The 72,089-nt window shown below is 40.6% G+C and overlaps 2 protein-coding genes across 2 annotated transcripts in view; one reads left to right on the top strand and one right to left on the bottom strand.

Moving 5' to 3' along the window:
• Window positions 1-2,903, bottom strand: part of prpf6 (PRP6 pre-mRNA processing factor 6 homolog (S. cerevisiae)) — a 12,966-nt gene extending 10,063 nt beyond the window's left edge. Inside the window, exons 1-5 of the mRNA XM_072366516.1 lie at window positions 2,685-2,903; window positions 2,194-2,356; window positions 1,955-2,073; window positions 1,721-1,799; window positions 65-241 (exon numbers count right to left, since the gene is read on the bottom strand). Coding sequence (XP_072222617.1) covers window positions 65-241; window positions 1,721-1,799; window positions 1,955-2,073; window positions 2,194-2,356; window positions 2,685-2,872 — 726 coding nt within the window. The 5' untranslated portion in view covers window positions 2,873-2,903. The remainder of the gene's footprint in view (window positions 1-64; window positions 242-1,720; window positions 1,800-1,954; window positions 2,074-2,193; window positions 2,357-2,684) is intronic.
• Window positions 2,904-15,630: 12,727 nt separating this feature from the next.
• samd10b (sterile alpha motif domain containing 10b) lies at window positions 15,631-71,321 on the top strand. The gene is made up of 5 exons (XM_072366936.1): window positions 15,631-15,854; window positions 42,488-42,672; window positions 54,080-54,248; window positions 62,408-62,548; window positions 69,961-71,321. The coding sequence occupies exons 1-5, from the start codon at window positions 15,842-15,844 to the stop codon at window positions 69,981-69,983; spliced, it is 531 nt and encodes a 176-aa protein (XP_072223037.1). The 5' UTR covers window positions 15,631-15,841; the 3' UTR covers window positions 69,984-71,321.
• Window positions 71,322-72,089: the final 768 nt, after the last annotated feature.

Below are 72,089 nucleotides of genomic sequence, written 5' to 3'. Positions count from 1 at the left end.
CTACAGCTCCCAGTTCAGTGACATGCTTTTAGCTGGATGTACATGTATTTGCATGAATACTGACCCCCTGCAAAGGGTCGACGGAGGTGTGGTTCTCTCCGCTCTGCAGGTGTTTGGAGAAGAAGCTGTCAGGGACAGGGGTGAGCTTCTCATAGCGAGGATTCCTCTGTCTCTTGTTCCTAGCATCTCCAACTTCAGGGATGCTCAGCCACTCCTCCTCCGACACCTCCGCTAACTTCCTCTGTGAAGAGATGGGAATGGAGTGAGTTTCAAAGGTCTGACCATATGATGAAGATCGTGGAAAATGCTCTCCCAAACCTGGCATATACCTTGTTTCAAAGAGACAGCAGTGCACAAAAATGATCAAGAATCCCACCTACTCCTTAGACTCATACTGTCCAGCATGGATGCAACAGATGTGAGCAGAGAGGAGCACATTAACAGAGCAGCAGCAGCTCAAGCGTTCAATCTCTGCCTACACAGGAGGTGCAGAGTTGTGTAATCATAGAATTCAGTAGTAGGTTGACAACATTCTGGCAGCATACTGAGCTCAACACACCACAGATCTGCCCACGAAACACATAAAATACAAGTGAAGCATAAATGATGCTTTCGGTTGTGTTTACGTGAGTATGTAATCTGTGTCTACAAAACTCGATGAATGAATGACTGAAAACAGCTTGAGGGACTCCCTGAGTGGAAATACTAAGACAACAGGGTGCTTCTTTGCTTATTAGAAGTCTCAACAAAGCACACCTGCTTATTAAGCTAATGAAGTCATTCAGGAGAGCTGCTACTTTACCTTTTCTGTTTCAATTAACCCAGCAACCCGAGACTTTAAAGTGAACTGTGTCACAGTGATGTTACCGCGCTGCTGCAACTATTTAGTGCAACTTTGCAACCATTTTCTAAGACAGCATGTCCAAAATCTCAAACAAGGCACAACTGTGCAACTTGGAAATGTGTCTCTCTTGTTTCTGTCTGTTTTTTTTCTTCATCTTTAGCATTTGTGCACTGAAACAGAACGAGACTGTGGTGAGTGTCGTGACCAGTGTGAGTGATAGAGCTGACGTGAGGTTCTCAGGTCCGCCTGTCACTGAACCAGTGGTTCATTTGACAAAAGATCACCGAGATCTTCCCGTGACACAGAAGCTCCAAATTTCTGATGAGGACAAGACAAGGAAAGTCGCACTGAAAGAGGCAAAGATCTACTTCCTCCGACATGAACTGCTCATGCAGCTTACAAGGTAAAGGTATTGAAACGAAAGCTATGCTGTGGATTTCCCGCAGTGCTTTCAACATAAAGACGACAGAAGGACACAGACCTTCCATGGACAGATGCACTGAACTGCAGAATATCTGCAGAAATGCACTGATCAGTCTGCAGAAGGCACAGAAACCCCAATATAATTCAATACATCACACTGAAACCACGGCCATTCAGGAAATTCACGGGTCGCATTCAGAAATGGTTGTTAACAGAAACTAAGTTTGTTTAATCATGTTAACCATTCATCTAAGTTAAAGTGAACGTTAATCAGTTCACTTAATTCAACGTTATTCTCAGTCAGGAGCACCAGAACCCTGGAGGACTTTTGATGTGGCACAGATTGCACAGTTAAACTCTTTTTACCCATCATCACCACACCTTTCCCAACACAGCTTTTTAAATGTTTATTTTTCATAAAGTAAGACAGCAAAGATGATAAAATTTTCTTACCTTCAGATCTGAGAATTGCTGCTGGATTTTGGGTCGCTCCATACGGTATTTCTCAATTTCTTCCTTTTCTCTCAGCTCCCTAAAGATCCGCAAAGAACAGCCAACAACAAATATATATGCAACATTAAATCAAAGTTTATTCAAAGATGAATATGACGTGCAAGGTTTACAAAGGAGGGCACTATATTATACTTATTTAGTCAAGTGGGATAGAAGGCGAGTTTTATTTGTAACCTTCTTTCTTTGCGTCTTTCGTCCATCCTCTTGTCCAGTGCTGCATATATAGCATCTGCTTCTTCATCGTCTTTCTCATAAGGCCCACTGGAGAACAAGCTCCCCGCATAACCATTAAACTACAAGGAAACACGCACAAAAAGACAGTTTATCATATGAGAAATATTACTGTCAAATCACATTTAATTTACTGAACCCTGGCCCACACTTTAAAACGGAAATAATCCAATCATAGTAACCTCGTCATAGTTGGTGTCATTCAAATCCTCATCATCATCGTCCTGATTCTTTTTCATTTGGTCCCCAACGGTCCTTTTCCCCGGGGGTGCATGTCGATCATCCACTGGATCATTGGCATCACGAGCAGGACCGATATCAGATCGGGTGGTGAAACCAGTAGCACTGCAACAGAAATATTCATTAAAACTTACTGAAGTAAATCCAACAGGATGCACAGATTAATTAATGCTTATTCACAGGTTAACTTGTAAGGAGTTAAGCGCCGTTTATGACAGCATTATTTTGCCAAATTTGTAGGTATGTAGGTAGGTATCAGACAACGAGCGGATCTCCAGTATCTTTATATAGTTAATTACAAAGGTGTTCTTCGAAATGATTAAAGGCTAGTCAAGGAGGAATCCATGTCCTTGTTAAGCTAGCGACAGCATTGAAAACACCTCTAACTGTGGTTAGAGAGCTAGGCTAGCTAGTTAGCATTTGGTTAGCTCACCCTCTGCCCAGACCGGGGACGTAGCCCAGCGGGGCGGGCATCCCCAAAAACGGCTTCTTCTTTTTCCCCATAAGCGGAGAGGCAAGGGGCATTATCGGCGGGGCACCGCTGCCCCCCGCCGCCCCGGCGCCTCCCGCAGATGTTTTGGAGACAATTTTAGGCGCTTGTTTTGTAGCAGTTGTAGCCATCGTTGCGACGCAAAGCACACTGGCGGATGAACAACAGTCGAACTTCCGTTCCCACAAAAAAGCGACCCTGTTCTTCTAGAAATGTATGCTGGTGTGTATAACAGCGCCCCCCACTGGGCAGGCTGTGCTACTCTTTATTTTTGCCGCTCCTAAAATTTAAGTTTTGTCCAAAATTATAAGTATGACTATAACATGTACACAGTGTGACTGAAATAATTTCTTCCGGGTATTTATCACGTTTCACACTGTTAAGAATTGTTTTAATTTGATTTGTTTTTCTTCTTTTTTTAATAGAAGCCACATGAGGGCACCAAACCATGTAAAATATAGTGATTTAGAGTAAAGTTTTTCTTGATTTTTTTATACTACGTTGCTATGATTTACTTGATAGGGTCGTGTAAAAGACGTTCATGTTGCTAATAAAGTTCAAATTGATAATTTTATGTTGTACCAGTCATTTTAAACTCCAGAAAAATACCTTGTGCAAAATCTTGCATCTAATTAGAATAACTGATGTCAGATCAGTAATTTGATTTATCATTGAAAGAGCCTCTTTTTTCATTTAATTCTTACAGAAGTAAAGATTAGGATGTGTTTACCCTGTCAAAACTGTATGGGCAACATTTTAATGTTTTAAGAAAAAAATTATAATGTAAAGTCAAATTACAAAGAATTCTGGTATCATGGAACACAGGTATAAGAAAAGATTTAGAAGATCCACAGATATGTACAAAAAAAACAAGGCTGTAAATGGCATTGAATGGACCTTGAATGGCTGTGATCTTCCAGTTTTCAGGTGGTACTGGGCTACATTAAAAACACACAATTCTATTGCATCCAAAAGAACAAATAATAATAATATAGATTAAATCCAATAATGCTGTCATCTCCTGTGAGCCTGAGTGTCTTAAGCATAGACTGAATTAACATTGAGGTTTGATTAATCAAAACTTGAAATTAATTTGGGAAATAATGGACTCTAAAACCACCAGTTCAAACACAGGGACCCTGACAAAGAGCCAGGGTGTGCAATTACATGTAATTCACACCAGTTTACATGAAATGGTCAACTTGCACAAATGTGAAAGCCTCATTACAGCAAAAAAAAAAAACAATGTATACTTGAGGTCTTAAGGCTTGCCAACATTTGAAGGCCTTGCTTATTTAAGTAACACAAACCACATTCTGCAGAGTTCAGTAAGTCCAGGTGCAGTTCATGTCTGTCTTGAGTAGCAGAAAGTCTATATCAGCAATAATGAGAAAGCAAGTTTTTTCAAGGTTAAAGTAATTTGTTTCCACGGTTGCAGACACTTACAGGGTGTTGTTGAGAATAGCAGAATAAAAACAGCTCAATAACAACCTCTCTGTAAACATATTGCTGGGATCACATTCAGAATGTGCATTCACAAGAAAACAACAAACATGTGACCTTACCCTTGCACGGTTTTCCGCTAAATTATTTAACAAATCATGGAATTCTGTTCCTCCCACCGTCCAAAAACATGTGTGTTCGGTTTATTGATGATTCTAAATGATCCCTAGGAGGGAGCGTGCACGGTTGTGTGCCTCGTTAGTCTCTGTGTGGCCCTGTGATGGACTGGTGACCTGTTCAGAGTGTCACCTGCCTCTCACCCGATGACAGCTGGCAGCTGGGCTAGGCTCCCCGCCCCCTGCGACCCTGAATTGGATTAAACAGGTATAGAAAATGAATGAATGAATGAATGAATGGACTTCGGTTTTTATTTTCACCTTAATCTAAAGGATTGTGCTTTACATACAACATCATGATGTTATATTCTGGGCACGAATGTCACAGCTGACATTTGTTCTAATAAACAACTGGGTCATTTAACAGGGTTTGTAAAAGTATCCTATTAAAGTCAAATTTGTTTGACTAAACAGTGAAACTAATTCTTACCCACAGTGGCATTAATTTCTGAGGTGTACTTTATCCTTTTTTCTTAGAGAAGCTGGTAACATGCATATAGTCAGTTAGGCTATCAATCTGAGGTTATTTCACCGTGTTCTCGTTAGACACGTTGTAGGATGTGACTGTAATAACATATGAAATATAAGGATAAAATGCACCAAATTTAATAGTCATATAGTCAAACGTGGGACACAAGACTGCAATTGATAATTACAGTCTAACATGACATTTCTGGGTTCCATCCCATGAGATGAAGTGAGGCCATACATCAATTAATTTCAATCACATTAACTTCACCCATCCACTGTCTGAGCTTTGGCTCCGGCCTTTACATTTTTCTTCATTTACATCGCCTGGGGGGCAGACATTATTTTACTCCTGGGAGTGGATGTTATGATGAAAATGGACTGTCAGACGCAATAGAAGATATATAGCTCACACATCCAAAACCCCTCTGAAACATGAAGCTTAATTTGAGCCTTAGTTTCATCCTACTGCTGCACTATTTCCTTCTGATTATTTAAACAATGATTTGACTTTGAAGGATCGATTGTAAAGACTAAATATAAAAATGAATATTTTGTGCAACTTGAAACGCTAACTGATCAAGGTCAGCCTCAACAAAAATACATTAATATTACTGGCCAGCGTTAGCCGTGAAAAATAACCAGAGCCTGATGGAAGCACGTCTGTCTTCTGATTAAATTGCAGAAGAATGAATCAACTAATCTCTGACTGCTTCAGTAACAGAAGTCTTTCCATGATAGCAATTAAGCAGGAGCCCACCAACGCCACACCCCACACACATTTGAACCAGTAGTTTTGATGGCAGCGGCAGCAGAAGATAGCGTTTTTTTTTGCTCAGACGTTGTGAAAGCTGACTGTGGTCTTGCCAGAGATCATACCATCATCATTTCCTCTGATCTGCAGCCATAAAACATTTGGCAGAGCTTCCTGTAAATGCAGGTGTGACCTGGAAACTGTCCTATGTTTACCTGCTTTAGACAATTTGGTGTTGTGACATGGAAGCCTAAAAGGCACTAGTATGACCTCCAAATCTAATTTGTAGCAACATCTCAGTTTTCAAGCAACTTAGCAAATAGAACTGGTAATAATAAGACATTAAGCTTTTGATTGGTGCACACATTTTATTGCACCGAGGGCAAGCGAATAAAGTAATTGTTATGGAGAGCCATTAGAGTGATTTGTTTATGAAAAGAAAATCACTGAAAAACAACCATTCAACGGCTCATTCCATTTCTTAACAAAGACTAATCACTCAATTTATGTAGAGGGGAATTTTAAATGAAGAAGATGCTCAAAACAATGCCCTTCATTTAGTGATTAATACGTTTTTTTGGTGATATAATGACAAACTAATGCATGTGAAATCTATAATTGGTCAATTTAAATGCACTATGAACAAAGTGAATCACTGCGAACACGGCCAAGTGTTTCCATTCAAGCAGGGATGCATTACTCCTCTGAATCTGTTAAGCCTCTAAGTGACAGGGAAGGACCAATGGACAATCTGTCGTCTCTGTCACAGCAGAAATGTCCATTGTGTGACATGTCCGTGGGTGTACAGCAATTTTCAAGAGGATACCAAGAAATAAAGGGTGAAATATCCCAGCAAATAGCATCTTGTGCCATTTACTGTCAACTTAGTGAGAGAAAGCTGCTGACTGCAAGAGAAGGAGGAGATATGTCAAGACGACAGGTTTATTGATACACTCAGTGCATTACCTATAAACACACAAAGAAACAGACACATCATTCATACTGCCTGGACAGCACTGTCAGTTAATTTTAGCTCATTATATTCAACAATACAGGGTGGGCAAAAAAATAATTGAAATATCCCAAAACAAGAAATAGACATGATCATTTTTCAAAATTACACATACATGTCAAATTCAGATATAGCCTTTTAGCTGAAAGGAGTCCACTCACACAACGCCTGACTTCAAACATAGAAGAAAGTCTCGTTAGAATTAAAGATTTATTTATTGCAGAGTACTGACTTTATGTTATTCTGACACAAAGAGAAGTGTCCTTGACAAAGGACAACAATTAATTCCCATTAGAGCCTTCATTTAGAAGTGGCCATCCAGTCATTCTGGATGTCAAACTTCACAGATGTTCAAGGGAAGTTTCATTGATCCTCTGAGCTTTGCTCAACAACAAAGCTTTGAATAAAGACAGCTCATAATCAGTCTACAGTTTCCAGCTGAGTTATTTTTCAACGGAAAAAGAAAGTGGATTTTGTGTTGTGAATACTAATGCATTGACAAATCTGACAAACGAGACATATTTGCATTGTGGGTCACTGAAAATGATTAATTAAGCTAATTGCTGTGTGAAGAGAACGACCCTTGCCACTCGTCTCCTTGAGTGTTAACAGGATCACCTTGAAACTGACTGTATGGCCATGAATTACAAGTATTCACACTGCAAACAATACAGTTGTTCTCAGCCGCTTCTGTACACCTCTCATATGGGATGTGAAATTATCTACTGCCTCTTTTCCCTTCAAAGCATGTAGCATTGGCCCATAAGTCATCACATGCAAAATGGGTAAACAACTGACAAAAATCTTTCAATCATATTTTCAATACACTTCTGAGAAACGTCCTCAAGAAATGTATTAATCTCAGGCGAATAATAGATTAGAATATGTGAAGATTTCGACTCACTAACAGTCGACCAGTTCTCAACAATAACTGAGTGATATCTCCTGAAATTCTGAGACAAAGAACTACCTCCCTATGGGGTGTTTGCTCATGCAGACTGACATGGCCTATAAGCTTCTGTTTGAAGAATAGACAACCTTTAGTGGCTTTGAAAGCAACATCGTGTGACTTATAAAAATTATTTCAATGAGGGTGATGGCTTCCTGGTCAAAAGAATGTATTTGAGATGTAATCGTGATCTTTTTCTTACCTAAATGAGTAATCTGATTCCATAAATCTAACCAGGAAGTAACAAAAATGTTTCAGTAAAGTGTTGTTGTGTTATTCACTGCAAAGAACACAGAGATGGGAAAGCCATTGTGGTACATTGGTCACGAATAAATGCCGTGAAGTTGAACTTGTGAGGGATTGAAAGCACTGGACCTAACCCACCCTCACACCTTCTTTCTTTGCTTCATGAAGGAAAGACTTGAGAATGACTTCTGCTGTGATTTGAAAAGGCTGAAAAGATGCATGTATATTTTTTTCTTATGAAATAAGGGCCATAACAGCCTTCATTGTGGCTCAGGCTGGTTGGAGAGTACAACCAGATGTTGGGAGAACAACATTGTCTTCTGTCATTCAAACATGGTGTGTCAGCCAATTACAGCCAGTAAAAACTTAAATGTCACACCTGTTTATTCTCATGACTTCAACATAAAGCTGTGCTCTGTACTTCGCATTAGGAGCATCTTTTCTTTTAGAGAACAATGACCTCTGATGTGATTCTGATGGCACTATTCACTGACGTTACAGTTTACATCTGGGAGATAAGCTGAGGGTCTGCAGGTCACAGGCTTTTGCAGCTAATCTACAATTAGATCTCCAATTTTCATTTAGAAAATACAAGTTCTATTTTGCAAATGTTGATGACGCAAGTGTAAAAAATCTAGAGCAGATTTTCTTCTCTGCTTTCCACTTGATGTCACAGCCTCCCTCTGCTGCAATGTCATACATCTCCTTGTAAGTAGTTTCATTCAGTCTGAGAGGGAAAAAATGGGAGCGGGAGAATTCCGCTCACGCTGGTTCAGTAAGTGGTTTTCATAGTTTTCACATTGTGAGCCTGACAGTTAACATGATCCACAGTATAGCTGATTTGTTTCACTGATGGGTGAGCAGATAAATTAGTTTTATTGACTGAAGCTGTTCTCGTGACCTGCTGTTAGACTGACACGACATCAGGTTATTTAGACAAAGTGAATCAGATGATGCTGCATTCTGTCTGTTGTGAGCTGAGGAGAAGAGAGGAGACTCTCGCTCCCCCTGAGCTTCAAGACGCATGGACGGCAAAATCTTTTACGCCGAGTGAAAGAGACAGACAGACGAGCGGAGCATAAAGAGATGGACTGAGCGTCAGACCATTTCTCAGAAGTATAAAGCTTGAATAAAGCCGGATTGTCTCCAATCAGAAATATTTCCCTGGACCCAACACATTTAAAGATAAAATAAAAATAGAACTGTTTTCTTGTCTTGACATTACATGTCAGACAATCGAAGTTAAAGACAAAAGTTGAGAGAATTGTTTCTCCGTGAAATCAATAACGGACGCTGTGAGCAATGCAGTGATACGATAAGAAAGAGACGGTTCTTTAAATGTACTGAAAACAGGTCCAGTTAGTGGATTTGTGTGAAAGTGGAAATTATTCAAATCAAATTATGATATGTTCCAGTTGAAATATAAAGAATTAGAAATATGCCTGAGCATATAATCAATTTTTTTCAATTTGTGGGTGTCAATAGCCAAACTGGGGGAGCTCATTAGCAATCACAGCTCCCTAAAATGAAAATGACACAAAGGTAATTAGACAAATTAATTCATGTTTAACATTGCTACTCTGCACAGCTGACTAACTGGTGATTGCAGACTATTCTACTTTACTATTTTCCTAAATCCGAGATAATTTTTTCAGGATATTTTGTTGTGCTGTGCATCTGCACTGTGAAGCACATCACATCGTGAAAGTTCGCAGACACGCACACTTCACGATTCACCCGCCTTTGCTTTCACGTCATCATAAAACACTATTAATGCAGTGTTAGTTCCTTCCCCTTCCCTCATTCCCAGTGTTTATGCATGTTTTACAGATGATGCTGTATGCTTCGGACTATTAGCCCAAGAAGGCAGTGGCATGAAGGGCAGGGGTGGAAAGAAAAAAAAAGGGCACATATAGTGCCTCCTCACCACTGTAGAGGGCAGTTTAGCACGCATTTTGGCTCCTGAGAGGGCACTTGAGGGCTGTTTAGTACACGTTTTGGCTCTCCAGAGGGCAGTTTAGCACACGTTTTGGCTCCCGAGAGGGCACTTGAGGGCAGTTTAGTACACATTTTGGCTCCCGAGAGGGCACTTGAGGGCAGTTTAATACATGTTTTGGCTGTGAAGGGGTTTTTCTTTATCATGGAAAATATTCATCATATCCAAGGACATCTAGGCCTTTTTATATTGCCAAGCTAACCATTTTTCCCTGAATATATCAGAATGTACCCCACCCTTGATTTGGTCACTCCAAATGATCCTGCTTCACTTGAAGTGTTGTGAGCCAAATGAAGATGTCATATATGCCCTCTTGATATAATCAACCACCCCTTTCAGTTGCTGAACCGATGAATAAATAAATAAAGATTGTCTCTTGTGTGTCTTTGAGGTAATTGTGAAATTCCAGATGTTTCAACACGTTAGAGAGATGTTATTCCCAGACCCCTCCTCTGGTTTGACAGAAACTATCCACCCTTCAGAGCTGGACTTCACTTTAAACTCTTACTTATCATGTAACTTTAACGTGACAATATTCTAATGTGTCGCTAAATTAACCAAAAAAATGTGTCCCTGTCCAAAAATGTTCAAGTCTAACTGGATCTAAATTTAGTAAAACGTTCAACTCCCATTTTCCTTTTTTTGAGAATGGTCAATGTCCATCCATCAATCCTGAAATAAATCAGCATGCGCCTGAGTTACCCATAAGTGTTATCAAAACTCTCGTTGCCTGCTGTTGATTGACATCCTAGAAAAACACAGTACAATATGTCCATTTCAAGTAGAAATAGTTGTGTTCCATGAACAGAAACTGCTTAACTGGTTTACACATTTGTTTTGTTCAGCTTCTGAAGGTATTGAAAACGTTTGTGATGAAAAAATCTATGGAAATTAACTTTAAAGAAGTATAACCACCTTATTTCTCTTCATGTGCAGATGAGATTGTTTCTTAGCGAATGGAATATTAAATTGTGTCTGCTTGAACTTTTAATCCAGCCATGTTCAGAACATAGACTGTCATGGTAAGCTGTCCACCTGAGGATCTAAACCACACCTAACCTGCACTATCGTCCATCACAAATTAGCTGTTCCCATGGATTTATACCGCGGTGTTTCACTTTGTGCACCACCGAGCTCTAAGATGTGCTCTCACCTTACATCAATGGCTTAACTTTTCCAGAGCAGTACCTTCTTGTTGTGTTCCTCCGAGCATTTACTTGCATCTATATACACTTACCCCCATCCCTACTGGGAATCTTGCCGTCACTGAGTTAAACTCGTGCACACATAACCTAAATCCAGTGCATTGGCTTTCATGCCACGAGTATGAAAAGAATCAGTGACATTAAGCACAAGATGGCATTCTGGCATTTTCAGCACAGGTTGTGTTTTACAGGTGAGGAGACAGGCATTTATGTTATGCTGCAGACAGACAGATAGACAGACAGACAGATAGACAGATAGACAGATAGATAGATAGATAGATAGATAGATAGATAGATAGATAGATAGATAGATAGATAGATAGATAGATAGATAGATAGATAGATAGATAGATAGATAGATAGATAGATAGATAGATAGATAGATAGATAGATAGCTCTATCACTGGGGGGTGGGCGGTTGTAACACAACTCAGCCTCATATGCTCTCTGTTGGACTGTGGTCATTTGCATATGTGTGAGGTCACCACTGAGGAGTGAGTGGAATTACAATTATGCTCCTTTCCCTTCCCTCCTTCCACGCACGTATGTTCACACATACACATGCACACGCACGGGGTGCAAAACAGGAGATGAGGGGTGATGATCAGGGAGTGGCAAAGGGAATATATCTTTCAAATAGATTCTGTCATGTCTAGCTCCACTTCCTGAATAAATCCAGAGAGAGGACACATGTTTTTCAAAGGAGGCCCCTCCACGATATGCACACAAAATGACTAAAACTCCCCCGGGCCTCTCATTAGGAAAACAGCTCAGGGACACAACTTATCACGAGGAGGTGGGTTCCTCTCTATCATTTGCACTCATCTCAGTGGAGTAAATAGCTTCCTTTGGGAATTCATTAGATTGCTTTCCCTTCCACCTGAAAGCGCATTTCCTTTCAGATCAGATTAAGAACAGGGAGAAGACTCTTCTTATGTTCTGTTAAATCCAGCCTCTTTGAATCTTCTCTGAACATTTTGACGTACCAAAAGTTTAACCTTTTTTTCCCTAAACTGATCCTTTCTTCACACTTTTCTGCTCTGTTTGGAACTATTATTCCTCACTGCCAACTCAAGGACAGCCATTCATCAAGACACAAGCTTTCGCAAGGCTGACGCCGAACCCTAGTATCAATAGCTTCTCTGTGTCCAAAGGAAGTGCTCTCCTTCCCCTTTTCTTTTTCAAGAGAGCTTTGACGTAAGCCCAAGCTTTTCCAACATGTTACCAGTCCCACTCAGGCAGTGCGCAGCGTAAACCTGCTGTTTTTGTTAGCTCACAGGTTTCCTAAAGAATAAAGCTGCTCAAGTATCTAAGTGTGGCATGAACAGTATAAAGCTGTGAAGAGCACAAAGTGGACAGGCCATGTGAGGTGTTGCAGTGCTGTCAGTAAAGGTTTAATCACTGATAGACGCTGCTTAACACATTCGGATGCCAGGAAAAAAAATAACAAAAACTCAGCAGAAACTTGACTACAGGAAAATAATTAATATTTTCAATGATTTTCAAACACTGATGCGTTTCAAACACACTGTGCGAACATTTCATCCACAGGAGTCGCTCCTGTCGTTGAATCCCAGCACTACTTTGACCTGAAATTCTTTGAGCTGCTGCTCGACAAGTCTCTGCAGGTCCCACTCTACTCATTTTTCACCACACTGACCACCCTCTAAATTAAATATTCAGCCTTTCACTGCTCAGTTTTTTTTTTTCACATGACAAAACGTCTTTACAGGCACCCGGAAGCACATCTTCTAAATTAAGCTCTGCCTGTTAGAGTTGGAGTGAGTGAGTGCATGCAGATGTGTACGTGTCTCTGCACGTGCGTTTGTGACATTATGTGAATGTGTGGCTCTTTCACTCCGAATCAGCACGCACACTGGTGAAGTCCTGATGGACCAGCCAGTCCTTTGTTCCTAGTTATCCATCCTTTGATGATCCAATTTTTGGGCTTTTGGGAGAGCGCTCATCTTCTTACAAGCAGCCTGTCAGCGATGCTTCGATGTTCTAAGAAATAAATCACCATTTCAGAGCATTCTGCATATGAGTGGCTGCAGAATCAATTAGTTGTATTCACTGTGAGACTATATTGACAAAAGCATGTTAGCAGCTTACTCACATATTCTCTGCTTTGATGTGCAGCGTGGCTTTTTGACAGGCAAATGGTAACTGTTGGGAGATTCTATTTATTTTATGCCAGTGGTTTTCCTTCAGGAGTCTGACTTGTTGGCATTTTTGTGTTTTTTGCATAGATCCACTCAGAGTTACTGAGCCAGTTGTACAAACCCGATTGAGATAATTTTATTTATCTTGGATAATAATAGCCTGCTGGCTAACAGATGCTTTGCGTCTGTTGTTGTCCAGAAGGGAGCAATATAGCCTATAATATTTGATATTTCTGGCACTGTCAGTGTTACAAATTGTTAGGGTATGATAATTTACAGGTATAAAAAGGGATTATGGGATATTCTATGATGTGATTTGGTTTAGGCACAAAAGCAACATGGTTAAAATTGTGTAAGATCATCAGGTTTTTTCACTCAGCAGTTTTTATGGCTTGAAACCACCAGACATGATGAGTGGCAACGTGTGCAGTTTGTAGTGTTCATGCAAAAAACTTTAGTTGTCTTTCCATCCAGCTGTATTTATCAGCATTTTCCGATTCTGTATGAAATCAACTGGAAACAAGCATGAGAAAAAAAAGATGACATCTTGAATCACGTATCTTATGAATGCAAACAGGACTGTTGCCAGAGCTCTAACTTTAAACTGTTCACTGTCAGCAGCCTTTCCACCATGTTAATTCACTCACTTTTGTCCTTTCATTTGAGATATCACTGGTGCTGTTACTTTCACCTTGCTGCACCTTATTCTTCTGCACTATATACTAATAAAGAGAGGAAACCTGCCACATGAAAAACACGTGTTTATGTATTTGTTGTGTAAAACTAACATATATTTTAATTCCTACTCTAACTGTGTGTTCTTGACTCCTAACCCTAACCACTGGCAACCGAAGTGTGAACGCAGTGAATGTATAATGTTGTATCGGCTGGAAATCCAACCAGGGTCTCTTTCATGGTCATAGACAGGGTAACTCCTCTGTCCTCTGACTCATTCCACCCCTTTCTAAGTATTTGTGGCCAAATCGGTTGTCTTGAACATCTACATTGTCACGTAGACATTATGAAACTGAACATCATCACTGACAGGTTGCAAAATGTTATCCGTGTCTCTACATTTATTAAGGCAATAAATATCCTCATATAAACATATGAGGATATTTTTGGACTCTTTATTGTAAAAGTGCAATGTTTTGTCCTGTAGACCTATTGAATGTTGTATTTTATTGCCTATGTATGGGATTTACAAGACATTTCTAACCTCGCAAATGTAACCCGATGTGTCTGATGGTTTGTTACACAAAACCGTCTGGGATCGTCGTTAAATCTTTTCTTCCGATACGAGCTGGTCGGTGCCACCACCAGTTAAACATGTTGGTGTTGTTTCAGGGATCACACGGAAGACAGACAGAGGCATATATCATTTCAAATGAGCACGAAGGGTGAGGAGGATTTTATGAACATGACATCACACACGCGACTCTTAGTCTGCGTGAGAAAAACTGATTCAGCCTCAGCGGGTTTGATTTGGACCATTCTGTTGTGTCTATTTCAGCTGTTCATTGTTTTACTCAAAAGCTTTGAGAGTTAGGAAGCTTTCAGATCAATGATATACAGCCTAACTCAGCATTCATACAAATGAACATCAGAAATCATCTTAGTGCACACAGAAAGCTGCTGATGCGATGTGGTTACTTACCAGCTGACATTCTTACTGCATTCATTTTTAAATGCGTTAGTCATGGCTCGCTTCTGTTTAGCTTGTTTGCATGGGGAAAGTGTGTGGTAGCCCCATGACTTGTGTCATGAAAACGGCTAAATATTATCAAATGGTTAAAAGTGTGTTTGGGAGAACATGGATGAGATATGAGAGAGTGTCGGGATGACTTTCAGTCCAACTCAAACACAATCTTTATCTTGGAGGTTTGCTCTCTTTGCTTTGCATTAAAGGTGCTTGTAGGTCTGGCCACATTTCCCAGTGTGCAAAAGAAAATGTTCCCCCTTGTTCAGTCGTCTCATTTACCTGAAATGTTGTGTTTTTGTTTTTAAAATGGTGAAAATAAGAGGCCACATAAATGAATAAATAAAAAAAGATGGAGATCCTGCACATGAAGCTGGTCTGTTTCTTCTTCTGTGTGTTTTGGTTTCGTATTTGCCTGACCACAGTTTCAGCTCTCATTCTAATCATCTGAGACTCTAATTTAGTCCTTTCTGTGTAGGCAAACTTTAAAGTGAAATTATGAATATATTGTTACATGTCACCTACAATTAAAAGAGCACACCTTTGCACGTTTCTGCAAAATGCAGTCATTTTGTGTAATTGTTATTTTTAATGAAATGATGCGCGCGCTTAGTTACGTACAGAGAGACAGAGGGCTGAATCTCGCGTATATCCAATGGCAGCTGCCGGCTGGGCGTGATGACCTTTTGTCTCCCGGCGGTCAGGTATGGAGATGGGGGCGGAGACACCGAGGGAGCAGCTTCATATCGGACTGGTCCCGGCGTCCCGGACAACAAATGGCCGGGAGCCGGCAGAGAGGAAGTGTGTGAGCTGTCTACCTTTTCTCTCAGAGCGACTACAGAAAGAGCTGCGTGCATGCTCACATAGCGGGCTGGAAGTGGGAAAGAGGCGCGCTTTATCCTCACTCTCAGTAACCTGTATTCCATCCTTCTGGCAAGAGAATGAGAGAGTCCTGTTGACACCACGGAGAGAAACACGCTGAGACCGACTATGGCTGTGGACGGTAAGAGCGCTCAGGATTCCTTTGGCTGAAGCATCACAGCCCTACCGTGTTTACACATGGACTTTAAACGGATTTAAACAGTGTTTTCACAGAATTTGACATACATTTTGTTGTTGTTGTTGTTAAGAAAAAATAAATCTCACATCAGATCTCACAGCATAGACAACCTATTCATACAATATATTCGAGGATGTGAGTTAAGAATTGTAAAATGTCTAGTTTCAGTGGAAGTTGTTCTAGTTGCACTGAGAAATCACCAAGTAACTTATGATAACATACAGGGTGACGGGATATCTGTCACAATGAATGTAGATACTCTTTCTGTCGGATTAACGTGAATAAATCCAGTCTTAATCTCGTGAATGACACATAAAGCGACGTGGAGCTTGTTTTTTTTTTCTTTTGAAAAATGATTGGAAATTTTGTTTTTATAGGAAGATAACACGATACTGTATTCTGGAAGTTCAGTCTTTTTCTTTTTGTTGTTGTTGGTTTCTGTTAGTTTAAGGTTTATAACTTGTCTCCTGTGCTCATATGCAATCATATCCACCAGTGCGCAGCTCACAAATGAAAGAATGATGAAGCATTCTCTGTTCCTTTTAATATGCTTTTGGTTTTGTTTGAAGATGAGAATGAAAAATAATGCACGAACACCCACCGCTTGCACAAAACTGAGCCGGAATAATGCTGCTTTGTTTGTTAAGAAAAGAAGCCCCCACTATCTTATGGACGAGTAAAATCTTTGTTTTTTTTTCTCATTTTAGTGTAAAAATTATTATTTTCAATCGTTGATTTTATGGAATTCATAGAGCACACAGCATTGCCTGCAAAGGTCAGAAGAAAGTGATGTAAAGAAAATGGATCAACTTCAAAAAAGAAAAGGGATTTTAAGTAGTTAGAGATCAGTCATCTACAGAACCCCCCCCCCCCCCCCCCATTTCTTCAAAAACATGTTCAGAATAAATCAGACATGTTAAGGGCACTTTTTATTTGATTTTTTTTTATTTGTGCCGCACACACACACGCACAGTTCTCCCCTGTAGCTTAAGGGGACAAAAGCAATTAGACACCTCTATACTGTGCATTAAACCCTCTTTGGTGCTTTTGAATTGTTGGCACTGTTGTTGTCCTGCCCCTCTCTCTGTCCTACACAGGGCTGATTGGTTTTTGCTCCAGGCTAACTAAATTAAATGAAGCCTAATCAGAGCCCATTTCTGCTCAAGGGCAATAATGTATGTTGGAGCATCACTGTAGTGCCGAGTGTGTTTCCTAACTGTCCTCTTTCGGCTGAGTCAGGTTAGCACTTCATCTTGCATGACTGCAGGTAAGAGGCTCAATCAGATATGAATATAGGGGTGTGGAGAGACATTGGACAACGTATAATTAATCCATGGCTTACTTAAGCAGCATTGATTTACTGAGAGCGCCGACACTGCCGCGACACTTAAACTATAAAAGGCTGTAGCACTCATGGGTCTTGATTTACATAACCTGTGACACAAAGAGACATTTAAGATTTACCAACAGTCGTCATGAATGTTAGAGCGCTGACACTAAATCTGATCATTATTATTCTGTCTCTCTCTGGAGGCCCGTGTCTGAGTGTGTTAAAAACAAAAAGTTGCCACATTCGGTTTGAAAGGGCCGTCTGGTACTAAATTGTCTAAAAATGTGTTTTTTTTTGGTGCTTCTTTTCTTCTGAATGAAATTTGTGGAACTTGCACTTGAAAATCTTTTGAACAGGTTCAGAAATATCAATGTTGCATGAGGCTGTTATTCATAATTTATAGTTTTGATTTAAATGTCACGCTGGCCTGCAGATAAAGATGAGGAGTTTTCATGCATTTTGAAAAAAGTGTCTTATCTCTGGCTGGTGTCACAGAAATACAGAAGAATTAACGCAGTAATTTATTACACGATGGAAGCACGTGGTTTAAATTACTGACAGGTACTCCGAAAAAAGTCCTGATCCTTTTACATGTGTGTGTCAGGGGCATAAACCTGCTGCTGTGAAAGGGGACGCAGAAATATTGGCTCTTTTCAGACATGTATCGTGTCTTTGTTCGTCCACCCTGACCAAACAGACGCAGTGCCATGCGAGTGTGCGCTTCCAAATAGCATGCTGCCGTTTGAGAATCAGCTGAGTGATGCACCAACAGTGCTGGCATTTAAAACCCCTTGTTTTACCATGCCAGCTCTTCCTCAAACACACACGCACCTCGATCCAGCTTCGACCCCTGACCCCGTTCTGCCTCTGAACTTTACAAACATAAAGCAATTCGCAAAAATGGCACAACACTCCCGCTTTGAACAAGCAGTGTGAAAGCGTATCCATTAAGAAGGGATCAGAAATCACGTTTTAATGCTTTCAGTTCACATCTTGCTGCTCAAACTCAATTTTCTAACCCCGTCCAGGTGTTTTTTAGAGCTCAAATCTAACCTTTTGACTTCAGTAACAGCAGCCTTAAAACACACAAAATAATGGTGGAATAGGTCTTAGGTTGTGGCAACACCACGCCATGACTGATTAAGGTCAAGCTGAAAGGCACAAGCAGCTGCTGAGAACTATTTACCGAAAGACACTAATTTGTGACCTGTGACTGCTATAAGTGTGGCATGTACAGTACAATATCTGTATTGTTTGATAATGTTTGCACCTGTTTTACATTTTTCCTGTCAGCTACAGACCTGCTCCTCTATCATTTACAAGGATACAAGTATTTAAAAGGTACAATAAGAAATGTCTGCCTTTTCTTTATTTAAATTACTGAGAGGATAGGTTTCTTTTGTATTTGTCTTGCTGCTTGCAGCACAGCAACACACGCTACATAATTATGTTCTCTTCCATGTTTGGCAATTCCAAGTGGATACATTTCATCAGACGTTTGCTAAAATTGCTCAGGACATCTGGCGGTATTGTCACATCTTTGATAAGCAGCTACACAAATGATGCAGCAAGGCCACTGCGCTGTCCAGCACGCATCGCCTAACAGCGGGGATTTTTGTCAAGAGGAGAGAGCTGCACAGTTTATCCTCTGTTAACATTAGGAACACTCACAGGAGCAACCCAGTGTGTGTGTACTCCAAGAGGCAGGGCTTGCTAAGCTCAGCAGGCTATCCAAAGATTTTGGGCCGATGGAGAAAATTGCAGGGTGGCTTCCATCCATCCGTTAACTGCCAGAGATGTGAACACACATGCACCAACATATCGCCAAAAAGGCAACAAACCATGCTCACCACCAACCTGACAGGCCCACATGGAGAAAATCACACAGCTGGAGCTGGATCTAAACACAACCCACTTGTTTATCTCAACCCCCATGGCTTTGGGCATGTTGATATACAGTCCACTGTGGGAGGGTTGATACTGTCTATTTATTGCTTTCGTGACTGACATGCACGTGGGACGAGGCCTCATAGAGAAAAAGTTGTCTTTCTTAGTGACTGAATGTTTCGGAGTAAAGCAAAGAACTCTCATTTCTTACCAAAATAACTAAATGTACTATTATATCTGCATCTGCGTTCTGTTGACCATATTTAACCCCTGCAGCACATAAACACATCTTTCTTGTGATCAGGTCATACCGTATTTCAGCTGTAAAATGATTTCCCCTTTGCAGGGGGCCCTCCTGCTATACCACAATATTCCAGTCTTTATATATGAAAGTGGGTGTGTTTATGTGTTTTGGTCAATGTGTGTGTTTATGTTAGTGTGTGAACATTCAGAGGAAGCAGAAGGGGCGCCAGTATCCCAGTGGGAGGGAAGTATGGGGGAGGAGGAGTGTTTGCTTGAAACAGACAGACACACTCTTTGTTGTTTTTCTGGCGTGCGTTACATCATCTGCTCAGGACAGCGTCCATTTGGTGCATTTGGTGTTGGAGCCAAATGTGTTTTGGGTTTGCGTAGTTAAGTTATATGGCAACAGTGTCTCAACCCTCTCTGTTGCAGTCCCACAGTGGGGTTATACAGTGATTTTTGCAGGCATGCAAGCTGCCAATCTCTTTACCCCCGTCCATTATCATCCCCTGCCTCCTCACAGTGGCACTGTGTCAGTATAGTGCATGAAGAACACCCAAATAAACACTCCCATCATCCATCATCACTGCTGCACCTGACCCAAGCCTGTGGATTTTAGACTCACAGAGAATTAGATGAAGACAAAGTGGACAGAGAGGGATGTGTTTGTATTGATTCGAATGGTAACTGGAATTGTCCAAACGCTCCCAGAACAGCCTGAAAAACTCCTCCTAAACCGGCCGAAGAGCTTTTGATTAGTTTTGTAATGATTTCTTTCAGGTTTGATTAGAATGTACATGCCAAAGTAAGTCCTGAAGTGTGTGGATGATGACAGGCCTCTGAGATGATCAACTTTTAAACAAGTCATCATTTAAGTTGATTTAGATGATCCAAAACTCTTCTGGGGTCAAACTTTAAGTGAGGGTCCCTGAATTGTTGAGAGCCACCTTTCGTTGCAGGGTAACGCTGTGTGAGCACACAATACAGCTGGTTAAAGTTGAACCAGTGGAGAAGTTTACAGTGGACAATATTTGTACATTTACAAATAGTTTTTTCATCCTATGGTGAGTTTAAGGTTGGTAACAGAGCCCATCAAAGCCAAGGAGTCGTGTAGGAACTCGAGTGTAAAACTCCTTTCACACCGGTCAAAAAGAAGAAAAACAAACAGCAAAACACCCACAAGCATCTGGTTTTCTCAGCAGCAAGTTCCCTCTTGGGTTGGACATTTAGTAGTCACGAGTTTATCACAGGCACGGTGCTACTGTCAGTAAAGCTTTACATTACATTAATTTAGCAGATTTTATCCAACATTTTTCCGAAGCAACTTGCACAGATGAGCAGGTTCGAGGCCACATGGAGTTCAGTGCTTCTTGAGTTTATAGACTGGAGAAGGTGGGGTTTGAACCACTCAGCATGTTGAGTCAAGCTATGGTTTCACCTCTACTTGGCCATTTAATTGGACCACAGTCCTTGTTCCAGTATACATGCACAGTAGCAGAATCTTGTCATTAACAGAAGTACCTGATGCTGTGGATTGTGTAAGAAAACATTCAAGATATTCTGCCACCTGTAACTGTCTCTGTGAGAGATCGACGTGCATGTAAGTACGACTAAATTCACTGCACATATGTTGCCTATAAGTTACTAAAATGTTGATGATGCTGCAGTTATAAAATGAGGATTTTATTACAACAAAACAACAGTCTAGAAACGCTTTAAGTGACCCCGTCGACACAAAGTCTTAATGGGCTTGTTTTCAGTCTCAATTTCTGACAGAAGAAACAGAAAATCTTGCAAATGAAAGCTAAAATGGGAATTTGTCTAAGTTATTACACACTTGTGCTGTCCTGAAGGATCTAAAAATGATTTCACTCTGCATCCTGTGTAAAGCGCTTAGGCCCACTCAAGTCTATTAAAGCATATCCATGCAGGAGTGATTCATCCACCGACCTGAGTGTGTTAATCCTGTGATGAGAAGCTTGATTTTGTTTGCTTTATGTTGGACTAGCATGTTTACATCCATTGTAAAGTCTGGTTTTAGTTGGCCGAAGACAATTATTCTTTTATTCTAGTATCTTGTTTATTGATGCACGTTTATTGATGCTCCAATCCACAGTTTGGTTGTCCAGAAAAACTGTGCACAATGGATTGGTGGATGGCAGCTCGTAATCTTGAGCCACAGCAGCCCGCTTCATTGAGTCAGCGAGGGCTTGTCTTGTCTGTCTGCAACTTCAAGCACTCTTTGTTGTTTCAGCTACAGATTCTGTTTGCAGTCTGGCAATGCTGGTACATCGTTTTGTTAGTGTAGAATTTGAGGGGACTGAAGTAAAGATTAAATCGAAGTACCTGCTGTAATGTCTCTCTGGCCTCTAAGCTGCCTTTAGCTTTTTGTTCTTTTTGACATTGAATGCGACGCAGCACGGGGGAAAAAAAGAAAAAAGAGAGACAAAATCATCAACAAGGCATGGGAAAATTTGGTCTGCATACTGCATGATAATTGGGAATAACTGGACTGCTCACCCTGCATGTAGTAATTCAATAAACAGTTTCATTCCTACTCAGGAACCATACGTCGGTTTTTGCTCATTTCAGATATATTTACAGTTTATTGAATGAAGGTATTTACCAAATGTTCCTCTTTTTTTAACCCATGAATGAAGCTTTCTGCCCTGCTCCCACTGACGGATTGATAAAGTGCTAAAAGAGGAGAAGATCACTTCAAGATAAATCAGCAGCGGATTAGCACGAGTAGAGTGAAGTGGATTTTGGATTATGTCAGAAGGTGTCACACCTCAGCTCTCTGATGCTATCGGTTACCGTCTCTATAATACATCCCTAAATGACAAGCCATCACCTGTCTGATCTACTGTCCTTATCCTGGGTCTGACTTCTCTTGCTCTTTCCACTTCTTACTCCACCCTTCTTCCTGACTTGGAGTGCGCAGAGGCCCATATCCAATTTCTTTCCTTTAATTAGCTCTTTACACACAGATAGATGGGTGAAGGGAGAGGAACTGAAAGGGTGTTTAGATAGGGGGGAAAATAGATTTTCTAATTGGGTAGAATGTCATACACAGGTTGTATCATGTATGACGTTGTTACTTACTGACTTAAAACATACAGTCTCAATCACTGTCTCCTTCTCTCAGTGGGTCCACATGATGAGATTAACCGGATTATAGCTATAGTTGGGTTATGCTCCTTATCTGAGGGTAATTATCCTTGGATATATGGCGGTGAATGAATGGAATCACTGGCACAAAGCATGTCATACCCCGGTACGATAGGTGGCGCTGTCCCCATTTCAGCTATCGCTAATAGAGCCACTTCCTGTTGACGTCTTCACCAAACTCAGGTATTCGAGAAAGATGGCGAACGAAGAAGTGATGAGCTGGTTATGGCACAAACCCAATGCACAACGGCGCATTCTCCATCGCGTTGTTTGTTTCTCTCAGCGGCGACAACAACAGTAATATCGTCTCCTTCGACTTCCGGGTGATGATCGCGGCAAACAATCTGGAGCATGCGCAGAACGCTCGATCCGATCCACTGTCGTCTACATGCACGTTCAGTGTGTTTGGATCGAGTTATCTCTGGGTCTTAATTCGATCGCGAGTAACCCGATCCAATTCGATTTTGTCAGATTAAGGTGTCTACATGAGCTGAATAACTCAATCTTATTGTAATTTAGCCATTAATCCGATCCGATTGCCCACATGTAACCGCACTGAATGATGCTAAATCGAATCAACATAATTTTTGGGGGAGTATATTTACAAAGGGGAAGAAGTAATCACTGAATTTATTGTTTAGAAATTTTGTCCATTGTTGCTTTCAATCACCATCTGTCCTGAGAAAAACAAGATATGCCAAACGGGATGAGGCCATGTTTGTGTCCTCCGTCTCATCCTTGACCAGATGTCTTTCAGCCGGCAGTTTCAAGCTCTTCCCCCACTCACTATCCTTCCCATTAGAGTCTGCTAAACAAACAGCCTAATTAAGTGTGGCCTTGTGTGATAGGGTAAGCTTGGAGCTTTTCACTCTTTGTTAATAGGTTGGCCAGCTCCTCCTATTGTTGAAGGGGGGTCAGTGAACCCTGTGGTGCAGATTGTCCATTAAACCAAATGGCTGATGGCTCCAGCTACACCCTAACAAGGCATACATCCTCGCCTTGTCAGCACCATGAGTCATGTTCATTCACTCGAAAAGCAATTACATTCCTGAAAGCAATCTAGTGGTGTGATCTGTGGCAGGTTTCATCTGCATGTGAGATTAAATGGGACATTATATGCATCAATTCTGTTTGTGGGACTCTGAATGTATGTTTTAATCTTATTTACTCACGGGTCTTCCTCCAAAAATAGAATCGTATCCTCTAATCAGACTCTTAGCTGTTTTCTTTCTGTCTGCCAGTATTTTCATACTTTTTAATCAGTTGGTCTCCATCTGGCTCACTTTCTGTTGCATCCATACTTCTTACCCCCTCCATCCATATTCCATTGGCCTTCTCTCTCCTTCAAACTCTATTCCTCAATGTGTATTAGCACAAAGTTACTGTGAATACTGTATACAGCTCTGGCAGAGTCCATGGCCTCCTCTGGCTGTCACAGTGCTGCTAGAATGGGCCTGCAATTTACCATGTCAATGGGCAGCCAAGTGTCAGCGTGTCGGCTCTACAGCTGGAATGTCGAGGAAGTTGTTTAAATGCAGCTCAAGGCTCTGTGGCTTCCTGTAACCCCTACAACTAACTTTCTCCAAATGTTATCTCATACATTTCCAGCATCTGTTGAAGTAATGTATAATACTGAGGTGAAAATGAATTGCACAATATATATTTTCATATAGTATGAAAATATAGGAATAGCTTCTTTTGGTAATATTTAATCCTAAATCTGTTTGGGGAGGAGCAGTTCCACAGTAAATAAGACTTATTTTAAGGGGAACCATTCTTTCTGGGACCTTGATGTGATACTGTGGTATTGTACTGCTGGAGTTTGCTTTGGAAGCCGTTCAGGTCTGGCTTCGCACTCATTATTCAGAACTTGGCGGTGCCAAATTAAATAATCAAACAAATTATTCATGTTCACAATTGCTTAGCCAACATATCTGAGACACTGCAAAACAGAAACAGCTTTTGTTTTACTATAATTCTTCTGGAAGCAGAACTATTGCATTGACATACCACAGACAGTGTTTGCTCCTTTGATAGCAGATCTCACTTTTTATCTCTGAATTCGGTTCACGTGCACATCGCAGTATTATTACCGACAATACACTATGCAGCGCTTACATTCCTGTAAATCATCATCACAAAACATGTCAACATTACAGAACAAAAGAGAACATTCAGCAAACCATTACTAACTCAATGTCTTTTCGGTGCTTTCGCGGTCCACATTTTACTTTGTGCCCATCTGAATAAAATGTAAATCCATTTTAACACAACAGAACCAGCACACACGACATACTGTGAATATTCGGCATTGCTATTGGTTGATGTCATCCTATATGACGATGAAACAAAGAAGGAGAGTTGCAGTCAAAAAGCTTAATCTTAGTTCAGTATGTTGCTGCATCCTAAATTTGATTTAATGAACACAAACCTTGGACTCCTGTGTAAAAGTACTGCCTGTAGACAGTTTTTGGGGGTGTTTTCTTGCAGCTTTTACTATGAAACTAAAATATTTAGTAGATGCTGTAAACGTGGGGTTCTATTTGCACCTCTAAAAATGTGTTTATTCCCAAACATCAGCTCATCCTTGTAATCTTTGCAGTCTTTATGCTCATTTTCCCTGTGGTATCTCCAGAGATGCATTTTAAAAAGCCCCTCCACATATGATACAGTTCTTTGCATTTTCATTAGGCACATGACATATTCACTTCACAAACTTTTTTTTCTCTTCTTTTTTCCTCCAATGTTGCTCTCAGGGGAAGGTCTGGTTGATGTCAAAGCCATATGGTACTGTCAGAAAACCGCCGTACTCCACAGCAAAGATCATAGTGGCCTGTGCATATATGATTTGGTATTTCTTAGAAGTTGAAAATTACATGCACGTTTCTGTTTTTGTGTACATGTATTCTGGTTTCTTGCAGTTCGGCTACAAATTGACTCCAATGCCACAGCCCAGAGGATGTCTTTTTTTAAAATCTAATATGTACATGTGCCCCTTCCTAACCTCCTATTAAATTATTCAGTCTGAGAAAGAGATTGGTGCTGTGATGTCATAGACTTACACAACATCTGCAGAAATAAAGATTTTAATCTGCTCCTGATTTGGAGTCCAAGACTAGCTCTTCATCCTGCTCTTATCTGAGTGTAAGAAACTACAAGCTGTAAATCTCCTTTGGTTTCCTCTCTCTCATGCACATGTTTTTCTCTCACTTTTTTTAATATAGTTTTGGGTTTCCTTCTTTTGGGTCAATTGGTGATGGGACTAGCCTTAACTCACAGACTCTTTGTGAACAATATTGCTCTTTTACATGTATGCAGCCTGATTTTACCTGATTTTGTTGAAGCCATTGAGACATATGGCTGTTGTATCTCATCCGCAGATTAGGATGGATTTGTCCAGAGAGAGTGTGTCATAGAGGATGTGATTGCTTGAGAGCTGCATGGTCACACAGACTTCAGGACAATGGGACAGAGTGATGCGTGTATGCTAATGCAGTTTCTGACACTGCACAAGCGCTGGGAGCATTGTGAGACATTTGCTGAACTTTACTGTCACTTTTGGGCACTAACAGTCATCAGATTGTCAGTCTCCCTGAAAACATTTATCTCCTTTCATTTCACCTAATGTGGTCTAGTCATGTTGTGATGCTTATAAAGGACTTTGCATCAGAAATAGCTGTTGTTTTAAACCAGGAAAGACAGACGTGAAAGTGGAACCAAGAGTAAACTATTGTCTCGGGAGGTGGCCGGAGTTACAGGGTTGTCAGTCAGAGTTAGTGGGGGTGGGCTCTAAGCTGTCATTCCAGTGTTTCCGTCTCGCCCTATATATCAGGTCACTGGTGCACTGCAGGCTTTGGGACTTGTCAGGAGCAAACACACACACTTCTACACACAGCTCAAGCTGCAGACGTATAGTACACACATGCACATTTGCACTTTCGGGCTGAGTCACCAACTGTGGCACAAAGAAAGAAACAGGGGATGCAATTACACGGATACAAGTCATGTAGAAGTTTGCAACTTTGTCTTAAATGGATAGAATAGACTTTCAAATTGGATCACAAGATATGATCTCGCTCTTCTGAGTTTTTTTTTTTTTTTTTTTAACTGATAGAGGCTTCTGTGTTGAGTGTGCAGAGAAAAGCACAATGATGTGCTTGAGGTGCACTAATGTGGCAGAAAGCAAAGCAATTAAGGGTGGGATTGTAAAAATCTTCTCACTTGTCCCATCTCATCTAAAGTGAAAACGGTCCACAACCAGCCAGTGCATTAATATGGATAGATGTGATGGCACAGACATGGGCGAGTGTGTGCACGCCTGTGAGATGAAAAGAGGGGGGCATATTCATGCATGTGTTATTAATGCCCCATTTGTTAACATGATGCATCTGTGGGATAATTAGAGTGTGTTTCTGTGTGTGTGTGTGTGATTGTTGGGGATGTCTGAGTAGCTGGGTTATATTAAGAGTATGGTTCACTGGAGTGGAAGGGAGGGGGAACTGGAGCTGGTTTGGCACTGCAATATTTGAACAGAATTACTGAAACCTCTGCAGAAGTGCAAGTGAGAGTGTTAACAGGCAAGTATGTGCACACGCAAACACACACACACACACATGCAGAGGCTGAGTAATTGGGGGGTCTTTGTGAGAAGCTGAAGGTGCTCTCGTTAAAAACATCTTGCATCATTACAAGTCAACAGTTGGGGAATTATCTGTAGAGAGCTGATAGTGATTGGAGACCTGACATGAGAGAGCTAAATGAGGTTCTTGCCACAGTTTGCAACTAATGTTTTATTAAAAGAGATATTCTGTAGTAGCTGTGGATGGTAGTTCAATAAGTTAGATTGTCAGTGTCCAGAGAATCAGGCTGAGAAGCAATCGTTATTATGTGTAATCTAAATTTAGTCGGCATGCTGATGCCTCTCAGTTTAGCAGTTCAAGGACATACAAAAGCAGGGTTCAGTTGTAACAGAGCGTGTTGGTGCCAAACTGGCCTGTCTGCAGTTCAGATCTGTTTCTCATTGAAATCTATGTGAAAATAAGAAGACATCAAAGTTGGCTCTAAATCGTCGAGCAGCTCAATCACAAAAAATGGGAAAAACAATGGGCACTTCCCACAGATTTAAACCCAGCAATTTCCCTCTGGCTCTCTTACACAATCTTACCTTTTAGTCACCTGCTGAGTCTAGATTTGCTTTTACTGCACAAACATGTCACTGTTGTCACTTTTTACCTGAAAGAGAAAGAAAAGCAATGTGAATATTTCCAATCTGTAAAGCAAAGAAAATGATTTGGAAATATGTACTGCATGTTAAGATAAAGGATTTAGAGGGAAGGAAAGAGAAAGGCTCCCCTGACATCCTTTGGCCTGGATATGAAAGTCATAATGAGACTTTATGTGTAAGGATTTGTATGTGTGCATAGTAGCAGCAAAAAGCTTTGATTTTCTTCCCTTTTTCTTCCTAAACTGCCCACTTTAAAAGCAACTGTCTTCTCAGTTACCTGACAGTGCAGCCCTGGGAACCCATGTGAGAGAGGAAGAACTTGGGTGTGTGGAGAAGCGGTAATTGGCATGTCCGTCTGACTGTGGTGACGGAGCAGGAGTGGTTCTGATAACATGGCAATTAAGCTGGGAGAGACAGACCCCCAGTCAGCACAGCGGGGTGCAGAAACTTGGGCAGACAGGTGGGACTGCAGCGAGTGGACATGGGAGAACAGACGAGTACCCCAGGTGTGAGCTGATTTGTCTTGCTGCAAGACTGAAAACAAGCAGCAACAAGGACCGTGCACACACATCAGTCACATTCCCCCTGAAGACACCTGCTGCAGACCTAATCCTGGTTATGCCAAGTTAATGTAAGGATCAAATATCCAAAGATTGTGTAAATTCCAGCTGTAAATACAACTCTGATCATTCCCAGTCCCCATGAAATTAACTTTAAGACATGGACACAGCCTCTGGGTCTGAAAATGTGAATTATGTGGCTGTGACCTGCATTCTTTCTAATAGCAGAAGGTTGTGGCGTTGTGTGAAAATGACACAGCATCTCACTTGAACTCAGAAAAACGTATGCTCACACCTTTTTTGGGGTGAATCACGCATTTTGTGGAAAGAAGCAGGAAAAACTTATTCAGACACAGGGAAACTCCACATATTAAGACCTGCAGCCAAGATTCAAACTGGGAGCCTTGACGGTGAACAAGGTGTTTTAGGACCTTGCGGTTGAACATTTTTTTACCATCTGGGTGCGTGTTGTTTCCGCTATTCTTTGTCAGCTCCATATTTGTTCCTCACGTTCAGTTTAAAAAACAATATGCCAAAGCCCAAATGCTTAACTTGCTGCTTCAAAACAACAGTGCACAGAGCACTCAATAAACAGAGCAGAGCAGGCTCTGAGGGCACCTGGTATTTTTCTGTGAGTTCAGACAGCAGACAGATGACATTCTGTCACGTCTTACTTCGTCTGTGAGTGATCATTTTATATGTAAACATGACAAAAATACAGCGCATTTGATGTCCTCTGGGCAGCTTGAGGCTCTTCTGGATCAAACTTTTTAGGAGCTCCGGGAGCTTAACGGGACCTGAGTGCTCACTGGAGAACTAAACAACTTCTGGAGCACTTTGTGTTTGCATTTGCTCTGCAGATGGGAACACTGAGATGAAGGCATCTGGTGTATGTATTTTGCCTTAGTTTACTACTTCGTAATTTCTCCATAGCATACAAGCTCAGTGTGAAATCAGCTGTGTTAATACACGGTATATGTTATGGAGTGTTGCATTTCATCGTGTGTGTTCGGGCTACAACAGTTAATTAATTCAGCATTCAAATGGTCTATTTAAGCCACGAAGCGCACACCTCTTTAATCTGAGAGTGCGTTGCTAATTTGTGGTGACAGACAAGTAAAAATTTGTTGTAGGGTATGGACTGTGTGCGTAGTCTCTATTTCATAGACCATATGCCAGCTCAGGTAGTGTCAGACGAACATGCAAAGTTAATGGATCCATGAATGAAGATGATAAAGTTCATTGCAACGTTTGAGGAGGATGAAAATTGCAGGGGTGTCCCAGGAGAATGGGAAGTACTTTAGGATTCCTTCAAATACGCGAATAACCAAGAAGAATATGGAAATTTGACAAATATGTAGTGGCATGTGGATTAAGATAATGGACCTTTTCACTTGCTAAGGGCAATGCTTTAGTGCTTTTCTGGCTTTGACGTCACAACCATCATCAAACCTGAAAGGCTTGCTCAGAGAGGCACTTTCTGACCTCAAGGGAAAAGAAAAGAATCGTGGTCTTTAATAATTTTTGTGGACCTCTAGACACTGCAGAGATGTGATTATGTCAAACAACAATGTGAAAGTGCATTTGAAAATGTCCCCTTTGGAGAAAAAAAAAAGACGAGAAACTAGCAAAGTCCTGGGTTAACACTGTCTGAAATAATAAGCAGAGGAAACAGAGCAGAGTCATTTTATATCTCTCTGATCGTTTATGCCAGTAACAGTGCTGCAGTTCTCCTCTCACCTGTCTCATATTGCCTGAGCCTCTCAGTGTGGCCTTCTGCCACAACCATTGTATATTACTTTTCTTTCTTCTTTCCCAAGCCTCCCGAAAGGTTGGAGGAAGCTTGCTTGACACACAGCGCCGCAGCAAACTTCTAAGCTGAGAGTTTTACATCAGTTGGCTGACAGTAGTAGAACCACACCACTGCTGCTGAGCGTTTCAAATCATTCACTCAGCTTACGAGTCTACAAACTAGCTCCCAGTTTTCATTTTCCCGTATCTATCTCACTTTCAAATTCATTGGCACATTTACCTTTCCTCCCCACTGTGCTTTTCTCTCTCCCTTTGTTTACCTCCCAGCCTCTGCACAGCATTAACTTTTATCTTTTCGCCTCACCAGCTTTCCACCCAGTCTATAAGCCTATTGCCTCCCCTTATTTTCATTTCTCTTTATCCTCTTCATCCCCTCATCCTCGGCTTGTTGTGCAGATGTGTTGATGTTATTAACCAACTCTCATGATGGTCATTTGCGCACACGTTTGCTCTTTTGAAACACCTCTGTGCTCAATAATGCAAACGTGTGTGTGGGGTCATATCTGTTTCGTTATCGACTGCTTTTTTTCTTTCTTTTCCACACTACACTGCTTTTTCTTATATGTTACAGAGGTCCGCGAGCCCTGACATAGATTAGCTAACACGGTAGGCAACTTGCGTGACTGTTGTGGTTTAGGGACACTCAATAATGTATTGAGCACTGAACCCCCCCCCCCATCCTTTTCACTTGCCAGGCCACAGGGTGAGTGCACCTCATTGATTTACAGAGCACATTCGGCATTCTCAAATAAGCACGGTTCGCTCACCTCTGTAGGCTAGTCTGTTCGTATAAGTGGAGTTATATTTGACAGTAGTTTATGGCCTATGGTCAGCAGCTGGAATGTTGTTGATCACTGCTTGACAGTCTTGGCTATCACTTAAGGAATATGTGAACTGGGAAAAATAATGATGACGACAAAACCTTTTAGTTTCATTGCATGAGCCACTTTAGAGTTCATTAGCAGACCATCTGGCTTATTGCTTAGGTCCAAATGATCGGCTCAAATTGTTCTTGAAATGAAAAGCTGATATTTTGATATTTAAATGAATGCAGACTTTGTTTTCATGATCATTAGTTACTCAGTCGGCAGCCTTTTATTAAGGAAGGAGTCTTTCGTAACCCAAACATCTGATTATCCACTCACGTTGAATGTTTTAACACTCAGGGGAACAGTACTATGATAACCCTAAATGTTTAAAATGTCAATCTTATTTGTGATAAGAAGCTTTGTCATTTAATTTCCAGCAATTTCCAATACAAGAGGAGACCAATTGTGAACAAACTGGGATAGTTTATATAGTACACTGATGATTGTTATTTATATTCTACAGCTAGAAGTGAATCTGCAATGCTGAGAATGTGGAATCTGTGATTGTTCATCCTCTTGGAAAGGATTAACTGGATAGATTTTTTTTTTCAACCTTCAACACTGAAACAAAACTTCATTGCTCAGAAAACTTGCAGTTACAAGGACCCTTTATAACATACTGTTGTTTGCTAAAAGCAAGAACCTGATTTTCACTGATGTAGTTTGTCTCGTCTCACCTAACTGTAGCCTAATGAAACAGCAGAGTTAATTGACCCAGAGAAAACCGGATACGACTCGAGGACACTTGACCCGAGCCAGTTGACCAAACACCAAAACAAATTATACCAATTGACCTTGATTGAACCATGAAGCTTTAGAATCGATGTGCTTCATGCTAATTTATTGTTTTTGCTTGTGTGCATCACTGTTACCAGAACCCAGAGTCAGTTTTTTCGGAGCAATAGGAGGCAACCGTAAATATATATAACCATGTGATTTTAATCCACGCATTTTTCTCTGTTGTGAATTCTTTTCAGCACTGCTCCATCTGCTTAATTGGACAATGTGCCCCTGCTTTACATCTACATTAATCTGTGCTCTGCCTGCGTGACCTTTTCATGTAATTCTTCCCATTTCATGCTTTGCCTCATTTCCTTTATCTGTCTGGATCCTCCAACCAGCCAAATGTGGATAAATTTGATATATAATGATATCAGAGTAGCAACTGCACACAAACAGGTTTATCATGTGATAATGTCCACCTGCTAGAGTGGCTTATTAGAAATCATTCAATGTCTCATGAAAAATGAACATGCAAATACACACAAGTGTCGCATGCTCTTGAAGCTATTGCGCTTAAGCCTTCATTAGGAAAATCACTCCAGCTATTTTTTTTTCTCCTAGATCCCCTGCGATGACTGCATTCATTATGCATGTTGCTGCCTAATGGAGCTTGCTGTTTGGTGTACGGAAGTGAGCACGGTGTCAGGGTCAAACTAACATATAGCACGAGTACAGAAAGCTGTAAATTATAAAGTCTTGCAAACAGAAAAGTGTTTGCTGTCAGAGTTTTGTTTGATTTGCCTCTAAATGTGAATTTTGGCTGTTTGCACATGTTGCCAGCCAATTCTTACCACTTCATACCAACACGTGTTTGTTAAAGCAAACTAAAGGAATCTGTCGGTCATATTCTGTGTAAAATTGCATCTTCCCTGATGTGCCCATCTGTCTTTTGATGCAGAGCAGGTCAGGTGCGAGTGAATCAACAGCTTTTTCATGTTCATACTTTGAATAAAATAACATATTGTGTTGTTATCTCAGTATGAGTGGAGCAGTATAAGGGCTCTCGTAATCTTCAGGTGCTTCTTTGATACTTTAGCCTTTCTTTTTTTTCCCTCCACCGTAACATATTTGCTACATTGCTGGATGCATCTTTGATGTAGAGGGAAAATAGGTATTCACAAAGTCAGTTTTTCAATCCAATTTCAGCTTGTAGTTTTATTATAATAATGTTTATTGTAACATTTTATTCTGTTTTATGGGTTAACTTGAATATGGTTTGAGTTGGAAACCAGAACAGCAGTTAACCAAGTTACTAGTGGTCATGCACTCATTGATCGTGTGGTTTCCCTTGTTTTATCGAACCTTCTCACGTCGTACTACTCAACCTCAAACCTCCTCTTCCGTCGTGTCCTTCCTTTTCCTCCCTTCTCCTCTGACATTCAGTCTGGATTATTGATAGTCACTGAGATCTAATCTGTCCTCCCGTGTCATCGTATGAGGGCTCGGCTGTAAAGGGGAGAAAAGAGCAGATACGTGTGGTCTTGTCTCCTTAGGTCTTTGTCCCCCTCTTTTTCCGATGCAGTTAATGTTAATGGTATTCATTTTTACACCTATTCTCACATGTCATCTTGCCTGTTTTCGTGACTTTTTCTTTCCTCATTTACCCCAGGCTTCATTCAGTCATTTTCTTAAACGTCCGTGACCGTGTCAGCCCCCCATATCTCGTTGCCTCTTCATCGTCATTCTTACTTTTCATCTTCTTTTGTAAAACATGGTGCGATTTATTTATTTATTTATTTTTCTGTTGACAAGAGTAGGTAGGACAGCCAGTGGTGAAGTGCTGGTTAGTGGAGTGAGGTGAGGGGGGTGTGTGTGTGCGCTTTCCAGTCTATCTGAAGTGATCTGTAATTATCTGAAACATCGATGTGTAATCAATAGCTCCGCCCGTCTCCATGGAAGTGCTGGACCTTCTGGCATTGTTTCCTGTCACAGCAGTGCCAGCTGAGAGGGAACCAAGGTCAGCCTGGCATTTATCATACCAGCCTAGGTATGTGCTCTCAGGGTAATGCAAGGTCTCTCTTGCAGAGTCATGATGGAAATGCCAACTTCACCTGTATCTTGGGCTGCACTGTGCATTTTGAGCCATAGCTGCCCTGAGGTTTGGATTCAATCTCCGTCCACATAGCTGCCTCTCTGCAGCTTCATTCAGATTCACTGGCCTACAAAACGATGTGTGAATATGTGAGTTGGCATGCTGGCATTCATGTATGTATGAGAATACTGGCATTCACTGTTGCACACTGTTGTGCCCTCGCATTCAGTTGCCATTCCCCTCGTCTGTGCCGTGATGGGAGTTGGAGCTGTGGATTGTTTACTGCCGTTTCCCTATTTGCTTGCTCCCAGGACTCTATTTGTTTGTGAAAGGTAAACCTCAGCCCCAGCCTCTGTGTCTCATGTCAAAGTGGATAATAGATTGCAATGCATCATGGGAAAAAAACCCTCCCACCCCCCCCTAGGGTCTTGGGTTTACATTTATTTTCAAAGCTGCCACCAGATTCATCGTTTTTCCCTCCTACTCTTTCAAATCGAGTAATTTCATGGCTCATTCCAGGGTTAAAACTGGGTCTGTTGAAGTGGAAGAGTTGTAAATAGACCCCCGTTTCACCCCAACATACTGCAGGACCAACAAATCGGGATCAGTGGTAAATGCACCAGTGGACTTGGCAGCATTGGCCTGTACAATGCTAAAGTTGGCTCTCTAGGTTTAATGTGTTACACAGGCATGAAATCTCTGCATGATGAGGTTTTACACCTTGGAAGATTACAAAGAAATGAGGGTGACTGTGATTTCTTTTTTTCTTTTTACATTTATATAAAACTTGGGCTGCAAATAGAAATTTTATCTGAGCTGAATAAGAGGTGCAGCAGGGAGCTGATGCCAATATCATGCTGCTGAAATACACCATGGATTCTTCTCTGTGATGCCTGACATAAGGTGGATTATACAGACCACTTGCCTCATCCTCCATTCGAGGGGATGTAGCAAACATGTGCACTCTGAAGTTGATGCCAAGGTTATGCAAAAATCTAACTTCTACGAGAAAGCCTACACAGCAAAATAGCCCAGGCGGACTAATTTAGACACTCTTTTTGGAGTAAAATGAGTGCCATACTAATCTACTGTGGGATTTGACTTGGAACGACCTTCCAGGATGTCGTACCCAACAGCTTAATTACCTTTTCAAAAGGGAATACCTCTGAGATTTAGCAGTCTCTCTGCACAGCAGATATGCAGCGCAGTGAGGAGGAGGTGATATAAGGTTACACTTCACTGGGCTGAGTCTTATTGACCTACCTATCCTACACATACACACACGCACTATAATATAAACTTCGCCTTGATTTTGGCACCTCAGCCCTCCTTACTTTTTTTTTTTTTTCTAAGGATGTGAATCGGAAGCTACTAACCCTTTAACTTTGAAAAGATGCACTCCCATCACTGGGATTCTTCTTTATTTTTCTGTAACTCATTTAACTTCCTGTAAAAGGAAAACATTTCTTTCTTTCTTTCTTCTTTTCATCCTGCCTACAACCATCCATCCCTCATCTTCTCATCCCTCCCTTGGCTGGCAGTGATAAAAGTCACCAGCAAGGGCAGCAAGTGATAATACAACACCACAGAGTGACAAATAGGACAGTGAAGATTTGGCATTTGCCCAGGCTCATCAAATGCATGTTGAGACAAACGGGGAAAGGGGATAGACATCCCCTTGATATGAATAGAAAGAATGGTAATCTCACAGATCTAAATTGACTTCACACTGCAGGAGTAGACAGCATTTTTATTATCGTAAAGCTTTATGTCTCTGAAATCAACTAGCAGAGACATACTCTACACTGCAATGCCATTTCAAAAGGGACATTAGTTGGAACGTATGGATAGTTAATCAACTTTGACTGATCTTAAATTCTCTGTGGTATCCTGTGCCAGGATGTTATGCCAACCAAGTCCATTAAATTTAGCAGAATGAGTGCTTTCTCTTCATTTTATGACTATTGGGGGTGGAGGGGTGCAGCAATGGGGAAGACATTTGGATTTAAACAAATGAGGGACGTCACGATCCTTATATAAAGGTTGTGTCTTTAAAGTACGCAAGACTTTCCTATTATTCGGTAAGCTGAGACTTTTCTTTAAATAAGGAACTTCTTGGCTTATGGCATTAAGTTGTTTTCTGTTAACATGTCTCCCTCCTGAGCTCTTTCACCTTGAAACAGTCTAGTTTGTTTTAGAATAGTTCTTTACATCACGTCTCTCCTTGTCTCTTTCTAGTCAGTCTCACTCTTGGTTGTACGTTTTCTCTTGTCTTTTTCTGTGAGACTGGCAGGTCTTTAGGGTTCTAAGGTGCTTAGCCTCCCACGTTCCTTCCTCCTGTCTACCTCCGTCAGTTTGACTGGCAGTAATTACTTCAGAGTTGGGCCTCGTTGGTCCCGACGACTCCAACAACATGGCAACAAGATAAAGACAAGAGACACGCTGAAAGAGTGAGGGAAGAAAAAAAGCCGAGAAACAAGAAATATACTGGATAAGAAACATAAAGCAGGAGTGAAGAGAGAGGAAACAGGATGGGTAGGAAAATGGGCTGAAAAGGTTTCACAACAGTGATTCCTGACAGGCTTTTTTTCTTTTTCTTTCCTCCATGATGGCTGTTTGAACTCCGCATTCATCACTGCTCACTTGAGCAGACTTCTAGGTTGAGAAAAAAAGTGTTTGTTTCCACTCAGCTGCAACCAGGGATTTCCCACAAACCTCACCTGTCATATAACAGGTCTCAGTGGCCTGTCGTGCAAATCTCCAGCTGGGATACAAGGTTAGTTTTCCCTTGTTGTTGAAAGGTTATGAAATGTTCTCCTTGTTGTAGATGTTAAGTAAACATCATAAGGTCCTTTTGACACCAGTTAAAACCCTGCTTAAAACATTGCTAAGATCTAGATTTCAATGCAAAGAAAAAGTGTTTAACTGGCATGTAGTCTCCTCATCACGTGACTGTACAGTCGCAGGTATTTACACCTGGACATGCTAAATTTCAATGAAGGTGCTGTGCTCAAGGCTGCAAGAGTGGGATCAGCTAAATTTGTCTTTACAGAAACACACTGCTCACTACTCAAAAATGATCTAATTATCGATCCTAATTATCTGAGAAAGTCATGCTAATCAGAAACGGTGGTTCACCCTGGCCCCCAGGTTACAGGATACAGTGTAATGCCATTACAAGCTTGTTTCCTGTGAGGTAACAGTAGTTCCTGGACATAACTCCAGTTCCTTGAGTATGTTGTAGCTCTCATAAACGGCTAAACAACGGCTCACAACTACAAATGGGGAAGGATTGTTTTGGGGTTTAAACCTCATACTCATTCATCCCTCATGTTTGATTTAGACGACAATAAATTATAAGAAAGGAATGTAATGAAAAGTCAAATGGTAGACAGGTTACTTATATGGTTTTATTACAATTATAATATAATGTGAGATGATGAATTCAATCATTTTTATGGCTTTCACATGTTTCCGCCTGCCACTCACACATTTGTGAACTACAGGAGTAACTGTTTTAGGAAGCACTGACTTCACTCTGTAACACACTCTTTAATCTTCCGACTCTTTTTCTCTTCACTCACGTTTGTGAAAGGACATCTTTTAACTCAAAGACTCAAAGTCTTTAGCTTAGCTTATCCAAGTGGCTTTGATGTCCATTTTAACCAGTTTTGAATGACGCGCGAGAATAAAAGTTTAAAAAGGAAAACTGTGCTCTCACCTGGGATTTGAACCAGCATCTTGACACAAATGTCCCATGAGTCATTTCGCTCCCATTGCCCAGACAGCAGTCCACACTGTGCCGGATCCGCCCACAAGTCGCCAGATTCACTTAGCAGGCACACGCGCCATGCGCCAGCTTTGCACCAGACATGGGTGGAGCATACTGATTAACAGGCCTTAAGGTAAACGTGGAACTGATTCGGTACAGATATGCAGACCAGACCCAGACAGCAGTCCACACTGTGCCGGATCCGCCCACAAGTCGCTTAGCAGGCACACGCGCCATGCGCTTTTGCGCCTTTGCGCCAATTTTGCTCCGGCATGGGTGGAGCATACTGATTAACAGGCCTTAAGGTAAATGTGGAACTGATTCGGTACGGATATGTAGACCGGACCCAGATAGCAGCTGACATTGTGCTGGATCCGTCCACAAGTCGCCAGATTGGCAAATACTAAGAGTAAGTGCTTTATTTCTTTCATTCTTGGTAGCGTTCGGGCTTTCATACCTTTTGAATGACTTCATTGCTAGCATCAGCTTACATTAATGTAAGTAATTTAAAACAAATTAAATTCAGTGAAATAATGGTTTTTGTTTCTGTTATAAGCGGACTGCATGACTGAAAAAGTGATTTAATCGACCGTCAAGTTAGCAGTTTGGCTAATGCTAACGCTAACATTAGCTGTCATCTTCTTTGATATTTACATCCGGTCGGTGCGTTGATATGAAAAGTTTTATTCGAGGCAGAATTCCACGTTTTACAGGGTCTGGGCATTAGTTTGAAGTAAAGTTTAATGTTAGCCTCAAACTGCCACAAGATGAATGCCACATGCTAACGCTATTGGTCAGGGTTTAATTTTCTTTTTGTAAACTCTGTTTTATTTTGCATTTCTTCATTGATTCTGTTGTAGTGGCAACACTTGTCTAAACTAACAAGTTAACTCTTGATGTTAACTAAGTTCAAACTATGTTACACACATAATGCTTTAGTGCTAAAATACATTTAAATGATGTCTCTTAGTTGCCACTGTAAGAAAAATTTGGACTCAACGCATGCTGCAATTGGACAAAATAATGTAAATGTGCTGTGAAATTCACCTTTACTCAAATGTGTCAGCAGTAGCAGCACTTTATCTTATAAAAAACTGTAAACCCCCCCCCCTTTTCTCCTGGTAGGTCAAGAGCTGTTCCTGTGCTGATTGCTGGAAACTTAAGTAAAAGATGGAAGCAAAGGTTGTTTCTGAGAAGGCGCGCACAAAGAGACTTTATTGCATGACATAGTTTGAGTTTTCTGGTATTTTGGTTAAATAGCCACAACTGAATTTTTTGGTTTTTTTTGTCTTAATCAATAATATATTTTTTTATAATATATATTTGTAATCAGAAATATTTTTCATCCCCAGGTCAGCAGCTCGGAAGCAGAGGCTGCTCGATGACCTGTGAAACCCATTATCTCTCTAATGCAGCCAGTGTACTCAAGAGTTCGCCCTGTTTGCACGTTAATGTCTCAGTATTTGTTCCACAGCACATTTTCCATATTGTTTAGGGACTGTTTCAATGTTCAGAACAAAGTGTTTTGGTTATAATCTGACAAGGTTTTGTTGTGTGGAAATGGGTTTTATGATTTTTATTTGTAAGTAATTTTTTTAACATGCATTTTTTAAATTATGTATTTTTTTTGTCATATTTTTTAACATTCTTGAAAAAGGTTGCAAACAAGTGTTGATAAATGGTACTTTAATGAAAACTTAATGAAAAGTATTGTCATTATTGTTTTTAATAGATTAAAATTGAATTAATCATTTAGATGCATTAAAGTATGGTACATTTATTTTTTTTAAAAAGACTCGTTTCAATACTGAAAACCGTTTTGGTACAAATTTTGGCCGTATATTAATTTATTTTATATTTTTTTGCTCCTCTGGACCAGTGCTGGCCCAAAGCTGTTGCAGATCTGGCAAATGAGTCTGTACCAGGTCAAGCTCATTGTGCGAAAAGACACTGGTGCTGATCCGTTTTACCAATTCGGACCGACTCTTTTGGCACATCTGGCCCATATCTGGTCCGGATATGTTTTGCTGTCTGGGCCATGAAAAATCCAAATGTGAATGTTACATCTTATGCTTTTCTCAGTATGGAAGAGTTACTTTTCATCTGCTTGACATAACTGTAGCTGCCAGAAAGCGTGTGTGTGAGGTTCTGTGCATTTGTCCACATAGAATTCATTGACTGTACAGACTTGTCTGTAGATTCTTCGTGTGCATGTGCCAATAACGTCCTTCAAGAAGGTTTAAGCAAGCAACTTTTTTTACATTTGTCATTACAGCTGAAAATGATCTGCCGTCATTGAGCGTCTGTGTTATGTGTGAAAATGCAGAGGCAGAATGGGGGGGGTTTAAATTGATCCATCGCTGATCTACCTCTAAGCTGGCAAAGATGGTGTAACAGGCAAAATGAGCTATCTGTGTGAGGCATAGGAAGCACCTGAGCATCTGCACTGCTCCAAATGGTAAATTAACTGTACTTTTAAAGAGGTTTTCTCGTCTAGCGGACCAGTCGAAGCACTTTTACATTCACCCATTTGCACACACTCGTACAGGACTTCTGAGTAAACCACAATATTACAGGCAGTGCCGTAATTTTTCTCAAACACACACATTCATAAACCTATGAATGCATCAGAGGCAACGTGGGTTTTAGCATCTTGCCCAAGGACAGTTCAACATGTGGTGCAGTAAGCCAGGAAGCTTACGGCCAACCCTCTGATTGGCAGACAACTACTCCTCTTTCTTAGCAACAGCCACCCCAGTCATGCTGTCATCACTCATCTTATTCTGAGACACAGCATGTAAGCCCACACTGATGTGGGAATGATCTGCCCCTGTTTGACGTGTGAATTTCCAAAGTGGAAGTTGTTAATGAGGTAATTTTTGCACATGTAAGGTGCAACTAATATGTGAACAGGACTAGTGATGCCTGCAGTCGTTTGTGTGCGTGTCCACAACTGAATATGATTTGGCTCTTATGCTGATTTTGCAGGAAAACGGTCCATTGCAAGCCGGATTCCAAGCTGTGTGTTTAGCACAATATGTATTTCCATGACGATTCATCAGATACTGCTGCTCTCTGAGTGCCATCGTACTGATGCCAGTGTGTGTTGTGCATATCTCAGAAGTTCGATTGTTGGAATTATGAATCTGCACTTATGGACTTGAAATGGTAACTCTGTACTCTGGTGACTGTTTTTAGGATTCTCGTTGTTTCACTTCTTGAAGCTGCACTGTTGCACTATAAATGCCACAATTGAACAGTGAACACACATTAGTGAGTTAGAGTTGTTCCAAAAACTGTAATGTCATAACGTCTATTCTCCTCCTTATAATGGAATAAATGAGTATTTATTTTAATAAATAAATGACTTTGATCTCTGAAAGTATTTTATGTCTAACGCAGTAGAAAGACCTTGTGCTCAAACTGAATTCAGTCTAGTTTTAAATTTGGTTGCATGCTGGTGGAGGGAGAAAAAGAAATGAAGACTCCATTCAGCAGAGATGAAATGAAGCACGCCCCCCACCCCCCCTGCAAAGCATGCTCTGATATTGTCCTCTTACAAATAAATGTTTTTATATGAGAAAGATATGAAAGCAGCATTTATTAGGCCTCGTAGTACTTTTAGCTCCCTCATCAGCAAATCTGTCTGTTACTTGGGTTCAATTGAACAGACAAAACCATTTTTGGATTTTAGGCTTGAGTTCAATTAACATCTTGCATTTGCTTACACATTACAGGAAGCAGATCCTTCCTTCACCATATATAGCTTTATTAGTATACATGTATAATGTGTTATTTCAGAATTTCTTGTCCTCCCTTGTCTGCCGTTAAATGCAGACATGTAGAAACTAGCTTATTGGATATCAGTTTTGCCAAAATCAGCTCTCTGTAGCTTAACCAGGTTTCCATTAACCTGTAATAAATGGATTTCTTGTCTATCCAATCAGGTATGAAATAGCATGAGAAGTTTTATGAAGGAATATCAACCTACACTGAACTTTCAAACTCACCCTTACCATTTAAGGTGTGATATAACAGTAAAATGGCTTGTGAAGAGCTTGACACGATGTGCAAAATGTGCCTCAGGTTGACTGTTACTCACATGCAATGACATGATACCACATTAACCTATCCCATTTTAAAACATAATGTTAGTGCAAAAAGCAGACATGTGCCACATCATTAAGTTAACTCTGTCAATGCGTAGCACCACTTTCAACCCTGCTCTTCTATCTTCTATCTCTTTGTCTATCATTCATATCACATCACATTAAATTAGTCATTAGGTGGAAGGCCAATGACCGCTTGTCTACCCTTTGGATTAAATGGACTGCCACAGCTCAGCAGCTCATTCAACTTGATATGAACTGTAGAAGATGCCCTGTGGCTTTCACAGAATTGCACCCTGACCCTGCATTGACAGTTTGTCTGCTTCACTGTCTCACAGCCAACACTGTCCTGAGAGGAAGGGAGGTGGGGGGGGTGTGGACGGACAGAGAGAGGGAAGAAGAAATAGCACATATTCATGATGTGGGATTTAAATAATCAAGAACTAATCTCAAAAGACAGCTCCAGAAATCATGCGCTGCTTCTGGGAATATGCACTCAGTATAATTGGAGATCACAGTGGAGTAAAACCGTTTTCCAGCACCATCATCGCATCAGCCATCTGTTTGTAGCTGCACCAGAGTCAATGCACAAAGCATGTAACCTAGAATGAATGCACTTTGTTAAGCTCTTACAGGAATATCAGTCATTAATCTGATTCGATTTATTGGTTGTCCTCTTAATGCAAACCCTAAAACAAAGACAGTTAGAGGTGTAGTTCAAAGATGATTCTTTTTCCTGTCTTTCTGTTTTCTCACCTCATCATCGGTCTTTCTCTCCTCACAGCGGCGTCCAGCTTCAGTTTTTGCCGTGCCTCCCTGGAGCACACGGTGTCTGCTGAGGAGCTGAGTTACCAGCTGCCGCGTCGCGCCGGAGGCAGCAACCTGACCTGGCACGATGGCCGTGGCCAGAAGACGGCACACACACGCACCGTCAAACTGCTGCAGCAGCCCGGCACAGAGGGCATCCAGGTATAAAGACCTCCGCACCTACAGAGCGGAGGCTGCTGCCCAGACGAGTGTTTCCAATGCATTATTTTCAAATGATTTAGCTTAAAATGATAAATAATATAGGACTGCATTTAGTTTGTCAAACAAGAGACAGCCCAAACTTTTCTTGGTTAATTTGAATAATCTACTGTGAAAAGTTTAACTCCGTATCTGTCCCTGAATTTGGACAATTTTTCCCCAAAAACGTAGATTTTTAGAGCTTGTCATTGGATCGCAGTTCGTGGTAGCTTGAGGTCAATTTGTCCAATTCCAAGTTATGACTTTACTTTTGCAAATTTAGAGCAGACTTTGCCAGTGAAAGTCATACATTCTCTTATTATTTCAAGTCCGTACTTCTTTGGAAATGCAGAAGCAAGAATTGAGTTTTTCCAAATCTGACTGATCACAGGGTAGTAACTGGATCATTTATATCTTCGTGTTGAACTTTATGAAATAGCAAAGATGTCAGTTAATCAGCTGACTGTGCTCTCATGTCAAGTTTAACTAAATCTCTAATTAATAGAACAATTCACAAAACTGAACTGAATTAGTAAGGTTTTGTTTTAAAAGACAGGATTTTTAGTTGTTGATGGTTTTGTTCTGGAGTGATGCAGCAGTGAGTGAGTGATGGAGTGAGGTAGGGCTGGGCGATTAAACGATAACCATAGCTATCGAGGAATAACTTTTCCTTGATGGAGATAAGAAATGTGGTCGATTGATTACATTTGTCCATCTTTTGACAGACAACACAAATAGCCAATGGCAACGAGAGATTACTGAACCAATCACGTGGCTGGAATGGAGCCATGCCAGCAGTTAGTCGTGGCGTGTTTGTTTGTGCTGTTGCAGCCGTATAAAAAAAGAAAATGAGTGCTCCTTCGGAGGGAACAACAGAAGACGCAGCCCAAGGGAAGACATTGTTGATAAGAAGGGCCTGAAAAGTTCTGTGGTGTGGAGGTATTATGTTGAGCACATGTTCCGACAAAGACAGGGAATTCCGGTAATCTGTTTCATTACCTGAGGCTGCGCCACCCGTTTGAGCACAGAGAATGCAAACTTTTACAAACACAGCCCGGAACAAGTGCTAATCTTCCCCCAACAACAAGGCCTGTGCACCAGCAACAGAAGACCACAAAGTCTGCTTCATGCAGCGCCGCATGACAAGAAATCCAAGAGACAGCGTGATATTACAAATACAGCAGCTTAATGTGTTGCAAAAGACATGCAACCAATAAGCACAGTGGAAAATAAGGGGTTCAAGTGGATGCTAAAAGTTATGGACCCGATATATATTGATATCGACTGATGTGATTGGACTTTTTCCCATATCGCCCAGCTCTAGAGTGAGGCTCCCTTGTCTTTGTCAGGGAAAGAGTCATACAGCTGTGCTGCATCTCTAGCAGTCAGATCTCAGAGGTGACAGGAAGCATAACTGTTTTATCATGTGCATAATGCAGGGTGGTCTTACGTCACTGTGGCTGCAGAACTGTCGCTGTACCAGAGAGAAAGTTGTTATAAAGTTAAAGAATGATACAGGAGCTGTTACTTCATGGTGTGTGATGTAATAGGACTTGTACAGTCCAAGTAATCACATACTGCAAAGAACATAAACCATCAGCAGAATATGAAATATGTCCCCCAGAGCTCAGCAACAGCCTAAACAAAACTAATTGTTTTCAATACTGTGTATAAAACACATGCACGTGGGTGAGGTATTTCTCAGCAACATAATGTTTCAGCCACAGCATCATTCATTTCCGCTCCAGAAAAGTAAATCGAAAGGGAAAAGCTATATTCTTTAAGGCCTTTTGCCTGCATCTGACCCAAAACAGCATATGACATAGTCTTCTTCCTCATTGCGACTCCTTTGATGAAAGAGCCCAGATAGCCACGTGGAGGTCATTTGTTTCATCTTCTCTCTGCTTTTAATAAAGCCCATAACCGGGAGGCTGTAAGACATACACATGCACTGCAGAATTTGTTCAATAATTCATAAAACATTGTTCTCCAACATATAACAGCTATGAAAGGCTTAATAAAAGATGAATGAGAAGCTGTTTCCATGTGATTACACACAGACCGGATAATTAAACCTCCTCTATACCATGAGAAGTAAGGCTTATCACTTTCTCGTAGCAACAAGCCTCTTTATGCATTATTCAAGGCAGTTCAGCTGTCTGTGTGCGTGTCTGTGTCTGTGAAGTCACAAAACTTTCAGCGTCTGTTCATGCATTATGCTTTTAGACATTTGTGTTTCAGAGTACACATGTGGGTGTGGTGTGGATTGTTGTTCGTGCATCTAGTTCTTTCAGGACTGATGATTTTGATTATTATCCATTGCATCAGCATTGCACACACCGGCTGTAATGAGGGAGTCGGTTAAGTGAAACAGAACTGTTTCTGTATATAAGGTATGACCTGGAGAATTCTCTTTATGTGCTTAACAAAGCTGATATAACCCATTATGCACTGAATTTCAAACTCCCATCAAGGGGACACAAGAGCTAGCAACAGAAGAGATGTTGGTGTTCATTCATGCACAAACACGGCTGATATTATCAAAGAAGCAATTAAGTGTTACAGACAGAGTATAGGGATGCATAAATGATTCAAATGTGCAGTAAAAATATGAATTTTTAAAACCAGTTAAATAATGTCAGCACACTCAAGCTTCTGACACAAAGACACCATAAATGGAGGTTATATACTCATTTCTGTTGCAGAGACCTATGCTTACAGGACTTTTCCAAGTAATGAGCCATTGTGTAGCCGGCGCACCTTCTGTGCCATCCTTGAATTGGCTGTTGTTTAGGTGGCCAGATGGGGTGAAGGGAGTGCTCATTTTGCTGTCTGCCACACAGCTTGTGGGTGGACCTTTTGATGAGGGGATAGGTTGAATAACAAAGACACAATTTAGGAAGTAAATGTAGCCACACTGCCTCCTCGTTCTAAAGCAGGACCAAACCTGTTAGATAAAGTGAAGGTCTTTGCCATACTCTGCTTTAACTTGCTGGGAGGGTGAGTGAAAAAGAACGAGCAGTTCATGATTATTTTTCCCTCCTCATTACAGCACAGTGGCTGACCTTCTGAGCAGCAGCAGCACTAAGCAGGAAACTAATGGAGAACAAACACACAGATAAAGCTCACAACACTCGTCCACAAATATCTAGATTTTCAGAATAGTAATTTCTCTTTATGACTAGCACATATTATATGAAACCATCTTATGGAATAATTATTTCGCTTATAGTGAGGAAGGATGTTTTTTGTGACTGTATTGCCATTCAAATGATGCCTTCACACTTGCTTAATAAGACTGAACTGCAGTGACATTACTACTGTTGTTACCACTATTTTGCATTACTCTGTATGACACTCAAATCTATCATAATCATCTATATGCATTGCATCGTATCATTGTGTGTACAAATGTTGCCCTTTAGGAAAATGTGCTGCTCGCACGTTGCTTGCAGACCTTATAAAACACACTATATATATCTATATGTGGCTCCATTTTATATGAAGAGCTTTTTAGATATGCTAAGGCTCACTGCTTTGATCCGGATGACTATAAAAACTGGGGCAATAGGCTGCACATTATTATGTGTATGGCTCCTAGTAACTACTACAAATTAGGAATCTTTTTCATCTCCTGCAGTTTGTTATCGAGCCTACAGGCGCATCGAGACCTAACAGTTTAAAGGGCTCTCTGAAAGCTATGGGCACTGGGCAGCTTCCCAAAGGAAAACCTGCATACGTGGGCCTTTTCCCTGGTTACTTTCGCACTGGAGATATAAAAGCTGAAGTGATGTAATTGCCAGTCAGTAGGTAGAGGAAGTGGGTGAGCAGAGTTCGCCACATGGAGGCTCGATAAACCCAAGGCTTCACTGTCTATTTCTCTATATTTTTTTTATTTCTGTTTGTTATAGTTTTTTTCGTTGTCAGAACTGTAAAAAGGTTCCTGCAGTTTGAAAGCAGAGGAATGACGATATGATTTTGCCTTGTCTAGCAAGAGCCAGCTGGCTGTTTTGTGCATAAATTTCAAGATACAAAGATGTGTTGCACTTCGGAGAGCTCCCCAAAATCCCCAGAAACTTCCTGGAGCAATTTGGACCAACAGCACCTTTAGTGCTGTCACTGCAAGCTTCACAAGGCAAAACGTCACCTCGGTGGGCAATGGCTGTGCAGGAGAAGTGAGTGCAGTGGAGGCTGGAGGTTTTAGAGGCACAGACATGCAGAGAGAAATAAGAGCTGCTGGGCACTGAGGCAGAGATGCTTCAGTCTGTATTGTCCTTGTCCTGCCACTCAGTGATGTGTTGCTCTCACCAAGACACATGTTTGACTCATGCTAAATAGAGAGCTTTGTGAAAGTCCCATCTGGCCCTTTTGTCCACCCACCGAGAGGCTGCCTATATTTGCATGAGTGCATGGCGTTTACACTTTCAGAGTCAGGACAACCACAGGTAGAGTTGCACACAGCTGACAAAGGTTGACAGTTCACACACATCCACAAAGTTACTTGTACAGAACAGTCAAGAAGACACCAAGAAAAGGTTCTGAAGCATCGCAGTGACTCACTGCCATAAATGCGCTTGGCTGGACCGAGCAGTTGGTGCTAAATGATGAAATATAGTCTGCCAGGGAAAAGGGGGTGAAGGGGGCTTACTGTGAAGAGAGGAAGGAGGGAGGAGACACAACAAGAAGTGAGAAAGAGGAGAGAAGGCGATCACGTGCAACAATGAGTCAGGATCTTTAGGATTGGAGAGACAGACTGAAGGTTTAATAATGACAGCAGAGCGAGTTAGACGGGTAAAATAGATCTGGGTTGAAAGGAAAGAGTTGAGTTGAGACACTGTACAGGGAAGAGGGAGGACAAGTGTTAGTACCTCTTGCAGAGATGAAGTGACAGCAAGAAAACATGCACAGCAGAAAGGAAAAGGAAGTGTGGGAATCATTACATGATATACAGACTATAAAACATTGATTTATTCATTCATGCACACTCACATTTTACTGCTAACTACCGTGGCATAATTGATCATTCTCACGCAGGGTCTAACAGGCAGTCATCGGAGGAGCGCTGTTATTGGTGACAAAGAGAGAATTTTACGGACTCCCCACGCTCCCCTGACTTTAAGCTAATCCCAGATTCAGCTGCTAACGGAGGCAAATCATGCAAACACACACAATTACAAACACACACACGACAAAACATCTCTCAATGCGCAGAAGCCAAGGTTGAAGAAAGATCTAAAGGAGGAGGCAAACAGAAGATGCAAAGGGAGCCAGCGGAGGGAGGATAAGAGAATTAATAGAACAGAGGAAGCAGGGAAGAACTGAAAAGCTGTTCCAAACAAACAGAGTGATCAGTAGAGAAGTGCGAAGAGAACAGTCGGAGATGGGTGTAGCCGAAGATGTGAGGGAGATGAATTAATGGATGAAACAGAACTCCTCTTGCAGAAATAAAGACACCTAAAAATAGCATACTTGTTATTCATCATTTATCATCTGCAATTTCCACACAGAGAAAGTCATAGATAATGAATACTTTGAAGAATAGTTCAACATTTCACGACTCATTAAGAGAATTATACATCGCAAGATCGGCTTTTTGTTGATGGATTTCATAAAACCTGATTTTCTTTGAAAGCTTTCATTAATAACCAGCAACAAACATTTGGAGTTGACTGGACCTTCATCCTGCTGGTTTGGTGTACTGGCAAACGTCCATTTACTTTGCTGTGATGCAGTTCTGTTGGTGCTATCAGTGGACTAATAATGCTTACACGAAGGCTTGTGTTTTCACCAGCTAACAGTTTAAAGGCTTAAACATATTCATTCACAATGCCGTTGTTATGTTACAGCGTGTCATTTTGTTACTTATCTAGGCACCAAACACAATGGATATCTAGTTGGAGAACTTGATCCGCAACAGAAATATCCAAGAACCCCAAAGGTTTCACCCCAGTATCTGCAGGTAGCTCATACAACGGTTGATCTAAAAGCGCGCACATCTACAATCAAAAAGACACCGCACCACACTGACCTGCATTGGACAAGTTCCAGGAAAAAACAATCTGTGTTTTCTAAAAAGAACAGCGTCCTGGAGCAATGTTTGCCAATGAACATACTCATCAAATCCATCACAGTAGCACAAAAAGACAGAAAAACAGGGTTCCAGGGTCAAGGAGGGGCCTTGTTGGTTTTCAGTCCCACTGTTTCAGAGCATATTTGACATGTAATATATCTATAATATCTATAAAAACTGTGAATATTGTAGTTGGATGAATTTTACCAGGAAGAGAGTAATACAAAAGGCCAATAAAAAGTTATAGCCATGGAAAAAAAAGACTCTGAGACCAAGTATGTACCTAATTTTCCTGTTTTATGATAGCTTTAGCATTTAGCCTCAATGTGGCCATAATGTGTGGACTTTTTTTAAATGAATAATTATAACAAATGTCTAAAAACAAGAATATTCTTTTGCATTGTTAAAGTGCCAGTTGCTGCATTTATTTACAGCTTCAAGTCATTGTGACAAACTGAGAGACGGCTCCAGCTGACCGTGGAAATTATCTGCTCATATCAGTCTGAATGACTGTTTTGTTTTGGAAATTTCTTTGCTTCATAAAAGAAACCACAAATAAGGAGCTCCTTCAAACAGTTTTCTTTGACTCCAGCTTATGAAAGGATGGAACATATCATTGTGTATATATTTCTGCCTCACCCCCAGCTTTTTCACCCCCCTCTGTCCTTAATCCTGGATAGATTTCCGCTCCATATACAGCTTCCACCTTTCTAATGCACCCTCCCCCCTTTCTCTTCTGTTTGTAACAAATGAGGGACCTCCTCCAGCTGGACAGAAGTAGGTCTCAGGAGGAGCAGGAAAGTAGTAAAGGGTGAACAGGGACGAGATATAACTGGCCAGAGGAGATACAGGCTGATGGATGGCCAACAAATGGAGCGAGAAGAGCAAGGGGAGAGAAAAAAGAGAGACAGAGGGATGATTGGGAGCTATCATTTCATTTCCCTCCTGTCTGGCTTCTTGATGATGAAGGCCATTATTCACACAAAGAGTAGCCAACTCCCCAGCCTGCTGTCTTCTTTCCCTTTTGTGTCCTTTTTCTGTCTGCGTTCGCTCTCTCTTTCTGTCTCTTAATGCACTTCATTCAGTATCACATCCCAGGCAATAGATGTAAAAATAAACCTGAATCATAAAATATTCAAGAGTTTAATATAATTATACTTTCATTCATAATCAGATTTCTGAGCATTTATAAGCATATTTGTAATGGTACCTTGTTATCCTTTAATGGATTTAAAGTTGGATATATTACACTGCTGTAATGGGCCTCTATCTCAGCTATAAAGACACTATTTATGTATTTTATCATGCAAACTTTTTGTCTTATCAAATATAATAAATTTTCCTTGTGAATTTTGATCTAAATCAGTTCATTCTTGTTATGTTATGGATGAAGGTCAATATAATATAATATTAAATGCAATATCAAGACTTTTACAAGTTTAGTCTCATAACTTTAACATAGTTTTGCCTATTTTCGTTTTGATAACATCTTTATTAAGTCAATTTGAAAAGAAAACGCACAGTATTAGCTTCGGATACGACTGGCTGCATTTTGTACTTGTTCCTTGTTTAATCCTACAACTAGAAAGGCCCTTGGAGAAAGCAGTCCTAAGTGTGACTATAACCTGACACGAGAACACAAACAAATTGTTGTTTGAGTTGCATCAAAACTGGATGATTGAAATGCATATAAACATGTTAGTCTGACCAAAATCGTACAAAGTTAAAGCTCTCAAAACTTGACCATCACACCCAAATGGGCCTATGGGCCTGGTCACATGCTTCAAAATTCCACTTTTTTAAAAAAAAAACAGTCGTTATTTGGCTGAATAGAACTGCCCAAAACGTTGCTCTCATCCTCAAATGTCAGACAGCTAAACGCAGCCCTTACCTGCAGACTTTTTTATTATCTTATATTATTAGACATCATCATCTAATGAAAGCACCATTCAAATCAACTAAAGGACCAACGTCATCACTGCCTTTTTTTTCACAAGCTGAATAGCTGTGTCATGTTTTGGTCGAAATAACGCAGAGATCCGCTTTAGCAACTATTATATCATCTACTGATTTCCGCCTCTTTTCAAGTGGATCATTTTAGGCCGCTGGACTCCATGCTGCTCCAGTCTTCCTCAAAATGAACCTCTATTGAGATCTGTTCTTTACAACCATTAGAGGAGGTTGTTATGGTATAAGAGAGCATACAGCAAATAGCCTGAGAGCTCAGACTAAACACCCAACATGGATAAATACTTCACTGGCAATTTGAATATTAAATACATGAATACATTCCAGACAGCTGGATGTACGTCATGTGTTCAACTGGCCCAAGTTGTTATAACCACATGCTAAATAACATTATTATTGCTGGCAGGTTTATCAGGTTACATATCGGCTCCATAAACTCTGGACTTCACCGTTGCTCCATTCCTGTGTTTTGTGTAAGTTTTTACCTGCTGACACAAAGATCTGTTGCTTATATGGGCAATATTTTGCCGACGTTTGTCTTTCCAACAGCAGTTACTGGTGCTGTACGGAATTCAATGAAGAATGGGGAAACCAGAACACCATGAAGGAGTCAGATTTCCATTTTGGGAAATAAAACATGAAGGAAAGTATTAGCAGAGCGTTATTAGCCTATTTACCTCTGCAGTTAAATGAATCGTATAGATAATGATGTGATTTGTCTGGTAATAGCAAAGCAAAAAGCAAGAGCAGAAGAGCTTAAACTTCTCAGTTCTGAGGAACTGCAAATCCAACATCATCTTAAAGGGGAACTCCGGTATTTTTAAACCTGGACCTTATTTCTGGCATGAAATACGTTCATCTACTCACTGAGAACAGTTTGGTGAAAGTCGGCGTCCTTCGGAAGATATTTAGATTACCCGAGATCCATATAACAGGAGAGAACAGGGGCATTGACAATAGAGCCTCTAAATAAGGCATTATCTGTCTTTATTTCACCAATACTTTAAGAGGAATGAATGAATGAATGCCTACTGTTGCTCTGTTAGCTCATAGCTGCTGTGTTGTTGTTATTGGCGGCTATATAACAACAATAATAATAACAACAATAGCCTTTTCCTGTTCATTTGCTTTTGTAGAGTTTGCCTGAAAGGGGCCTTTCTTAGGCAAATGTTAATTTAACACAAAATGCACAACTATCAGTTTTCTCATAATGAAAAAAACATCTAAACTGTTTCTCAGCTGTTCTAATTATTTAAGTTATACAGTGTGTTTGGGGACCAGTTTCCACTGTTTAACCATCATTTTTAGATCACGATTTGTTTATCCATCCTGTTAACTGGAAATTCCAGCAGTTAAACGTACTTTTAATCCACATTTCATTTGGTAGTGTATATATCTCATCTTAGCCAATCATTTAAACTTTAGATGCTATTAGCTCGATCCATAATTTCAACTGTTAGCCAAGAATTGGCAATTGTTTACCGTTATTTTAAGCCTAAATTCTTCCTCAGTTTTAACATTGAGATAGTTTTCGCCCAGTTCAAAATAGCTTTTCTTCTAAAACAAGAGCTCTATTGTTATGAAGGTCCTCTCAGGTCACACATTTGTGTTTGGTCCTGAGGGCACAAACAGCACGTCATTTTGTCTTTGACTTGATTTGGATGAAAACTAATTTGTCCTATTAAATTTGCCCTGCAAATTGATCGTCTAAGCTTCTGCTCACTTGAATATTCGCTCAACTGGATCAACACGAAGTCTGTAAAGATGATAAGGAATAAAATGGTAGGCTTGCAGCCTCAATCAGAGAGCAGTTATGGCCATCCAAAGATGAGGGAACAATTTTACCCTCTCTTGCTCACACTCAATCATACACAGAAGAGACCATTACTGCACCTCTCCCAATTCAATCTGAATTAATGATTGAGTTGAGCTGTAAATTAGGGGTATCAAAATGGCCTCTGCACTCAATTTGGTCGGGGGTAGAAGTATGTTTGTTAGAAAACAAGCAAACACACCAAAGTGGAGAAATGGAGTAATTTTCAATTAAGGCCTATAAAGCAGACCACTTTTAGTGGAGTCGCCCAAACTCGATAGGGTTGATTTGTGCTTTAATGGACAGAAGGAGATCTCATTACAGCAGCTGGCAAAGATGGAAATAGTTATGAACTTCTTTGGCTTATTAAGATGTGGAGGTGTTCTGCAGGCTGGACTTTATGACATTAATGGGAATGTAACAGCAGGAGTATGTGCATGTTGCATTAGTGTGCATGACATTTCAGCATGCATAATCCTATTAAATACAGTTGGTTATGGAGTGGCACATTTGGCAGCAGTTGTGTGTTTTTCTGTTGAAAACAAGCCAAAGTCCTTTGTTGTAGAGTTGGCTCAGACTGTCCATGAATGAATTAATTGGACATGAGAGTAAGTCACCCCAGAGAGTGTGGAGGGGACAGGGTGATGTGTGGGTTATCTGCCATATCAACTGGTTGGGACTGTATTAATGTCCCTATTTACTCCATCCACACAACAATAAGTGTGCTGCTGACAAGTGACAACGTCCGGGGTTCAGAGGTAGGCGTGTGAAGGAAGAAAAATGAAGAAGAGAGACGCACTGATGTAAATGAAAGATAAAAATGGCACATATAACACTGAAGCTGTGCTGTTAATGAAGGAACTGGTGTCAGGCACAATGACCTCAGGAGAAAGACCACACCAGCAGTGCAGATAGCAGTCTTACATCTGTCCCTCTGCTTCAGGTAAGTCAGGTGAAAAACTGGCTGCTCATTTAATTCAAAAGTAGCATCTGTTAGCCCGTTCAGTGCCTACAAGCCGTTAAACCTCGTGTTCACCAATGATTTCAGCTACATTCAGGCTTATCGTGTCATTTTTCTCTGAAAAGAGAGAAATTAACCCCGACAAATTGAAAGTAGTGAAGTCAGAAATGCATTTTTGGTTTGTATGAGAGGAAAAATCACTGCATTCTTTGCAGTAATGTGCCAGCATTCGGTGAACCTCTGTTACATAAGGCTATTTGCTCTCCTCTCATTTTTTAATTGTGGCTTACTAGAAATACCGAAGGGATTTTATTTCCAAACTGCAGCATTAGAATGCATCATCCCTGCTATCTTCATATTAATGAAAAAACCCTGCTTGGTGCACATTTAAGTAAGCAAAGTGCAATTACATGTCTATCTAGAGATAAGCAATAAAAAAAGCAATGCTTCAAATTACTCTCCAGCAGAAAATTAAAGTCAAACATGTTGGTTTTGTCTTGATAATATCTTGAAAAGGATGGATGCAAAACAATGTAACATGTCTTCTTCTGTGTTTTAGCTGCGTCCAGGTGAAGCCTTCACCGTTTATCACACTAGTCCAACACTGTCCAGTCTGTCCAAACCTGTGGTGCTGTGGACTCAACAAGATGTCTGCAAGTGGCTTAAGAAACACTGTCCTCACAACTACCTGACCTATGTAGAGGCCTTCTCCCACCACGCCATCACAGGTACACTGCACAGCACTGACAGATGCTCGCACATTCAGCATGGTTGGTTATGTACTTCATCCTTTGAGTTTAACTGATGATTTTAACCGGTTCTGCTGTTAAATGACCACTTTAACACATACTGTTAGCCTGCATCGCTAACAAAGCGAACATTTAGTGAACAATGTGGTCGCTGTTTGGTGATATTCTCTCTTTCATGTTTAATCAGAGAAAACCTTCATCAGGCTTGTATTCATTACCTGAATAAAAAGCATTTTATCAATAAAGTTGGGAAAACTAACTTATTTGATATTTGTTCATTTTATCTTTATTTAGTGATTGATAATGAGTTTTGGTCTGTGATTCCAAGTTATTTTGGCTGTTCACCCTCTTTAAGTGCTTAGTTTAGCAGTAGTATTGCACTTTTTTTCTTTATGTTAATCCTTACACCTTGTTCACTGACCTTTTATTCCTTTAAAAACAAAAATATGTTTATGTTCAACTGGACAAAGACACACACGTTTCACTGCTTAGTGTCTTTTACTCAAAACAGGTTTATACTCAAATTTCTGCACATGAGATTTAAAAGGCACCCGTGTTCGGTGAAGCCATGAGTGCAGCTTATTTTTGGAAAGAGGCAAAGCTGAATAAAAAGTGTCGGGTTATCCTAGTTCAAACAACACACTGCACACAAGTGCTCACACACAGAAAAACACACGAGAACATGCGTACAAACCGTGAACGTGCGTTTCTTCACACACATGCACAGCTTTGACAGAGCAGACGGTCGAGCAGTTTCTTTTTAGCGTCTCGCAGAGAACAGATTGCTGTTTTGTGCCGTAGGGTCAGCCACCACTCGGCTACATTTGCATGCACACATACACACAGTTACTTAGAAACACATGCTGTACTTACACACTGGCTTCAGGGTGAACAATGCTTCCACTGTCAAAGCTGCAGCTCTGATCTGATCATTTTTATTTATGTATTCTCAAACTGGGAGAGTGAGAGGAAGGCTCTGATCTAATTTACTTGCTGATGTCCAGCTGGATTTCATTTGGCCGCGGTTTTCAGCTCCTGGGTTTTCTTGTGCTAATGTTGTCTGAATACGTTTCTTTGTTGTTTATTTTTATAATCGTCATCAAATATTTAGATCAATAAAGGTTCTACGTCCAAATTTCCTGCCTTTTTCAATGGATGTTGGATTTCACCAACAGCTCAGAAATAGATTCAGTCTCTGAATCATGTTAGTTCAGTGACCCAAAAGTCCTCAGTTTGATTGTCAGAGCAGCATTACAGTGGAGTAAGCTGCCTCGGGACAATGATGTAGCTTCTGCCGTGTCTCTTGCTCTTACACTGTGTGTGTGTTTAAAAATGTATGCTATCTTTTGTTGTATGTTAGTAAACTGACTTTTGAGTTTCCCATCACAACCACATAAATAAACTGGAAGAAGTTGCTTCCTCTTTATGTTGAACACTCAGGCTGCAACTAACGACTATTTTGATAGTCGACTACTCATCGATTATTGAAACTATTAATCGACGAATCGGTGAATTACTAATAAAAATAATTCAAAACTCAAAAAGGATACATTCAAGCCGTATTATATCTTGACTTTTAACAATAACTAAAAATGCTAAGACGGCTGGCTGTAACGCACCAACAGTCAAATCAATACCAAAAAGTGAACAAGCGAAAAAGAATACAGCCTGGTTGTAACTTTAGACTGTGAAGTTGAATGATACAATTTTAATGTTGCACTTTAATGTTAAAAGCCAAGACAACTCCGCTTATTTAGCTTGCAGGCTACGCTAACAAGTTAAATATCTAAATACCATGGTGAGACCTCATCTCCCAGAGCTCCAACCTGCTTCCTCTTCAAATGTTCATGCATGACAGACGTGCTCCATGAGGTCGGCTTTACAAAACTTGCAGGTAATCTGTTTTTTTTTTCTGGGTGTTGAGGGTGAAATGCTTCCAGACCCTGGACACTTTTGGACGAGAGTCCGCAGCCATTTCACTATGTTTCTACAGGTCACCTTCTGCTATTATTTACCGTAACGAGCATTCTCTAAGCAGAGATAGGTAGGAAATGAGATGACTCACTCCGTACGAAAAATGATGTTCAGCTCGACAGCTTGAAAAAGACGTGTGATGACGTAAACGACAATTAGATATGTCGGCGACTAATTATGTTATCGATTTTTGTCGACAACGTCGACTAATCGTTGCACCATTATTGAACACAAGGTCTCAAAACTGCCTCCATTTTTTTCAGTTTTGCAGAGTTTTGTCAAAATGAATATTTCACATTATCATTATCATTTTTTATTACATTAATTTCACCAATGCATGTCCTACTTATTTTGCAGTGTAAGAATTTGTGTTTGATTTGTGTAGCCCCGGTTCCAAAAATGCTACATGCTGTGTAAGATGTAAATGAAAACAAAATGCAAGGATTTTAAAATCTTTTTGAAACTGGACCTGTAAATATATGATGCAAGAAGCCAGTAGCCTAAGATCTAATGGTAAATATTGGTCCTACCAGACTACCACAACTTCCACTTTGCATTTCTTCCTTCTAAATGCAGAGCAGAGATCTGAAAATGCCCATCATCTCTGTAGGAGAACGATGATATGCATGCGATTTGGGGACAGAAGCCAGAATTTTCCTGTCCATTAAAAATCTAATCTGAATCCAGTTGAGCTCTCACAGTAATGGCTCCTGATGGCATGCCTTGGAAACACACCTGAGGGCAGATACAAAAAAGATGCATACACAGAAAAATCATTAACCCACAAACTAATTTATAAAGCAAGATTGTTTGGTGGGAATGTGCCCCTCGAACATTCCTCAGATTACGCCTACACACATTGGTGAAGCAGTTCAACCCAAATATAGTGAAGTGGAAATGGGAAAAAGAGTATTTATTATAAAAACAAAATAGGCAATTTCACTTGAATAGTAAAGAGTATAGATTATGTTTCTGATTGTATTTCTGGTGTGTGTTTCTAATATCCTCTTATTTAATTATGGGTGCTGTAAATAAGAGCCCTGCATCACAGTCGTACATAAGGATGGCAGTGGAAGACCCTGCTAATGTGGTTTGAGGTTGGTTCAGCCACAATAGTGACTCGTGCCCTGGTTTTTGCTTCCAGAGATTCTATGAGAAAACACCCAACAAACTGCCACGATTAGTCGATGAGTCACGATTATGTTTTTTTTTTTTTTTTTCAAACTTTGTTTTTCTCTTAAAACTGCTGCGGCACCTTCCACTGCTGCATCTGCGTTTCTGTCCTAATGTCGTAATGTCACAGGAAGTTAAACCATTCGGGCTCTGGTATCATGGCTACCCGGCAACAGACCTCAAAAGTGTGGGAGCATTTTAAGAAAACTTAAAAAAGACAAATGTGTGCAATGCAATATCTGCAAGGCAGACTTTGCCTTCCACAGCAGCACAACAACGATGCACGAGCACCTGAAAAGGAAGCATGTTGTTGTGGCTGATTGTGAAGAGGGACCGTCGTCTTGGTAAGCTAACTAGCTAGTTAGCTGCTTAAATTAGCGTAAACAGAGGGTTAACTTGCTACTTACTCATGTTGATAGCTATAAACGTTAACATTAGCGATGACGATTTGATTAATTAGCATTAGTACACATATTTCATGTGTTTTCTGTAACGTTATAACAGTGACGTGTTTGAATAGGAATGCTAATGTTTTCTAACGTTATGTTTCAGTGCTAAAAACGTATGTTCATCTTCAATGGACGGCTTTGTTACAAAGCTAGCTACATGCACACCTCAGCAAGCAAATGTCCTGACTGAGTCCATAGTGAACATGTTGGTGTTATATTTGAGTCAGTGAGACCAAAACTTTTTGTGAATAATTCCTTAGTTTCAGGTGCCTATCTCAAGCTAATGATGGTTATATAAGAGCAGCTGCATTCTGGTGCGATAATGTTTTACATTCAATATACGTATGATCCGATTAGTCGACTAATCGAAAAAAATAATCGGTGATTAGTCGACGATTAAAATAATCATTTGTGACAGCCCTACAACAAACCACGCTCCATCTGTACTAAATCAAGGGAAATGATTAAATATGCATACTTCTACCTTAAACTGCACAGTTTTAGTTATGAAACTACACACTTCATCTGTCTCATGCTGTTTTATTTAGTGCATTTCTTTCAAACTACATTTTGTCCTCGTAATGGTAAAAAAATTTTTTAAAAAGTGCTAATGTTCACTTGATCTGCATGTATGAAGTCAATAAACTGATACCTGCTGGCCTCAGCTCATGTACTGTTACTTTCTCATGGCATGACTGCAAGCTTCACGGATTGCATTTACAGACAGAGATCTAATCACAAAGCTGGGTAGACCACCTTCAGATGTGGACTTACAGACATGATTGCATTCTGCCTACTACTGACTTTAATATTCTGTTCTCCTTTCAAGATATAGTGGGTGGGAAATGTGAACGACAGATAGTGTAAATGGGATGCAGGTATAATTTAGCGACTATAAAGGGGGCTATAATCTGGTAAATAAATAAATAATGAATAAAGTGATTAGCAAACGTGGCTACAGAGATGCACATGACCTTCGGTGCTTCCATGTGTAGAAGCTAGCAGCATTGTAATAGTTTGTGTTAGCCTTTAGGGTCTTTACCTTCCTCCCTTCTGGATTGGTTTTTCAGACTGCTTTAAGAGTCATTATTGTCCTAGCCAAAGCAGAGCTCTTTCCCATTTGCCCGCAGACATTGTTAATAAGCTATTTACTTTGAAGCCAAATTGAGAAAAGCGATCTCCATTGGAACAGCTTTTGTTTTTGTGTCTCTTTTCTCCTTTTGACAGCATACTTTCCCTATCTGCAGGCAATTATTAGAAGCTGTATTAAGTCTGTCTGAGGGGAATTGATTTGAGCTCTATTCATCTGCTTTGTCTTATTTGTACACACACACACAGATACAGAGTGAGGGCAGGGGTTTTTAGGACAAGCTGGTTCTGCTGTTAGCAAGCACACTCGAGAAGGCTTTTGTGGAGATGGGGTGAAGAGGTTGACAAGTGTGTACGCACAGACAGAGTAAAAAAAGAACTGGAAATGTGCAGAAAATAAATAGAAAATTATTATTGTTGTGTCCTCAACACCAACCAAAGGAAAGACAGACACAGAGAGCACCTGGGCTCAAATAATCGCTTTAAACAGCATGTGCGTACAAAGGCATACGCAGCACCCACACACCAATCATTGAACCATTATAAAAGCTAACTGGTTTGTCATGGCTTTGTCTCTCAGGGAGTGGCGCTCCATCCCATCAAAAGAAACTATTGTCTGTATTGTTTCTGCCCGTCTGGCTTTAAAGCAAGTACTGGTTGGCAGTTGTGTCTTCATTTCAAAGAGCTATGACATGTGAAGGGAGTCATAATTATGGCTGCTTTTTGATATAGTATTCAGTAACCTGTAGGCTCCTTCATTCAACTTTAACAAAACATTGTTAAAAAGTATTATTTCATCATGCCCAAAGATTACATGATGCACTAAATGTCTAACTATTTTTCAATCTGAAGTCCTGTTTCAGTTCAGAGGGGGAAAAAAAAGCACATGTGTAGTGGAATTTTTGAATTACAAAACAGTAAGATTAAAATAGACCTCTCCAGTTTGATTTGTGAGAGAGCATCGATTGGCTGATGAGTCAGTGGAGTCTCAGCTGAAACCACAGAAAAACAGTACAGAAGTCCTCGAGGGGAGACGGATGGAAGCAAACTATGCTGTTTAATCAAAGCAGAACCCCAAATATTCGTATCAGTTTAGCTGTGCTGATGATGTTGAGGATGATATGTGACGAGGCATGTTACATTTTTCTTTCCAGATGGTTTTAGTGGCACTTAGCCCAAGTGTTGGACCAGTGTGAGTCATGACATGCATACCATCAAACACACTAAGCTGTTCTCCACCATAAAGCTTGTCTTATGAATTATCACTCCCGACTCTTTATTAAGGGAATCTACTTATATTTGATGGACTTAAAGGCCGGAGGACAAAAGGCTCGAGCTCTCGTTTAATTTCCTTGTCTCTGCTCTTCCCCTGTGTAATTCCTTTTCCTCCTCTCTTCTTGCACTCAAACCACAGACTTGCTTACGAGCTGCGCTGAGTAAATATAGGAACAATAAACCGACTTTAATTTATGTGAGAGATGCATGTATAACAAGTACGTGTACAACACATACATACATAAATAATTCTGCAGGAGCTGTCAGCTGAACATTGCAATGATTAAAGACAAAAAAGGAAGACAGAAATGCAAATGATGTGCTAATGTTTGGATCAAGTAAATATCAATGAGTGGAATGATATGGAGAGAGAGCTGCATGAAGGATGGGTCTAATTACGCTTTGGGTGTCGTGAAGAGCTGCTGCAGGTATGATGGATTCCTCCTCTTTCTGCACCAGTGAAGGACACACTGTAGCTCATCCAGCAACAATACTCTGTTTGCATGTCTGCACCTCCTCACATACAAGTCCTTCACACTGTCTGTGTGAGTGCAGCTTGGTTGTAAAGGCTGTTTACTGTAGGTAATGGTATGTTAAATGTGTGCGTCCCGAGGGTCAATTGCCGAACTCTGTAATAAAACCTCAGAAAACAGGCAGTGTGAATAAACTACTCTGTGCCAGCCTGTTTACTATCGCTTACTGGGGGCTGCAGAGCTCAGTGTGAACTCAACACCTGAGCCATTTATGTAAATTAAGCTGTAAATCTACAAGCTCAGCATGCACTGACATTGTAAATATCCATGTCTATTTGCAGAAACTTTCTTCTACACAATCCACATGCAGAAAGCTAAATGTTCTGCAGAAGGATCATTTCCACGAAGGCGTGTTATGAGCCTGGAGACTTTCTTCACCCTTAGGTGACTGTTTTTTCAAAGGATGTAGCAGTCATTTATCTTTTATTATCTTATATTTAATCTTTTCTGGTCCTCATCTGTATAGTTGAATTAATGGCAACAGCAATATGCCAAGAAAATATGAATTTACCATTGATGGCAATTTAAGTAGCCATTTTTTTTTTAAATTGCCAAACTAGCTTAACTTAACATTGTAGCTCTACAACATTTTTAGAACCAAAAAATGCCACTTAGTAACAACACAAAACTGTTTGCCCACAGTAGCTTCCCTGAAGATGGCCAGTTTCTCCTCGTTTTCAGCTTCAGACACCTGAGCACTTGCACAACATATGCTCACTGCTCATGCAGCACTTTTCTGTCTGCCACTGTAGATGCAAACCTTAATGGGTCAATTAGTCCTAATTAATGTAAAAGCACATTTTTTTCTTATTTCAAAACAAGTCCTTGTCTTTTAGAAACTGACAGCACAACAGCAGAGATGCAGAATGATGAGACTGAATAATAAGTCCATTTAAGATTCAAACTTTGAGTTGAAATTTGATGGTAAGGAGAGAGTCACGGTGGGCTTGTGGGTGAAAGAACCAGAGGCTAAGAGCTTCAGACTGCAGGCCGATGAAGTAGGAAGGGGGTGTAATGGGTCGAAATGAAGAGGCGGATCTGAGTGTACAATTTGGTGTGTAAATTTGAAAGAATACAGAATAATTCAGAGGAGCAAAGAGGCAAAAAGCTGAATCCAATAAAACATTCAAACATTCAACTCATGAGAAGAAATAAGGCAGCAGGGAAACAGTTGGGACATTCATGCTTTGCAAGATGTCTTTGCTCAGAAGTTTGAAGACAATCTGGCAAGGAACAAAGAAAACCACGGAGTTTTAATACAAAGTGAGTTAAGACTGATTAAGCACAAGAGTGAAACATCTACTTACTGAACACAGATGTTATTTTAAATTGTCATGCAAGACAACATCTGGGACGATGTGTATTTTGTGTGTGCATGTGTTCTAGCTGTGAAGCCATTGGTGCACGCAGCATTTGAGTCCAACCAAACGCACGAAAATATGTTTTTTTGGTGGCAATTACTCTACTGACAAGACAGCAACATTAGTTTATTATGAAACGTTTCTCTTTTTCACCATTTGTCTGACTGAGAACTCATTTAAAGAGTCTAAATCAAATTTCTCAGCTCCTTTATTTATACTCTTTAAAGATGGATATGTTTAAAAATCCCAGAGGAAACTAAACCCACTCACATCCTCTCTGGCAGGACGGGCATTACTGCGTCTGAATGGGGAGAAGCTGGAGAGGATGGGAATCGTTCAGGAGACTCTGAGGCAGGAGGTCCTCCAACAAGTCCTCCAGCTGCAGGTCAGAGAGGAGGTTCGCAACTTGCAGCTCCTGAGCAGAAGTAAGTGATCACGTAGTTTTCTGTTTGTGTTTGTGTGCTTTGTGCGTTTATTTGTTTGAGAAAGGGAACGATGAGGAGAAACAGTCGGACATGGATTTTTGTTGAACTGAGAGAAGTTGGAGAGCGTTCATGCTAGCTGCTATACTTGGAATTGGACGCCCATGTGCAGTTGTTTGTGGCTTTGTGGTTGTATTGAACTCTTGATTTACTACACTGCCAGTCATTGCACACCTGGGTTCACTTGATGGGGCTTATTCCGTGGAAACATGCATTTTGTTGTGGTGATTGTTGTCGGTTGGTGCTTTCTGTTGGGCTTCGATTGCCATGACACAGTAAACTGAATGAGGAACTCAATTTTTGCTCCAATATTTCGGGGTTATTCTTTATCTTTCACCTTTTGCAAATACTGCTGATCAGATGATACAAGGTACATTTTTATTTGTTTTTATTTAGAGCCAAATGCACGAGCATTCACTGCTTCATTCAGGCACCGTGATCTTTAAGCCCATGACATATATTAACTTACAGCAGGAACCTTGTTGAGCACAAGCCTCAAATGAGATGCACACTGCAGCATTTAAGGTGAATTGTGAATTCTTTAGTGGTTTCCAGTGTACTTCTGCTAAATTGTTTGGATGTTTTAGAGCGTAACTAAGAGCGTAATAATTCTGCAAACTTTACAAAAATTGCACAACTATTGTAGATTTCTCTGCATTTTACACAGGTGCTCTTCACTGAAAATGAGGATTTTATTCAGTCGGGCTGAGCAATGAAATTGTTTTGCTGTCAGCTGATCGTTATGAGCTGATGGTGCACATAATCTGCAGTTACTTTCATACAATTATAAATAGAATAAGGGGTCTTTATTCTTTGTAAGCTCACAGGCTTGCTCTCTGATCATGCTTGCTGCTGATGTTGTTACAGTTTGGTTTGGCACTGATAAGATAACATTGGGCCCTGATCAGGCCCATATTGCCCATTTGACTGCATTATCTGGGTGGGTATTTTGTCTCAACTGTTGTTGTTGTACAGACATGCGTGGTTGTCAGATCTTTTCCTCCAGCCCAACAATGCGGTCGGCACTGATGATTTCACTCAAACATCTCAGTTACTGGAGGATTGATGGTCTCGGAGGGGACTATAAGGCTGTGTGGGACTGTGTCAGAAAATATTTTTATGGGTTCTGACTGGTAACTCAGATGATATGTGTGGAGAGGCAGTGGGACTGAGAAATGGAGCGATGAGAGCAAGAAGCAAGAAAAAAGAGAGACTCAAACGGTAGTTAATGCACATTAAGGTTTCGCAGTCCTAGTACTTCACCCCACCAACTTTTCTCCCTGAACGATTTTCCTAATACGCTTACAATTCTGGTGCGATTTAGTGGGGCCGTCATACCACCTGTCAGGCCTGATTCATCTCCAATGGATTTACCAAAAATTAAATATTGATCTCACAATAACTTTTGAAACGAGGACGAAAACACAGTGATGCAGCTGAAATCTGATGTGAGTTTGTCTGCGATCTGAGCTGTGACAACCATAACTAGGGTTTAAATTATTCATGTCTGGAGTGTAAAATGCTCTCTTCAGTGATTCTTTCACAAGCAATAAGGGCTCCAGCTCCTCCTGACAGATAACATGCAACACCGATTTGTTACACACCATTTATAGGACGTTTGCTAAAAAAGATGAGAGGAGATGGAAGCTTTTCAGACCATTCAAATTTTCCACTGTTTATGTTCAGAATCACCTTAAAATAGCTGAAGTCATTTTTTCTTCAATAAAACACACATTATTACAAAAATAACAAAGCAAAAACAAGTTGTAGGAGTTTTTTGTAAACTTACTTGATGAGTAATATTCGGCATATGCTGTTTTCTCACAAGGTGACAATGTTTCCTGAAGTCTTAATTAAATATACATAAACTTAATTAAAAGCAGCTCTGATTGCTTCCACTGGTATACACCTCTATTTAAGCGGATAATTTCATTTTGGGGTGTTCACGCATGCTGCTGATGCTCTTGCTGTTTGGTTTTCTTTATTATTCCTGCCCCCACGGGCTGCTATGACGTTAGTGCTGACAGATATGTCCATTAACCATCTGGGATCTGGAGATGTCTCTTCAGGTCCCAAAGCTGTGCACCGAAGCAGAAATTTTGGGAGAGCTCCATAACCCCGCAGCACTGATAAGATAACAAAGATGGAGAAGGGTTTGAGGAAGACCACTGATCTGGAACCAGTGAGCCAGTCCTTTCCATTTGCTCCTGACTTTCAGATGATGTTTGAAATTGTAAACCATTTATCAGTCTATTCAAAAGCACTTTGTTTACACAAAGCATTCTCCGCCATTACCTGCTTTGACCTGGTCAGCCAGAACCAGTGGCCACAACAGGGAACCTCAGAAAGTGGATTTGTCTCAGCATCTTGCAAGAAAACACATGAAAAGAAAAGGATTTATCAGACATGCCCGCTCGTACGTGTTTCTCAGATGAGTGGTCGGAGAGAGACCGACTTTAGAAAGATGTAGGCTTCTGTGCTTTTGGGTACTTTCAAAGCAACAGAAATGCTAGATTATCCTTTCCCTTATTCGAGATTAAAGAAGCTTTATTTATCCTGAGAGAAACTGCTGTGCAACAGTTACAATACAAAGTGGGAAAGTAATAAAATGGAAATTAAAAAAAAAAGCTAACATAAGATAACAAAGTAGCTGAATACAACACAATTAACGAATTCCCGTTTGTAGGTAGGTGTTAACCGAAGGTCTATACAACACACAGCCCTGTGCAGTGCGCAGTGTTAGCAGCCTCAATGAAATATAATGTATGCAAACAGGTGATTTGGATAAAGTGCCATTTAGGCCTCAGGAGGCAGTGCTTCCACTGACCTCTCGTGACCCGAGGTCGATGAGTTAAACAGTCTGATGGCCACAGGCAGAAAGGACTTCCTCTGGCGCTCCGTCTAACACACGGTGGACCGAGTCTGTTGCTGAAGGTGCTTCTGTGCGAGGTAAGCACCTGGTGGAGAGGCTGAGTGTTGTCCAGGATGCAGTTTACCCAGCATCCTCCTCTCAGACATCACCAATAAAGAGCCCAGCTGGACCCCCAGGACAGAGCCAGCCTTCCTCATGATCTTGTTGATCTTGTTGGCGTCTGATGCCCTCAACCTGCTGCCCCAGCACACCAAACCAAAGAAGATTAGTGCCTTTCCACATTCCTGTTTCACGGGCCTACGGGGACTTCTCTCAGCCTCATCGTTTGTTTTTACGCTGACATATTGTGTACATAATCGCCTTAGAAACCTTTTGTCCACTTTCATTGGAATCATTTCAACAAAATACTAAAAAACTACTTTATTAATCAGTTCAATCATATGGTGGCGAACTGATCAGCAAAATTAAGTGTATTAAATAAGTTTAAAACATCTGAGCTGCACTGTATTTATGAAGGGGATAGAAAAGGAAGACTGAAGTGCACAAAAGGAGGACAGCTGCGGCTGGAGGTGACATTTTTAGCAGACAGAAAAATACTGGGGAGGAAATTCACTCATCGCTGAGACGTAAAGAAATTAGACTGGTCAAGAGGTTAATGGATGGACTTGGGCAGGGACAGAAAAGTTGTTCTGACAGTTCTTTTATTTCATGGTTATGTGCCTGTATTTAGCAGCAGGCTCCCTTGCTCAAAGCGCTGAAATATCATTTCACACTCAGAACAAAATTACATTACTTCTGTTGCAAATTATTGTCGATGGTGTTCGTCTCCACACAGTGAGTAAGGCAGTAGAAATTGAGTGAATCAACCAAAAAGCTGTCTGTGACTGAAAGGGATTGATAGCGATTGTGTTATGAAGTCCATACAGTAGGGAGAATCGAAAGCTGCATTTACAGATTATCTCTGCGCTTTGCTGGTGTTTTGATCAGTAAATGAAAGGATTTAACAACAGAATGAAATTTCTAATAGAAATCTTCTATTAAAGGAGCCCCCCAACAACACCTGGTCTATTTTTTCAGGACATAATAACTGAGGCCGATAGGCCTGATAATCAGAGACTTGACTATCAGTCCATTCTTCTGTGTTTTGTTATAGCGTTTAGAGTCAAACATTAAGAACTGCTGTGTACGTGGACAACATTTCACAGCTTTGCTGTAGCTTCATACGTTCAACCAGTGCCCATTCACTTATCCATTCACCATCAACCAATCATTGTACAGTTACGCCACCGAAGCTTCCCCTCGTGCTGGGAACGCTCCTCCTCTAAAGTATGAGCCGAAAAAATAATAAAAGAGGAGCTCTATTAGTTAGAATTGGCTGCTGTTCCTGTGCAGAGACAAAAAAAAAAAGAGGGGGAACAGCCTCCAGTAGTTAGAGAACTATGAAAAGGTTATTGCAGCCCATGGGTGCATATTCTATTAAAATTTTGGTGGAGGCAGTAAATATGAAAGATTTCTTCCTGTGCTGTCATTTAAATCCTCAGGTTTTCTCCCTGACTTTGACTCATCCACTTCTCTCATGGAATCAAAGCAAAGTGTCTCTTAGACTGGACCTAAGGTCATTTCCAGACACAGACCTACCACCACACTAGTCAGCATAAGACTTCTGTCCTTGAGTTTCTACAGTTCTAAATGTTGAAGATGTTAAAGATATTTCATGTGTCTCTGTCACCAGACTGCAGCCCAGCAGATGTACTGTGTCAGTGTCTGGAGGAAATAAACACCTGGATGAGAGAGAATTTTCTACAATTAAATGAAGACAAAACTGATATCATTCTGTTTGGTAGCAATGAGAAGAGGGTCAGCGTTGGTGAATATCGGGCCCTTACAATCACTGACCAAGTTGGTAACCTTGGAGTGTTGATAGACTCAGATCTGACTTTCAGCAGCCACATCAAAGCTGTCACCAAGGTTTTCTCTCCCAGGAAGACCAGAAAAAACTCATCCATGCATTCATCTCCAGTAGACTCCATCACTGTAATGGTCTTTTAACTGGACTTCCCAAAAAGAGCATTAAACATCTGCAGCTCATCCAGAATGCTGCTGCTGGAGTTTTAACCAGGACTAAGAGATCTGAACACATCACACCAGTTTTAAAATCTTTACACTGGATTCCAGTCAGTCACAGAATAGATTTTAAAAGCCTACTGATGGTTTACAAATCCCAGAATCTGTGATATGTTCAGAGAATCTAAACCAGCAGAGCTCTGAGATCCAAGGACTCAGGTCAGCTGGTCCAGTCCAGAGTCCAGACTAAACCTGGAGAAGCAGCATTTAGCTGTTATGCTGCAAACAAGTGGAACAAACTGCCAGAGGAGATTAAACTGTCACCAAATGTAGACATTTTTAAATCCAGGTTAAAAACATTTCCTTTCTCATGTGTCTATGCATGAAGTCTGCATGATATCTTTTAACTTATCCAGACTGTTGCTTGTTTTTAATCATTTTAATTAATTTTAATAGTTTTATTGGTTTCTTTTATGTATTCTTAATGCTTTTTCCACTCCTCACTGTAATGCTTTTAATTTATGTAAAGCACTTTGAATTGTTTTGTACTTGTTTTACATGTTTTACTTGGATAATTACTGGTAATACCACTAATTAGATTAATCTAATTAGTGGTATTACAGCTCATTTTTCACTCCTGACTCTCACAGGGTTCCTCCACATCTGGAGACTAATGAAACCAATACAAATTATTGTGCTGTGTAAAAAAAAACAGTAAAAAAAGTAAACAGATGGTAGTGATCCCTAAAACTCTGCAGTCTTTTTCATCCTTCACCTTGGTAACCATGGATATGTTGCATTCTGGTCTGATAAATTGTATTCCAACAGTTCATGGTGAAAATATGTTCAACATATTTTTCAGGCGATTCGTCTTCCACGAGGAGTTTGATATTAGATTGTTGCTGACAAAGTTTGGGAATGCACTTTAACTTAATCAAAAACAAACTTTATGCAGCTACTTTCTGAAAAACTTTTGAAACTCAGACACAGCAATCCTCTCACAGTTGCTTACATCTGTGAGAGGATTGCGTTTACATCTATGGCTGGATGCTGTATACATTCTAACACTCGAGGAGTCTCTTGTTTATCTCCTCCTGTGCCTAACCCTGACTTTTTTTGTGCATGATTATTGCATTTGAATTTTCAGACCCTAGACTTTGTGTTTTCATTGCTTTTAGAGGAATGGGATGTTTATTTAAGTCAGTCAGTGAAAGGTGAGGCTGATGTCTTCCATCGCCTGGAGGGATCGTAACATCTGGAAACCTTCGGCAGTGAATATTCAGATCAGAGCCAAGTCTGAGATCTGCTATCCTTCTTCTGCTTAGCCGCTGGTTGTTTGTGTATCTTTATAGGAAACTGTCAGTGCCTCCTTCCTCGACAGCAAATCAAATTTTCATCAAAGTCAGTCTGTTTCTTTTTTTCTGAAGCCATCTGCCATGTGCCAAAATCTTAACTAATTAGGAAAAGCTGATGATGTTGCAAACAACCTCACCAGAACACCTGATCCTGTTCCACCACGAAAAGGCATGTTGTAGCGCTGCAGTTGCTATGGGAGACCGTGTTGGTAACCTTCTAGTTCTGAATCAATTCTGTGATGTTGCCCATCCTTGCAGAGCATCACTCAAGAGCTCCACGTGGTGCCTGCCAGCTGAACTATAGATCTGAATTATAATATGAAAGAAACTCCGAACATGTCAGACAAAGAAGAAGGAGGAATGTGTCATTGCTCAGAACAAATCCTGCCTTCTTGCTGTTTATCCCCCGTTCTTCACCCGCCTCTCCTCCTCTGCTGCACCTAGGCTTTGACAACTCCATAAGGAGCTCGTTTAAAAGAATGTCTATCAGAGGGCAGCTCCACTTTTTTTCTGTGCAAGCATCTCGTCACATGGCTCTCCATTCTGGTCCTCTGTCGCCTCCCAGTTCAGGTTCACTTCAGTGCCAAGTTGCATCTGTCTGTGTCTAGTAACAGGTGGTCCATCTTCCTTGGCTATCAGGAGAGGAGGGCTTAGTGCTAAAATACCAGCAGACTGGGAGAGGAAAGTCTGTTTTCCCACTGACACTTGAGACATTTCAGGATGGAAGGAACTGGCTGGTTTCCAGGGAGACCGCTTGATTGCATCTGTTGTCTCAAAAAAGAAAGCAAGAGATAATGGCATAAAGAAAAAAAGACTTTGTATTGATAGTATGTTTATATCAAATTGTCTTGAGGATCTTGCATTAGAGGCTTAGCACACAGGAGTTTGTGGTACATAAACAGTCATACAAGTCGTGAGAAATGTATTTTTTACTGTCAGTCAGGGTTATAAAGTTCACAATGTGGGAACAATCGATTCCTGGTCTTTAACCTCTGCTTTCTGTGCCCATGTGAAGCCTAATTATGCACTGCCTCTCTCCTCTCTCTTCTCCCCCTTCTCTGCAGCCTCCTTTGGAAATTTCTCTTAGCTCATCCCTGGATCTGTTTGGCAGCCCTTCCCCTCGTCCCCTGTCACAATACGTCTCTAGGAGCCACAGAAGAGCTGCTGTCCTCAGATATGTGAACAGAGAATCGACCAGTGAAAGGGGAAAGGATGAGCCTGTAGGCTACATGCCAGCTGGTCTGGAGGATTCTCATTCAACACGGCCAATCTGCTTTACAGACACTTAGACTGAGACGAAGCTCTGTTCAGGGCAGGGATACCCACTGTAACATAATGATGCAATGAAAGATTCACTATCCTAGTGACGATTTAGACCTGGCGCTGGCTCGATCATTGCAAATCTCCTCTTGGTTTCCTGCCTCATTGGGAATGCGACTGAATTGGCAGCTTTAGCAGAAACTTGGGTATGTTTCTTGAGTGATTCATAATTCTTTGAATTATTGTGCAAGCACAGATTTACATGCAGTGTTACTATTTGGACATTGGATTTAAAGCAAAAGAAATATTAATTTAACTGTCTGAATGTCATTCCCACAATAAATCTTTTGTATTGTGACTTATCTGCAGTATGTCAGTGAGAAATTACACGTATAACTATAAATATATACATACATACAGTATGTGCGTGGTAGAGTAAAATACACTTAAATCTGTGTATACTGTAGCAATACTGTAGTCTTTTAAGAATTAAAGGGATCAAGGTGGCCCCCAGAGTCAATGACTGACTTGTTATGCTTGATAAAGCAATAATTCATATGGTGATAGATGAAGAGGATGAAGAAATATCTAGTTTGTATTGAAATCATTTTTCTCAAGTTGGGAGTGTCTGTAAAGGAAACTACTTTGTATGTGCAACTGTATACTTTGTCATCTGTCACACAGGGATGCAAGAAGAAAGGACAAGCCTCTGAGGAGTTATGTCCTGTTTCTGTCCCTGATGTGACACTGAAGTTTCAGATGCTCAGAAATCAAAATAGACAACTATGACAGCTACCCAAATGCAGGTCTCTGAAAGTGACTCAAAGCAGCAGCAGACAGCTTTGTATGATGATGATGTTGTGCCACATGAATAATAAAGTAATTAAACACACTTCCCACAAACAAAACCTACCCATCTAACGTCCTTCCATCTGTCTCTTGACAAGGCGTCTTTGGGTAATGTGAGTAACCGACTGTTAAAAGGGAGAAAGCGCGCTGTGTTTATTTTAGATCACCTGATGTACTGTAAATGTCTTCGCTTTTGGTTTACACTGACTGATGATTGATGAAGTGATTGACATGCAAACAAGGACAGCTATAAGATATTTGTCTGCTTCACAGATACTAAGGCATATGTATGTATGGTATAATGAAATCTGTCTTTTTTCAATAAACTGATTGACAATAAGTGCTGTTTTTTTTGGGGGTGTCGGGGTTGACAAAACTTGAGTGTTATAGTATAGAAATGTGAAAACATGACACCAAAATAACCAAAGCAAGTGATCAGAAATGCAATAAATGAACAAAATGTTTGCACACAGCCACGTCTTAAATTTGCAGCTCATTAAATGGAGTCAGTGAGGGATGACGTTTGTGTCGTTTGTGACTATTTTAGAAAGGAACAAATTATCAACTTAAAGGGAGATATTGGAGGTGCATGGGGTAAGAATTTAAAACTTGTCACCATGGCTTTCCTAAATGATTACGTACACATATAAATCTCATAGTGATCGGGTTTCAAAGCATGCGAAAGACCTCATATTTTCTCTTGAGCAGTTCAATCTCAGACTGCAGGTTTACTTGTGATTCCTGGAGTTTCCCAAAGTAAATGTGAGGTGGAGCCTTTAGCTATCAAGCTCCTCTCCTGTGGAAGCAGCTCCCAGCTTGGATTTAGGAGGCAGACACCCTCTCCACCTTTAGGATTGGGCTTTAAAATGTTCTTTTGGATAAAGCCTACAGTTAGGGGTGACATGGGTAAGGCTGAGCCATCCCTTCAGCATGCTGCTTTGGGTGAAAGCTGCAGGGAGACCACCCATGATGCACTAAGCACCCCTCCTAATTCTGCTGTCTTTACTTTCCATACTGTTGCCATTAACCTAATGTAAAACTCTTTTTTCTTTTCCTTTGCAGGTGTCTCCTGCCTCATGCTTTT

The sequence above is a fragment of the Leuresthes tenuis genome, unplaced genomic scaffold (assembly GCF_036924035.1).
Source record: "Leuresthes tenuis unplaced genomic scaffold, fLeuTen1.0.hap1 SCAF_16, whole genome shotgun sequence".
Classification (NCBI taxonomy): domain Eukaryota; kingdom Metazoa; phylum Chordata; class Actinopteri; order Atheriniformes; family Atherinopsidae; genus Leuresthes; species Leuresthes tenuis.
This window is presented reverse-complemented; position numbering and strand designations above follow the sequence as displayed.

Coding starts and splice junctions, on each gene's coding strand:
- samd10b (XM_072366936.1), top strand. Junction 42,673..54,079: donor CCGGCACAGAGGGCATCCAG/GTATAAAGACCT, acceptor TCTGTGTTTTAG/CTGCGTCCAGGTGAAGCCTT. Junction 54,249..62,407: donor CTCCCACCACGCCATCACAG/GTACACTGCACA, acceptor CCTCTCTGGCAG/GACGGGCATTACTGCGTCTG.